Source organism: Candoia aspera, chromosome 2 (genome assembly GCF_035149785.1).
Source record: "Candoia aspera isolate rCanAsp1 chromosome 2, rCanAsp1.hap2, whole genome shotgun sequence".
NCBI lineage: Eukaryota > Metazoa > Chordata > Lepidosauria > Squamata > Boidae > Candoia > Candoia aspera.
Genome location: NC_086154.1, coordinates 265,623,066 through 265,690,472, shown reverse-complemented (window position 1 = coordinate 265,690,472; position 67,407 = coordinate 265,623,066). Strand labels below are relative to the sequence as shown.

The window sequence follows — 67,407 nt, the reverse complement described above, 5'->3', positions numbered from 1 at the left end:
CCTGCCTTCCCCAGCGCCCCCCAGCATGCAGGGCATCCAAAGACCTGCCTGCCCCAGATGGGGAAAGCCCCCTCCTCTTCTCTGCTCCAGGGAGGGGGAGGAAGAATGGAGGAGCCCTCTTCTGCCAGGACCGGGCCCTGGGCCTTCCCCTGCAGCCTGCTCAGCACTGTGCCCCCTGAGTGGGCATGGAGGAGCAGGGTGGGAGTGAAGTTGCTGCTCCCCGTGGAGGGCGGAGAAAGCCTTGGTGGTGGGCAGGCTAAAATGCCACAGTCGTGAAGGCAGGGGCTACTCCGGGGAGGGGATGGGACCCTTGGCTAACCACCTCCCCTGGACGTTTGTGCTGCAAGGCAGAGGAGCGGGTCCTGAAGCGGGTCCGAAGGAAGATCCGCAACAAGCAGTCAGCCCAGGACAGTCGCCGCCGGAAGAAGGTCTACGTGGACAACCTGGAGAGCAGGTGGGGAGACAAGCAGGGACCCTCAGGGAGGAGGGAGGTGCTGGTCTTTGGAGAGCCAGCTGCCTCCCCCCATGCGAGACAGCACCTTCCTTGCTTTCCCTCCTCTTGGCAGGTCGGCCGCCTTGGCCAGGCTTCCCTGCTGACCCCGTATCTCTGCAGGGTGCTCGTCTGCACAGCCCAGAACAGTGAGCTTCAGAGGAAGGTGCAGCTGCTGAAGCAGCAGAACACGTAAGTTGGGAACAGGGCCAGCCTCGGCACAGCTGGCCTCTCGCGGGTTCCAGAGGCCGAGCAGTGGTAGCCACTACCCCCCCACACACACTTCGTTCAGTTGCCCATGCATGCCGATCAAATGATGATTGAGACTGCCCCGCTCAGTAGGGCTGCAGCCATCCGTTGGTTTTGAGGACCCGGGTTTAGGGCAAGGGGGTCTGCATTGCCATAGCGAGAGACGCAGCTTAGCTGAGGGTGGGGCAGCCTGAACCTCACCGGTGGCCCCCACTGCGACGTAGGTCCCTGCTCGAGCAGTTGAGGAAGTTGCAAGCACTCGTCCAGCACACGTCCACCAAGACTGCTGCGGCCAGTACCTGCGTCATGGTGAGTCCCATACCTGCACCTGCAGGCACACGGTGGGCCTTCCCTGGGATTGCCAATTCTACAGAAGTGAGACCAAGGGCAGCTGCAATGGGGTGGGGGGGGGGAGTGTCCGCCCCATAATCCGTTGCCTGACTGCCTTTGACGTCCTTGGCCGGCCTCTCCCCCAGGTCCTGTTCTTCTCCTTCTGTCTGGTCCTCTTGCCCAGCATTTATCCTTTGGGAGGCCAGGAGCAACTGCTGGGGCAGCCAGGAGGTGAGTCCCGGGGCTGAGTCGGCTCCTGCGACCTCTCTGCCCCCCAGTGAGGCCGTCTTCTGTGCACGACGGAGTCCCGTGACGCTCGCTATGGCCTGCGGGCTCCCTTTTTTCAGCCACACGGGCAGGGAAAGCCCTTTGCCTTCCAGCAGCAGCTCCCACAGAGGCTGAACCCCCTGGGGGGGGTTCCCAACTGGGGTGGTAGAAAGGGCAAGCAGGAGACTCAAGTCCTTTAAGAAGCACAAAGCTGTCCTCACCTTGGATGAAATCTGTTCCATGGTGTGGGAAGGAGGGACTCAAAGGGGAAGCCAGCAGGGCTGGGAACCCCCAGGGGACAGTCCAGGCCCCTCGCAGTCCTGTAACTGCCACCTTCTCCCCTTCCAGTGCTGTCCCGGAAGCTGCGTGAGTACTCGAATGGGGCTTCCTGGTCACCGGCCGATGCCCCCCAGCCAGAAGAAGCGACAGTGTCCCTCCCTCCCAGGTCCCTGGGGCTGCCCTGGTCGGCGAAAGCCGTGTCCCGCGAAGGCTTTAGGTCTGCAGGGAGCCTCAATGGGTCTCTGGAGGGCTCACAGAGTCAACCAGCGGCTCGGCCCCCCTTGGCCAGCAGCAGCAATGCCTCCTCGGGCCCACCTTCCCCTGCCTTGGAGGGGCTCTCCTCACACCCCCAGTACCAGCCTCCAGGGAAGGAGAGGGCACCCCCACCAGCCTCGGGTGACCAGCAGCCTGGCTGGGTGGATGGTGCTACCAGTGTCATTCTTCAGTCCCATCGCGCCGATGAAATGTGACGTCTGAGGCTTTGGTCCACCTTGCCAACAGCATGTGGGTGCCAAGATGTATAATGGGAAGGTCTGGACAGGGGCAGGGGGGTGGGCAGCTAGCAGTCCTTTAGAGTGGGCGGCAGGAAAAGTGGGGGCTGTTCAACAACACAGCAGCTTTGCCCAGAGGGGCCCCTCTGGCTGTGGAGAGCACACAGAAGAGTAAGAGTCGCCCCAGAAAGCGCTTGGCTTCCCTTTGGGGTGCCGGCCATCCCCAGGCTTAGAGGCAGGGCTGCTGCGGCCACCAGCAAGAGGCAACTATGGAGCAGGTGCCACCTCTCGCTGCCCAGACTCTTTGCCCCCATCCCAGGCATCTCTTCTTCCACTGGGGGTTTCCCCGCCCCAGCTAATGGCCAGACAAGGCCAGAGGGGGACACCAGCATGAAGAGGAAGGATGCTGAAACATCTGCAGAATCGCTTTAATCCTGCTTGTTTTATGTTTGTGTCCAGTAGAGAAGCATAACAAATAAACAGCTCAGAAGGAGCCTTTTCCTCTCCGCTCTCTGTGGAGTGGCCTGTATTCTCCCAAGCTAGAGGGAATACCAACCGCTTTCCCACTTGTGGATTATGCGCCGCCTTAGCAACAGCCTCAATGGGTCTTCTCCAGGGTCATCTGTCCCCAGCCGTCTGTCCTTAGGTGCCCCCATTGCCACTGTGACCCAGTCCATTCCCCTTGTGGCCAGTTGTCCTCTTCTTCCCCTTCCCAGCATCAGGGCCTTCTGTTTCGTGTGGCACAAGGAGTTCTTTCTTGGCTGGAAGCCTGTAAGGTGGGTGTAATGAATGCCTATTCCATAAAGAATCTCAGACTCATGAAGCAAAGCTTAATCAAATCTGGTTTATTATAAAATAGAATGCAAACACAAAGCTGAGAATGGGAAAAAGCGTGCCTAAACCAAACTAAATAACCCCCGATACAAATGAAGTCCCCCCCCCCCTTACAATCGTCTCAAATTCACAATCCCAGGTGCTCCTAACGGCTTCTGCTGATCAACGGGGAAAACAACCTTGAACAGAAAAGATAACCCAAACACATTCCATCTTAACGAACACAAATAGAAAACAGTACAAAGTTTCCCAGCAGCTCCCTTTCAACCAGAAACGCACGCCAGCACCTTGGCATGCGAAACATTATGATGTATAGTGCACATTGAAACGATGACCATGACAGTGGGCCCCAGCGAAAGTGTGGCTGTGTCTGCACAACAGGATCGAGCAGGTCTGTGAAAGACTTAGTGGCCGGACTATCCCACTGCTAACCAGGGGTGGTTTTCACATGGCTTGATGTGATGAGCAAAACCACCCTCTATGATATGGTTTTGGTTCACGGGTGAAACCCAGAGAAAGGGTCAGATTTTGTTACCAAGCTCTTCTCGACCTTCAGCTGCTACGGATCCAGCTATGTCAGTTTTGGAAGGTTTGGTTGCTGCTATAAAAAAACATGGAAGGCAATTGTAGCCCCTGAGTCCACAATTGGTGAGCTGCCACATTCAGAGAGCCCACAAGAATGGCTGTACATCAAATTGGAGAGCAGTAATGGATGGAGCCCCACAGAGATCTGCTTTGGGGCTGGGGCTGTTCAGCCCTCTCGGATAACAGGAGGGATGGGCTGCTTGTCAGCATCGCAGGAGGCACAACATCGACAGGCCTGGCCAACACCCAGGAAGACAGAATGCGGTGGCAGTCTGGGCACCTTGGAAGGCTGGGCTGGGGGGAACACATTCTTCCACAGGGCAAAATGTAGGGCATTCATTTAAGGAGGATAGATTAAGGTACAAGATGAACTCATGGCCCAGAACAATTAGTCAGAGGAGAACATGATCGCAGACACTGAGCTGGCTGCAAGACAACCATTAGAAAAGTTGGCGTGGTTTTGGGCTGCCTTAGAACAAGCTGCCTATCCAAGATGTGCTCACCTGGAGGAGCAAGAGGAGACTTAGAGCTCAGGCGCGTTAAGGGACAGCTAAAGAGTGATGGGGTTTTTAAAGATTAATGAACTCCAAGCAGCTAATAGCAATCTTGCAGAGTAAAAGTGTGAACCAAAAAAAGGAACTTGCACATTAAGTTTAATTACGTTCAGAAATAAATTCAGTCTTCACACTAGTTAGATGAAGAAAAAGAGAGCTTCCTTTTATTCAATAGATCTGGATACAGGTAGCTTCATAGTAGAAAGCACTTAATCATCACTGGATGATGAAAAGGGAGAGCTGCATTCTGCAGCTCTTCCTGCTTGCATGTCTGCCCACGAGGTAATGGAGACTGTTAATCCCCAAGCCCAAGGAGGAGGAGGAAGTGGAAATAGGTGATCCACGTGACATCCCACAAGCACAATAGAGATGTGTTTTGCTAGAGACACCCCCTTATCCATATGAGACAATGCTGAGTTAACCCTTGATAGTTCCAACAGAAAAGGCAGTCAAAAACTATTTTCCAGGACCAGAAGTAATGGGTGTAAGTTGCAGCTCCCTAGATTTTGCTTAAATGTAAGGAAAGGCTTCCTGGCAGTAAGAATTTACAACAGTGGAACAATCTAATGAAAGATGTGAGTTCTCAAGCTCTAGAGGGGTTTCAGAAGAGGCTGGACAGCCACCCCTCAAAGGTAGTTTAATCGGTTTTCCTGTACATGGCAGGCAGTGGGTTGAACTCGATGCAACTTCTGGTCCCTTCCAACTCCACAATTCTACAAGTGTGGGATGAAGAGTAACGACTGACTCCTATATTACAAGTCACCAACAGAAGGCACTACTGATGCACTAGAAATGGCCTGATGTGTTGTTTAGCGACTGTTCTTTCACTTCAGTTGGTGGAAGTTGCTGTCAGAAGAGGTTGTGTTGTTGTTTATGACATGGAAACCTGCCATGTCAGCATTGATTTAATTTTTGACTGCCAGAGAAGTCCCTCCAATTGAAATTCACCAAACACAGGTTGTTTATGGTGATGACTGTTAACCTAAGTATTATGTGTCAAAAAATGTAATGATGGTAAGCTGGGAAGAGTTGGTTTGTGTTATCAAGAACAGGCAGCCTGTGACAGCAACTGATGAATTTCACATGAGAAAGTTTGATGAACTGGCTAAGGACAATTGGCAGAACACACCAAGGGAAATTGCTGTCAAGTTTGGCGTTTCACAGGAGCAGGTGGGTCACATTACTGATGTTTTTCAACATCAGAAGGTTTTGAACATGGGTTCCTTGCATGCTGACAGCAGATGTGAAAGTTTAAGGAGTTAAAAGTTGCAATTGTCATGCTACAAGAAAGAAGGTGAATTTCTTCACAGCATTATGACAGCTGACAAAACATGGCCTTATCTTTATGACCCAAACTGGCAGTCCATGGAATATCATAACTAAGCTTCAGTTGCCTCCCCGCCTGCCAAAAAAAATTCAGATCCCAGGCTTTAGCATGGAAAACACATGGTTGTATACTTTGGGATGTATAGATGTAAAGAATTCCCACAGCCGGCAGGAAACGGGGCATACCTGTTCTGAATTGCGCCAGCGAACAGGTGGAGAATCCCAGGTGCAAAACTTCTTCCGTGGAAGAGGACAAGGAGGACCCAATGGTGAGTGAGGACTGTTCCACGCTAATCATTCAGGTGGAGATAAAAAACCCAAGGACCCGGCACAAAGTTAATTTAATGGCCATGCTAGACTCTGGGTGCACCAAATGCTTGATCCACCCAGCTCTCATTAATACCCTCAATCTTAAAGTAAAGAAGCTTAAGCAACCAATAGTCTTTACCCAGATGGATGGCATGGTGGTACATGGGGGACCCGTAGAATTTCACACCGAGACTGTGGCCATGTGCATAGGGGGCCATAAAGAGACTTTGCTGCTCTGGTCCAGATGTGTACAGCATGTGGAATTGATCAAGGCACACACACCCTTGGCTTGCTAACAAGAAATCTAAATCCATGCAGTTTTGTATGGCTATCTGGGAGACAGCGTTGAGCTCCTTTTGGTGCCATTCCACCAGAGGATTTCGGACAGACCTAGGGAGACAGACGGGATGATTCCAGTGCTAGCCTTGCAATTAAGCAGAAGGCTGTATGCTTACAGCTGGCACCAGGGCCCAAGGATGCAGGTGCCATCGGTGGCAAGACTTTGTAAGCCATTTTCCCACACATCCCAAACCATCCTGGCAGTGGAACTGCCCTAGGCTGTAAGGATTTGGTGGGTATTATACGTCCAAGTGCACCGAGCAACCTGGCCAACAAAGGTGGCTTTTCCCTACAGGGGGCACCCTAGAGAGACAATGTGTGTTATTTTGGTCAAGAAAGTTTTGGAAACAGTGACAGATCTTTGAAGGGAGAAGGGTTTATCTCCCCAAACGACAGTTGGAAGAAGGAAAAGGAGCGTTGCATAAAAAGTCTCCATTTTAGAAGTAGTTTTTCAGCAAGATCAGCCCATTATTTTCTAATCCAGCCGCTGCGAAAGGAGGTCAGTAAAAGTTGACCTTAAGCGGCAATTGCCTGAGGCAAAAGTGAAACAGAGTTTCAATTACAGCAAATAAATAAGCATTCAAGTAATCAATTAGCAGTCTACTGTCTTATGAGGCAAAAGGGAAAATTGAGGGTAAGAAATAAAAAATGATCAATCCCTAAAGATACTCCAGAAAATAATCCTTTGAAGGAAAGGATGGGAGCATGGGTTCAACTGCTGATTTCCCTGAGGAGCTCCACATTCCCCCCCACCCGCCCCAGCCTTCCTTTTGCAAACTCAGTCCTTTTGCTGTTGCCTCCAGAAAAAGCAGCATCAGTCCAAGACTGTAGTCTTGGGGTCAGCTAACAGTCCATTTATCTTCTGGGGCTCCCTTCACCCTGGAGTGGTGAATCCAGGGCTTAAAACCTCAAACCTTCGCAGCCGTGTTAGTAGACGAAAGTACGGGAAAGGGGCCCTTCTGTTTAGTCTTCAGCGGCCCAGCAGCAGGATCCCAGCTCTTCACCAATACTTGATCCCCAGGACGAAAGTTCTGGACCGGTTCTTCCAGAAAGAAAGACCGGTGCAGACGTGTCCCAGGAGTCCCTCCCCCACATCATGGGGATTGGCGGTGGGTTGAGAAAGGGGCAGCCGTGGAGTAGTTCCAATGGGCTCGACCAGTTGGTCAAGTCCCACAGGTTGGTTTAACTGCAAGTAAACAGAGAAGACAAGGCAGCAGACACCTGTTTCGAGGGGGGGGGGGGAACTATGGACAGATACCTCTCCTTTCGGATATAAATCTCCTACTGTTCCACTCAAAATTCCAGGGTAGGGTCACCCAAACAGGCTGACCACTAGTCTTTGCCTGGGAGCCATCCAATGGGGAGGGCTTGCAGTCATGTTAATCCTACCTCTTGCACCAGCTTCTGAATAGATTCCAGGACAAATAAATATTCTAGACCATAATTCCCCAAAACACTTGATCACATATGACTAGAGTGATGGGTATTGTTCAGGATTTGTTTACTTTGTGTACAGTTAGTTTCCCTGCACTCATAAAATACCACCCTAGAGGGTCCGACACTGCCTCTAAATGGGCAACTGGTTTCTAACCCATAATTAATTTTGTTTCCTTTTGAATTCAAGAGAGCTTGCCTTCTTTTTTTCTCTCTCACACTGCTAATTAAAATGTCAAAGGCAATTAAACACTGGCTCTCTTATCCATGGCCAATTCCAATGCCTACTTGCAGACAATCATAAGGATCACTTTGCTCCAATGCCACCCCCTTTAGTTGCCTCATAAAGGGGTTTTGCCAGGATCCCAAATTCTGAATCCAAATCTGACAAAAATCTGCCATGCCTGAAAAGCCCCTCAGCTGCTGGTCATTTGCTGTCTCTTGCATCCAGCAAACTGCCTCCCCCCATGCCTGGGTCAGCTTCCGCTGTTCCTGGGATATCAGAGAACCCAGGTACTGCACCTCCTGTTGTACCACTTGTACTTCCTTTTGGGACACCTTGCATCCCCGTGTCTCCAAAGCATTTAACAAAGCGACAGTATTTTCCTTGCATCCCTCCTTCGTAGGGCTTCCCAACAGTAAATCATCCATATATTGCAACAGTATAGCTTGAGTCCCTTCAGTCAGACTCCAAGCCTCAAGGTCTCTAGCTAGGGCACTCCCAAAAACAGTGGGGCTTTTTTTCCCCTTGGGGAAGAACTGTCCAATAAAGCTGCCTTTAGCACCGCCCTTGGGGTGCTCCCACTCAAAAGCGAAGAATTACTGACTTTCCTTTTCTAACGGTATACAAGAGAATACATCTTTAAATACATTCACACGTTTTCCCCGAGCCAGCTGAAGTGCCTTAGTCAGAGCCACAAGTCTGGTCTTTTGAGCGGAGGTCCCTACTGGCAGGGAGGTGGCCTCAGCTGTACCCCACAAAGTAGCCACTGCATATCCTGCCCTTTGAGCCCCTGCCAGCATGAAACTGCTACCATAAGTACAAAAGGTTCGAGTCTGGGTTTTCAAGGTCTGTGTCTCTAACATCTGGGGGGCTGGCATGTGTGTGTCCAATTACCGTGACACAATCGTGCTCTTTTTCCTTTCTCTGGCTGGGGTAGGAAAGTCACAGGATTCAGATGGTCACTAACCACTAAGGACACATTAGGGTTATCCGAGGGGGCAGCCTGGTATTTGGCCATGTGGCTGCCTGTCAGCCAAGAGGAACCCTTGGCTTCCAGAATGCCATCTGCCGCATGGGGCATCTGCACTTGGAGCTCCCCCCACCCCCCAGAGTGAGTTTCTCTGCTTCCTTTTCCAAGAGGGCGGCTGCCACTGCTGCCTGCAGGCAAGCAGGCCAGCCCTGGGCCACGGTATCTAGCTGCTTAGAGAAGTATGCGACCAGGTGCTCCCGGCTCCCCAATCTCCGCGGTCTCCTGCAGCGGCCCCCGCGTTTCACGCCCAAGCAAATAAAACGGTTTAGAAGTGTCCGGCACTCCTAGAGCCAGGGGTTGTCGCAAGCATCCTTTAATCCACGGAAGGCATTTTGACAGTCTGTGGTCCACTCAAAAACATCATGGTCCCCTCCTTTTTGTTCCTAACAGATCCACTTGTCAGAGTGTGCTGGAAAGCATTTGGCCTGAAAAATCAGAAAAATCACACACCAGGCATTTCTATAAAAATACATGTATTTACAGAACGCACAAAAACATATTTTCAAGCTGTGCATTCACACACGCTCAGAGAGGACTGAAGGGACAGGCTACAAAAAGGAAACAAGTCCAGGCAATGCAGCTTTTTAACACCCAAACTGAGGACAATTAAGTTCGACCTCTTCACCCTGCCGATACTTAAGAACGTACTCAATTACCATGGTAACCTAGTGGCTTGGTCCATGCAAAAACAAAGAAATGCCAACACCACTACAGCATGAGGTACAGCTGACCATATAAAACACAAACTTTACTCTTGCGTCCTCCCCATCCAGACATGTTTCTCATCCTTGCTAAAGCACAGGACTTTCTCTAACCTCCCATCTACATATATTTACCAATCAACAACTTTTCTTACAAATAAGGCATACACAATACAGAAATCAGGCATTTTTGGGGCCAACACAGCAAATAAGCAAATAAGCAAATAAGCAAGAGAGTGCCCCCTCCTTTCTGAACGATTGCTTCTCTGAAACTGCTTAGGTTCTTTCAGGAGGAGCCTCTTCCTAACAGTAGCAGCTGTAGGTGAAGAAAACTTAAAACTCAAATATTAATTTGATAAAAGGGGCTTCCTGAGCTTTTGCCCCTCCTAAAAGGGCAGTCTCTTGTTAAAAGGGTAAAACAGATCTACTTGCTCCAATGTCTATTGGAAACAATTCACATGACTTTCCTATTTTAAATTTTTCCAAGGGCTCAGGGAGCAACAATGGAGGTTCAGTCTCCTTTCACAAGCATCTGTTTCATCTCAGCTCCCTGTGGGCATTGCACCTTCTCAGTGTCCTTTATTCCTGAAAATCCTGCACTGGCCCTTTCCTAAAAACACCTCCTCCCTAAGCCTCCTCACCACTCCTCTTCTGCAAAAAACAACTATCCCCCTTTTTCCCTTGTCTTTCCTAAGATTAACTATTTCCATAGTTGTCTAAGTCGTTAGGTGATTGCTGACCACATTCAGGAAATACTTCATTCATCTGCTGAGAATTTTGGATTACTATTCTAATTTCCCTTCCAATTCAGTGGGATCAATACTTTCCTTACGGCTCTTAATATCTCCCTTTTCTTCTGATGATCCCAACTATCTTGGGGACAATTATCCCTCCTATCACTCTTTTCTGAATCCCCCATTGACTTTCTCTCTGTTGATTCAAAAAGGAACTATGTGGGGAAGGCAAAACTTCCTTCTTTTCAACGTAGCCCATCTTTTGGCTCATCATACTGTTCCATGAAAAATATGACATCTAGCTGCACCAATTCATTTCCCACTGATATTATGATCAACTGCAGGTACCATTAATTTTCATACAAATCCCTGATAGGGTGGCCAATTTCCCTTTGCGTATTGTGGCCAGGCTCTCCTGAGGGTGCCTTTTTAACATTTGAATACCGAACCTCTCCTCTGTCACCATCAATCCACACTGAGCATTCAACACAGCAAAAGCAAGCTTAGCAAAAGGTGCAGGTGAGCCATATCTTCTACATGCCCACATTTTCCCAATAATTTCTAGATCCACTGATCCCGATGCCAGCCATTGGTTTAGTAATACCAAATACCTATCAAAACAACATTCCCTCAGGATATTTTTTACTTAGTCATTTCTCTTTTGATATGACTTATCACAATGCTGCAGCCACACACTCACATTACAGAACATACTCAAAACTTACATAGTTACAGAGAGTGCGAATAATTAGACACACGTGTGGAGTAGTCACTTCCCATGTCCAACCATTTGCAACAAATAACAGAAAGGGCTGCATAGCTGAACAGTTGGAAGACCTGCAGAGCTATGGATTTCCAAAAATTTGAAGTGTTCCTTTACTGGGAGAAATCTGGTTCTGTAAGGGACAGACTCACTTTCTCTCTCTCTACTCCCTTCCCCTCCTCTGGGGCCGTGGGCCATGGGGCCCTGGAGCTGTAAGGGGGGAGGTTCTTTAGAATCCTCAATGGGTTGCAGGTGTGTCTTTTTCTTATTTTTTCTTCCTGCAAACCTTATGCCATCAATATCTGGCACTCTGCATTTTGGGCTCTATCCCGAGCCAGCCTTGCAAACAACTTCAAGTACTCCAGGTCTTTCACCTTCTTCAAGTGCCTCAACATCTCACCCACTTCGCATGACACTCAGATCCACTGACCTGGTGGGCGGCCACTTCTGAGTCATCAGATGCCACCTAAAACAAACCTCATGCAAAACATCCACACTTACATCCTTCTGTTCATTCAACTCTGTAAGGTGCCTAATCACATATTCAAGAGGTGACAGGGATAGCCTTCTGCATGCTGAGCCAACCTCTGAAGCTGCCCCTCCTTCCCCTGGTCTGGCCAGACCCCATTCTTTTTCCCAATCTCCCATCTCTGTCCTTGTCAGGCACTGTGGGTTGCCTCACACGAACACCAGCCAATGGATGTTGGTAGGCAAACATCTCAGCAGGTTCATCCCCTGCCGAGGTGAAAAAAATCCCAATGGAGTCTCTCAGCTTCCCAAGAGCAAGCCTCAGCAATCGAGTACCTCTGCTTACCAGGAGCGAGCCTCTCCGATTCTTTTCCCAACCACATGGGAAAGGCTCCAGGGTCTCTACCCCGGTTGGGCTTCTCCATGGCTACCCCCTATATTTTCCCCAGTCCCATGTGAACCAGGTATCCCCAAAGTTCCTTCCCCGAGGAGCGGAGAACGCCTGTTCATACTTTCTGGCAGATTCGCAGGGTGGTCCAGGAATGTGTGTGCCGTTCCCTTTGTAGCTCACCTCTCATTTACTGAGTCCCCTGGCGGCTTACTTTGCCTTGAGTCCCTCAAGTCCCGTATTTCTGAGTCTAACCTGGAAAAGTCGTCCAGTGCACACCGTCAGCTGTCACCAAGATGAAGTCCTCAGGAACTGGGTGCCTTGTCCCATCTGGGTCACCAAATGTTGCATGCAAATTGCAGGCTTCATAGTTCTTTGCCTGGTGCAATTAAACAGCCAATTGATCACGCAGAGCGGGGGAATCAAACAGCTATTTATTCAAGACATCTAGAAGAAATAGGTCCTCCCATAAAGAGGGAACGACCCCAAGCACATCACAAGAGGCAATTTTATACAATTTGGCAGCAGTTATCAAAACAGTTCATCAGCAGATCAAAGCTTCTTATTGGTTAACTATTTCAGCACTTGCGCAGTTTCTTCACATACAACATACGTCCCACATGGTATCCCATAATAGTTCTTAGTATGTTCTATGTTTTCCCCTAAATTCCCACCTCGGGGTGGAGACTTTGGAATGGTAATCAGCTAGGGGTCAGTGCCTTGTGGTTAGGGAAGCTTGGTTAGTCACGTAGCCTTCCCCACCCCAGAGTCAGGCACTGATCACAGGCACATCTGGGAACAGATAACAGAGCCCCCAGCCCTTCTTCTCCAACCTCCTGGCAAGTGCATAGATAAGCCAGATCCCTTGCATCCATTAGTTCGGCTTCCAATTCCTTTCCATTATTTCTTAGTCCAATTTCACATTCTACAGCTATATGCCTCTCTTTCCATTTTTTAAGCTTCTCCTTTGTGTTTCCCAATTTATCAGAGGGATCTTGATGCAACCCTGCCGGTCTCATCAGGTTCTCCCACTTTTCTTTCTCTTTGGTATTGCTTGTGTTTGGTTGGGCCTCAATTGTCTCGTTTTTCAGAATCTCTCAGTTCTCCTGAACTGTTTTTCCCTTCAGGACCTCCATCCATGCAATCCTTCCTGGTCTTCCCCTGGCTTGTTGAAGTCAGCTCTCCTGAACACGAACACTAGTCTGGCTAGCTTCTGTCCTCCCTGCCTGCAGTATGGGGAATTCCAGGATTACCTGGTTACCCTCTCCCAGGCTCCTACCAGTTCCATTTTTCCAACCACTTCTTCCCTGTTAGTAAGTATTGATGATCCTCTAGTTCCCTTCTCCACGTTTTAGACAATGAAGTTGTCCGCAAGGCACATCAGGAACATGTCGGAGCTCTCCCTTGCCACAGAGTTCACATCCCCAAGGGTGTCAGGGCGGTGGAATTCCCATTATCGCAGTGGTGTGTTTTCTGGATTCCTTGGCTATCTGGTTCAGGAAGGTTTCATCTGTAGCTTCTGCTTGGTTAGGTGGCCCATGGTACACACCCACAACAACTGTTGCTTTCACTTCCTTTCCCCTTAATATTCTCCTGGACGCTTCCAGCAGGGCTCTCCTCCTTGAGCTTGTGAATTTCCATGGAGATGTGATCGTTCTTTCCATATAATGTGACTACACCTCTCTCAGCCCTTTCGTCGGGTCTGTTTCTTTGGAACAAATTCCATCCTTCCAGGAATGTATTGCAATCATGAGATCCACCCCACCAAGTTCCAGTAATATCCCCAGTAGCCCTTTCCAGGCCGACCAACGGGGAAATCCTGTGATGCAGCGGACGGCCGGGCACTTTCGGTTTCGGATGCAGGTTGTTCAGCCGATTTCTCAGAAACGGCGGCGGATAGGAAAGGGGGCGGCGGCGGCAGCGGCAGCAAAAGGGGCAGCCGCCGGGAGCCGCTGGCCAGTCCCGCTCGCGCTGCCGTCCAGCATGTGGACCAAAGTGATCGCCGGCGTTCTGTGCACGGCCGCCGCCGCCTCGTCGGTGCCGAACTGCCCGGTCCTGCCAGTGATCAGTGCGGCGGAGAAGAAGAGGCAGGTAAGCCACGCATGGCGGCGAGGCGGGAGCACCTGTTCCCTTGGTCCCGCTCGGCTTCCCCAGCCCCGCCCGACCTGGGCCGCCGGGCATCCGGGCCCGGCTCCTCGAGGATCCGGCTCTGCCTCCCGCCTTGCCGTCGGGAGGGAGGAGACCGGGCGAGGACCCCATTGGCTTCTCCTCTGCGCCTGGCCCGTAGCCCTGGCGGAGGAGTCGGAGGGGAGGACGCGCCCCGAAATCAAGCCGTCCTGCGCGGCAGGGCCCCCCTCGGAGGGCCGCCGGCTGACACTTCCCGGCGCCGAGTCTCGCAGCTGTCGGCTAGGGGAGGGCGGTTTAATCGACCTCCTTGAAACTGAGACGCCGCCGGTCCGGTCCGGTCCGGTCCGGACGGGGAGGGAGGGAGGGAAGTAGCTCGGAGCACCTCAGAAGCAGCAGCGGCAGCAAGGTGGAGCCGGCAACTGCCTCAGCCTCCCCCAGCAGGCCCTCTGGCAATCCCCAGCCCCCTGCCTGAGCCCTTCCCGTCTCCCTCTCTCCCCCCAGGGCACCCTGGCTGGAAACTGGGTGAACGAACTAGGCTCCAAGATGGTCCTCGAGCTGCCCAATGCCAAGGGCGAGTTCTCTGGGACCTACCTGACCAGCGTCTCTGCCTCCCAGAAGCCCATCGTGAAATCGCCCCTGATTGGGATCCAGCATGCCCCCTTGAGGGAGGGCCAGGTCACCTTTGGCTTTACCGTCAACTGGGCCTTCTCAGGTGAGCAGTGCTAAGGGGGCAGGGGGGCCCTGAGCCGGGCCAGCTGGTACACACTCTCTGAGACCAGGCCCCCAGCTGACCCCAAGCCCCTTGCGTAAGACCCTCCAGCCCAGGAAGCCCCACAGAGGGGCACTGCTTGCAGTCAGCACCAGAAATCAGGGCTTCTGGCCCCTCACCAAGATCTCCCCTTCTGCCCCCCTTCCAGATTCCACAGCTGTCTTTGTGGGGCAGAGGTTTGTGGATGAAAAGGGCAAAGAAACCCTGGAGACCATGTGGCTCCTGCGTGAGGAGATGGACTCTGCTGGAGACAATTGGAAAGCCACCAGGTAGGGTAGGGCCAGGCCCCCAGACTGCAAGGGAAGGGGGTGGGCACTGCCTAGACTGGGCTGCAGGTTATCTTGATCCCCATCTTCCTTTGGAATCTGGAGGTGGCCTATCTCAACTTTTCTAGGTTGGCTTTTTCATCGCCAAAGCCCGCTCTTTCACCCAGACAGGGTGGGGCTTTCAGGAGGGGCGCCTAGGAAGGCAGAGTGCGAAGGCCCAGGTGGTTCTGGACCTCAAGGCTTTCCCCCTCAGGCCCCAGCAACCCCCTCCTTAACTATTCTGCATGTCTTTGCAGGGTTGGCACAAACATCTTCAAACGAGAACCATAGCTGGCCTTGCTGGCTGCCTTTCCTCCCAGCGCTGGACTGGTGGCAAGCAAGTCTCCACTGCTGCTGTTTCCCATCTTCCTTGAAAAAAAAGAAGTACTTTGCCTGTTTTTTCCTTCTCCTCCCTTTCAGCTCTTGTGGGTCAGCCTCCCCTTATTTGGTGAGATCTGATGCCGTTCACCAGCAGACAAGCCCATGTCCTCATGAGCCCTCCCAGACCATCCTGGTTGGAAAGGAATGGCCAGGCTTCCTTCCATTTTGAGAAAACAGGGATTCAGCTATTACAATAAAAAATCATCCCAATGCCTGTGGCCAGTTTAGACTATATCACATTCCTCCCCACTGGTCCCAGGGCCATTCAGCTTTGGGGAGTGGAAGGCCCGGGTTCTCTCCCACAGCACCTGCATCAGGCCACCAAGCCGATCTCCTTCCAGCCTGGGTGAGCCTGGACAGCAGCTGGCTGGCATGGGTGACTGGGGGTGGCGGGGGGAGGAGAGGCTGGTTGGTCAGTCATTCTAAGGAGGAAAGAAAGTGGAATAGCACCAAACCAGCATCCTGTCAGCTGATAGGCTTCTTTTGAATGCAACTGCATAAAAGGCTTGCACAAAATTGATTTGTGGCAAATGGCTAAATCCTTTTTCTGGCTATCTGTCAACCCCCGCTCCCTCCCAATTTGAAGGGGATACCCAGCACCTCGAATTGCGACTGCAAAGAAACTGGAAGTCAATGTACTTGCACAGCAGTGGTGTAGCAGGGGCAGACCAAGATCACATACACCATTGCATTGCATTGTGGAGCAGTTGAAGTTTCTGGGTGGTCTCTGAGGGCAGCTGCATGGACAGAGCATTGTGGTGGTCCAAAAGGGAAGTGACTGGGGCAGGAGGTCCCACAAGCAGGGCCTCCTGGTCCAGCAACAGGTGCAGTTGGAACACAAGATAAAAGGTCTTCCTAGCCATGGTGGCCACCTGTTCCTCGAGCAGGAGCCGCACGTCCAGGAGGACCCCCAAATTAGGCACCAGCTGTTTGGAGGAGGACTTCCCCATCCAGAGTAAAGAAGGTAACTGCAGATTCAGGAGACCCAAAACCTTGAGCCCCTGTGGCTTGTAGGATTGAATCCCTACCAGTTTTGCCCCATCCAGCCTGTCACATCCTGCAGGCTCTGGAGAAGCACCTGAGCAGTGTTACCTGTGCAGCCTGGGTGTCATGTTCACTGTTCCAATGTGCACTATACATCGTAACGTTTCACATGCCATGTTGCTGACCTTGTGCCAAGCTCTGTATCTGTGTTCATGTTAATGGAATGTGTTTGGGTTATGTGCTCGGCTCAAGGACTTTTCCACTGCAATGTCAAGAGCCGTTAGGAGCACCTGGGATTGTGAGCCTGGGAAGATTCTACAGGGGGAGGGATCTTGTTTGTACCGAGGGGTTTTTAGTTTGCATTTGGCACGCTTTTCTCATTCTCAGTAGAACCCATTTATCTACTCAGACTTGAGTATGTTTGTTTGTTTGTTTGTTTATTATTCAAATTTTGGTACTGCCCATCTCCCCCAAAAGAGGGACTATTATCACCTAGTAACTCTGTGTGTGTATGTGTGAGTTGAAATCTGAAGCAGGATGCTCCGCCACAGGTCATCAACAAGCACGACCAACACAGTCCCATACTATACCCATGTTGCCTCATGTTGTCCTTGTCTGGATTGGGAACGTCCCTTGGGTTCTCTTGGCACAATGCTGGAGTAGGGTATTTGGTCTGACCCCCTGCCCATCGTGGGTGACCATTCCAGGACTGCACTCGCTCAGCTGAATGGCTCAGAGAATCTTGGGAGGCATACAAAGTAGCCATCTGCGGAACCAGACCTCCCTCCTTTTCAAGGTGATGTCCTCACACAGGCCCATTCTTCTGCCTCCTGCAAAACTTTCCTTCTCATCCTCCATCCTTACATTGCATTCACATTACACCACAAATAATCTATTGATACACAATCCATGAATGTAGAGGTCATGGCAATAATGGTCAGTGACATTCTGTGAGCCCAGGAATTGGTATAAACTTAGTAAGTCCCTGGAGAGTCTTCGCTCTCTGCATCCCTGAGAAACCTCAGGGCAGGGTGGGCAGCTGCAGCTCTGCCCAAATGTTCGGGAGCTGCTCGGCCAGGCGGGTGGAAATGCTGATAGCAAGGAGGAAGGCTCCTCTTTCAACAGGGATACTAGAGATGGTTACGATTAATGGTACATTTCTTGATGCTGCTGCCTTTGTGGCGAGGGCAGCAACAAGGCAGGCTGGGTCTCTTCACAGGGTGCTCGTTAACTGAAGGGGCCCCAGAGTGTGCCGGCCCTGTCTAATCTGTTGGGTGGCAGAGATGCTTGAAGACAAATGATCCTGCCAATATCCTGGCGCTGTGCTGCAGAGGGCATAGTGGGTGACCACCAGCACCTTGGATTGCCCCAGGAGCCCCACTGAGCACCGGCACCGCTCACAAAGCAGCAAGGCTCCCTGGCCGCACCAGGACGTGCCTGTAACGCCTCACGCTGCCTCACTGTGGACCAGCTGCAGGTTCCCGCAGTCTTCAAGGGCAGCTGCAACGTAAAGGGCAGAGCAGTAGTTGAGGCAAGAGCAGGGCTGCAACTGGGGTCTGGGTCACCCGGGGCAAACATGGATTCCACGCCCATTTTGGCACCCCCCAGCTCTCATTTTGGCATCCCCCCTGGCGCAGCACCCAGGGCACATGCCCTGCTTGCCCCCCCAGTTGCAGCCCTGGGCAAGAAGCGGCTCAGGCGTGAGTGACCAGGAGCAGAGGCCCCCCATGCCCCCCATCTCCTTGGGGCTCCTCCAATCACACATCCACACAAACCTGTGTGTATGGAGAGAGCACTCACCCTTGCCTCATGTGCCAAGCCGATGCTTGTCAAAATAAGGGGGAAACTACCAGGAAAGGCCCCCTGAACCCCAGAATTAGCCTTGAGGCCCTCCCCCTGACCAAACTGTACACAGCATCTCCTGGAAGCCTGCAGGCTGGCACCCAGGTAGTTTCTGAAAGACCAGGGGAGGCTGATGCTCTTCAGGCAAAAGCTTTATTGGGGAAGAGCGGCTGGTGTGTCCTGGGTGGAGGTCAGAAGGACTGCTGTCCCATCGCTCCCCAAGGCAGAAACCATGCGAGCCTTGCTGTCTTCATCCCCTTAGCTGATTCGGTGGAAGGTGTTTGTGCCAACCCTACAATGAAGGGGGGGGGGGAGAGAGATGACAAAATCCATGGTGGCGTGACTAGGATTGGTGTCCCCACGGGTTGAGCACCCTACCACATGCCCCCATCTTCCCCCCACTCCTGTGACAATGAAAAGGGGGAGGGCCGAGAGGAAGGCTTTTCTGAAGGGCCCCTCTGGGACGTTCCGGTCCACAGGAGCCGTCAGGGCTGGGGAGAATGACACAGACCCAAAGAACGCTGGGGCAAAATTGAACCTCCCCTGCCTCTTGTGTGCATCCCTTAAAGCCAGTTGAGAGCCAGTTTGGCCGGGTGGTTAAGGCTAGAAACCAGGAGGCGGTGAGTTCTAGTCCCGCCTTAGGCATGAAAGCCAGCTGGGTGACCTTGGGCCAGTCACTCTCTCAGCCCAACCCCCCCCCCCACAGGGTTGTTGTTGTGGGGAAAATAGGTGGAGGAAGGAGTTTGAGGTATGTTTGCCACCTTGAGTTATTTATTTAAAAAAATAAAGGTGGGATAGAAAATAAATAATAATTTTTAGAAAGTGGCTCTACCGAGGGTCCCCCTCCAAGTGGCTGAGAACGTGGCTGCTTTGGGAGATGAGATGAGCTGCTGTACGCCTTGCCCTTGGTTTTGGATGGCACCCAACCTGCCTCTTTAAACCATCCCCCCTACAAATATGGGGGTCTGCTGGCCACTGCTCTCCATTTGAGGCAGAGCGATTAATGCCAGCTCGCTGAGTGTGGGCCCACAGAGGAGTGGCAGAGGAGGAGTCTACACTAGAACTGCAAATCTCTCCTGAGGGAGCTGGTCAGCCCTGGGTGCCGAAGCCTCTCTGAGAGAGGGTTAGGGTTAATGTTAGGGGTAGGGCCAATTGCACATCCCTTCAAGAGCCGCTTGGGGGAGGGGGAATGGGGAGAAAAAAGGGACAGGGGGGCTTGCACACTGGGAGGGGGAGAGGTGCCCCAGGAAGACTCTGGGGCCCTTCTTGCTGGGGAGCACAGCAGCTCCACCCCCACTTTTCCTTACCGGGTTGCCCCCCAATCTTCCGATATGGATCCCACCTCCGAGCGCAGCAGCCAGGTGGTTTGCAGCTGCTCCCTTCCACCTGCATTCAGGAAACACTGGCCTGTAAAGGCGGTGATGGAATCTGAGGTGGAGAATCAATGGGAGACATATTTGCAGGTCAAAGGTGTGGTAGCACTTGGAGGGGGATATCTCCCATAGATCAAAATACACCCCATCCCCGCCAATGCTGCCTGGAGGTTGGGGGAGGTCTTATGGGCTTCAAAGTCTTTGGGCAGCTCCAGCTAAAGCGGGGAGGAACATTCCATCTGGCAAGAGGCAGAAATCTCGCGAAGGGGCGATCTGCTAGATTCCCTCCTCCCATTCCATTTGCTTCCACCCCAAAGTGTGAGCGGCCATACTAGAAAAGCTCCAGTGGACTGTGAAGCCAAAGGTGGGCTGGGCCCGCTGGTCCACGTGGTGCTGGAATCCCTTCAGAGGCGATCGTTGGATGGCGCTGTCGGTGGCTGACACGGCAGTCAGGTAGGAGCCCTGGAACTCCTCGGGATTGTTGGTGGGAGCGATGGTCATCCTGGAGCCCAGCTCATTCACCCACGTGCCGGCCAGGGAGCACTGAGGGGGGAGACAGGGCGGGAGGAAAGCAGCTGATGGCGGGCACCAGCCGCGTCCAGCTGTCCAACAGGCTGGACACTCCGGCCAGGGCGACCGGGTCACTCTGCCCACAGCAGGGCTCACTCCATTCTCGGCGGGTGATCTGAAAGAGCCAGCTGCTCTCACGTGCCCGATTCCAAGGGCCGCCCCTGCCTCGTGGTGTTGGCACAAGGAGGGACACCCAAAGTCTGCCAGCTGAGGCGCCTGCCAGGCCAGACCGTGCCCAGCTTGGCACACCTACAGGTCGGTCTTTCCTCTGCCTACCCGCCTTCAGCGCGGCCAGCAACGAGAACGCCCCGCCAGCCCCGGAGAAAGGCTGCTGAAGTCACAGCTAGGATAGAGTAGGGAGGAGGTCGGCTGGCCATCGGGGACGCCGGGACCCCGGGCTTTCTCCGCAGCCGAGGGGGCAACCGGCTGGCCCGACAAGTGCCTCCTGCTCTCAGCGCGCCGGGACCGGATTCCATCAATCCCAAGGAAGCAGGGCCCTCAGCGCTGTCCGCCGCCCAGAGGCTGAGACTGCACCGCCCGCCCACTGCCCAAGAGCCGCTCCGGCAGCCCACCCGAGCAGGGGCGTGGTCGTGGGGATTACCATGGGGCAGGCTTGGACCCTCTGCCTCCACCCCGCATCTTACCTTCGGAACGGCGGGCTCCTCCGAATTTTGGGGTTCGGCATAGGTGCCCGAGCAGCCGAGCAGGAAGGCGAGGAGCCACAGAGCCGCGCCCATTGCCAGCGTGGCCTCCAGGAGCTGAGCGTGGCCAGCCATGCCTGGATGCCTCTTATAAAGTCCCCCCACCCCGGATTGGGCTACCCCTCCCCTCCACGCGCCACTGGGCATGTACAGAAGCGCCGCCTGAGGGGGCGGGCGTTTCCTGGGAAGTCGCTGGCCGCTAGTGCAGGTGCTGACCGGCACTTCGGCAGCAAGGGGGTGGGGTGGAGGGCAGACCACGAAGGCCGTCCTGGGGCTCCCCAAGCGCTCCCTGCTGCACTGCCCGCCCGCCCGCCTCCGGGAAATGTTTTTTCAGTTTCTGCCGAACACTGCGGTTGGTAGGGCGAAGAGTCGGGCTGCTGCGCTCAACGAATCCACTCCCCCATTAAGCCAGGCTCCCCCCGCCCCGCACCATTGCCCAAGTTTTATTTATTTATTTATTTATTTATTTAATTTTATTTATTTATCTAATTTGTCCCTGCCCATCTCCCGTTAATCCTCGGCCTCCCCGGTGGGGTCGGGAGGGAGGCAGTTCTGCCTCAACCCTCTGCAGCTGCTGCCAGTCCGCCTGGGGAGAGCAAGGGGCGGGGGCGACAGACCTCCCCACCATTTCTCCGAGAAGGCCCGGAGCTCGCGCTTGGAATCGGGGGGTGGGTGGGGGCTGCCTTGGCCGTTTCCTCGCCTGGAGCTCAGCCTGCGGTTAGGGTTAGGGTTAGGGTTAGGGTTGCTGCGCTGGCCGCCCCCATCCCCTGAAGGCAATCGAGAGGCAGGACCCCCACCCCACCCCCTTCTTTGAAACCGGTGCTGAGTTAAGCAGGAACAGCGGCTGCCAGGTGTGGGGAGGATAGCCATTCCGAGAGTTCGGAAAAGGGGCCGGGAGACTCTGGGTGATTGGCCTCTGGGCAGTGATGAGTCTGCGGGTCTCAGGGGGAGCCCTGAAGCCCAGGAACTGGCAGCAGCAGCAGCAGCGGCAGCAGCGGCAGCAGGAAGGTTGTGGGGAATTGCCATGCAGCGCTCAGGAGGTGTCCATAGCACCTGTGATGGCTCAAATCTGGCTCATCTAAAGCAACCAAATCACTTTGTAGATACAGCATCGTTACATTTGAATGCATCCAAGCAATAATACGGTAATACCGGGCCCCCAGCAAAGCTTTGAAACTTTGTTGAGCAGCCATGAACAAAAGCAGAACTGGGGCTTATGTACCTTTGGTCCACTTCATTGTGAAGGCAGCACAAAGAAAAAGTGTAAGGATTGCTAGAGGATCCTCAAAATGCAGCTTTAACGCCCACATGAATTCCTCAAAATCCTCAAGCTCAGGGGAGTCAGCCTCACTTAACTGAACATACCAGTCAGTTGCTCGTCCCTTCAGCTTGGTGGCAATGGCAGTTATTTTGGCCTCTTCGGAAGGGAAGTATGGTCCAAACTGCCTCATATAACTTTTAGCATTAGTGAGAAAGAAAGACAGCTTAGTTGGATCCCCATCAAACTTGACAGAAAAGTCTTTCACCCCTGCTCCTGTTGGAGCTGAATTAGCGGCTGCTTGAGTGGTTGGGCCCCAGGTTACAGTAGTTCTTCCTCCTTGGGGTGGGGACACTGATGGTCGAACTCTGCGGGGTGGAGATTCATCCCGGCGCCGTCTTTGGCCCCGCTCTGCCGGCGGTCCGGGTGAGGGGATGGAGGATGATTGTGTGGAGCTGGAATCTCCTTCACGCCTTGGCTGCCCCCCCCCCCCCCATGACAGAGACAGGTTTTTTAGCATGTACTCCATCGATTCTAATTTGGCCTCTACCACTCTTACCTTTCAGGGGTTTGAGATTCCTCCCTCCCTCGCGTGTTAGGCTGTCTCCCTGCTGATACCGTGGTAGATTCTACATTTGGGGTCAGCGGGAACCGATACTTCCAGGATGCCTGGGACGTCCCTGTCTGGGGTTCTCCCATTTTGTCCCAGGTGATCAACTCTGCGGGCGATTCGCTGGGTGCCGGTTGCTCTGGTGCTCTCCCATCGTCGGATTCCTCTACCTCGGGGCTGGAACTCGAATCCTGCCGGAAACCTGAAGGTTCTGGGGTGAGGCTCAGTTCTCCGCTCCTGACCGTTGACTCGGGCATCAAGCCAGTCGGCTCCTCAAGTCTCTTGGTCGTGAGCTTGGATTCGGCCATCGTTAACTGTTTTCCCTCACAAGAAACTAATCTTGGTAGGAGCTAACGGTACAACTTTGGTGATTCTCAGCTTTATGTAAGGATTGCCTATTCTAAAACACCATCAGACTCATAAGCAGGATCACAAAGATATCTGATTTATTAAAGAATAGTATGCAGGATCACAAAGAAAGCTGAGAATGGAAAAAGCACGCCAAATGCAAACTAAAAACCCTCGGTACAAATGAGATCCCTCCCCCCGTAGAATCTTCCCAGGCTCACAATCCCAGGTGCTCCTAACGGCTTCTGATGGTCCGCGGGAAAAGTCCTTGAGCAGAGCACATAACCCAAACAAATTCCATTGAAATGAACATAGATACAGAGCTTGGCACAAGGTTTCACAGCAGCTCCCTCCCAACAGAAACGTGCGTCAGCACCATGGGATGTGAAACGTTACGATGTACAGTGCACATTGAAACAGTGAACATGACAAAAAGGCAGTCGCAGCGGAAAGTACAGTGTGAGGTTGGAATATCAGATAAACCCATCCGTGCGACCTTGTTATTATTTGTGGAGTCCTGGGTGCTCTCTGAGCCTGGTTGTTTTCTTGCAGACGTTTCATTGCCAGACTAGGCAACATCTTCAGTGCAAAGAGGGAGTGGGCCTTGCTCTCAGTTTATATCCGGTGGCTTGCCCTGCTTGTGTTGGTAGGGGTGTTGTTCTCTCCTTGGGAGTTCCTTGATGGGCCTGTTGTTTGCTGCTGGGTTGATTGCCTGAGTTAATAGTTCCTTGATTAAGGTGTATTGTGCTGTTTGATGGTTCATCTGGTTTTAATCCTAGTGTTGATTTTTGCATATCTAGGTGTTGATAGCTGGCAAGGGAGTGTACTGGTCTTTTGGCTTTTCTATTGTCTCTTTTGAATGGTATGTAAATGTGGTTTACCTCTATGTGTCTGTTGATGGCTGCTTGGTCTGAGTGCCAGGCTTCCAGGGATTCTCTGTCGTTTTTGCACTTGGCTTGGTCTGGGATGCTCACAGTTTCCCAGCTGCAACTATGGTTGAGTCTGTCCATGTGCTATGGGATTGAGGAGTTCTCATTGTGTCTTCTGACTGCCAGTTGGTGTTTGTGGATGCGCTCTGCTAGTCTTCTGCCTGTCTGTCCTACATAGTGGCTGTTACAGCCTTTGCACTGTATGTTGTAAATAACTCCTGTTCTTTCTTCTTGGGCTACTGGGTCTTTTGGGTTACTTAATATGTTTTGAAGAGTTTTAGTTGGTTTATGTGCTACAGTGATGGCATGCGGTTGTAATAGTCTGTTGGTAGTTTCTGAGTTGTTTCTGATGTATGGCAGTGTTATCCTTTTCATAGCTTCTATTGGATGGGTTGTAGTGGGTTGGGTGGTGAGGCACTTTTTGATAAAGTTGAGCAGGTATTTTATTATTTATTGCTTCCTACTAGCTTCCAGGTTACTGGCTGTAACCCGGAAGCTGATCTGGGGCCTTCAACATACGGTAATCCAAATTAATAGCATCTCCCTGGATCACATTTCTATTCTCTCGGGGCACATGGGTTTGAGGAGCTGACAAATAAACCAAACCCCAAAATGCTCCCAATGCTCTGCTTGGAGGCTAAAGCTGAAGTACTAACAATAGCTCTGAGGCATCGATTGGAAGCCATCCTGGATCCTTCAGCTGCTGACAACTCCAGCTAAGGTGATGTTTTTCTTATTCTTCTAGGGCCCTCTCCCATCGCAGGATCCTTTCCCAAGGGCTCTACGGTACTTCTGGGTTTTGCAAATACAAATACATGTATGGGGTGGTTCCCAAACATGTAACTTTATGTTTGTGAGGCAGGATTACCCCTATTTCCACCATGCTGCTTTGCTCGGGGGGTCCAGGGGTCAATGTTGCAGCAACAGGACAGTTCCTTTCCTCCCCGCCCACCCCCATTCATTCTCTCCAGGTCACCTCTCAGACAAAGGGCCACCGTGGCTCAGTGGTTAAGAGGCTGAGCCAGAGGACCATTAAGATCGGCAGCTCGGCAGTTTGATACCTGAGAGCGCAAGCTCCCGTCAACTTGTCCCAGCTCCTGCTAACCTAGCAGTTTGAAAGCATGCAAATGCAAGTAGATAAATAGGTACCACTTCAGTGGGAAAATAACAGGGACATGAAAGGAGCCCCCTTGGGCATCTCCCGGGCAACAGTGATGTCACTGGCAAATCCTTTCAACACAGAAGTGCCTTGGTAGGTGCTTCTGACATGAAAAAAAAACACCTCTCAGACCATCTCAGCGCTGCCCATTCATTCCTGATCCCGCATATCCACCTCCACCTCATCCCCCGTCACCCCCACCCAACTTCCCATGTTCTTTCTTCACATCCACAACTCTCTCTTCCATACAGAGCAACTTAGGTGACGGCTTGCAGCAGAGGGAACATTCAAAGAGGCCAGCAGCTGATCTGCAAACAACTAACCCTTTCCCAGTATCCTCCCAAGTCTTAGTTCAGTTTTTTACATTGGAAAACAGGAACAAAAATAAGTTGAAACAGCATCTCGAAACAGCCCCGTCACGTTCCTTCTGGGCAGGAACAGGAAGGAGACCCAGCACAGGGGGCAGGGGGGTAGGGTGTGTGTGATTTCCTCTTCGCCTTTCGCTTCTGCCTTTGGTAGCAAACTGTCAGGGAAACAGTCGGTGGGAGGAGGTCCCTCAGGGCCCTTCAGCTTGCTAGGAAGGTTTTATTATGAGGCACTTTAAGCAGTTCATATCTATGGGGGGGGCATCTCATAGGTTGGGTAGTGAATGCAGTTGTGGGGGGGTTACCTCCCCCCCCCATGTAGCTTTTCATTAATGGGCACAAGCCTGCTTTTGAAAACCGATGCCTCTGCCTGAAACGTGCGAGTCCAAGATGGGAATGGAGTCCCCCTGAAGTTTGACCCCCTGCCCCCCCCTGCAGAGCAAGGGGGCTCTCCTGCTCCAATGTCTGTGAATGGGGTGGGTGGGGAGTCTGGCTGGAAGAGGTGCTGAGGAGCTCTTGGAAGAGAGAGAGGCACCTAAAGGAGGAAAGGCGGGTATGAATTGGCCAGGTGCACGGCGGGGAGCAGGATGTTTCCCAGGGTAGAAAAGTACGGAGGGGACTGAGTTATGTTTTCTTTTTGTATCTCAAGCTTTTAATTTCTTTTGTCAACTATGTCTTTTTTCCCAAGGGCTTCACATAATGTTGCTTATCTTGAGAGAGGTCAGATGATGGGCATCTCTACCTGAAGGAGGATATAATAAGCAAGCGCTGAAAGGTGAATTACTTCATGGAAAGAGAGAACTACACATACCCCCTCCCCTCACTTGAAAAAAATGTTTAATATTTAATTACTAAATGTTTATTATTTGGCTCCTTTGGATGTATAAACAAAAAAGTTTGCACAGTAAGAAAGAAATGAGAAAATGAGTTTTGCCTCTAGCACAAGTAATGCTTTATGGAAAAAAAGAACCACAGACTCCCCTTGTGCTCCCTTTACTAATCCATTTAGGTTTTTCTTCCATTCAGTAACGAAAGGAAAATGTTTGAAGAACTTGACATTTACAGGACTAACTTGCTCAAAATGTGGAAACAGATTATGAAAGCAAATGGAATTTTTCACTCCTTGTTGGGTAGAATTTTCCATCCAATCCTGCTGGGCACAAACGCAGGGGAAAATCAGGAGCAAGGCGACCCTTCCTCAAGTTCTCCAGCAAAACTGCCCTTAGCCGCTCTGATGGTGGCAATCCTGAATGCTCCAGTGGTGTATCAGACCAGTCAGGGAGGCTCCGGGCCAGATTACATCAACTGCTCAGAACGATGGCAGGAAAGGAACAACCCTTCTTTTCCTCACTGCAGTCCAGCAGCTGCGCCTCCCTGTCACTTCCGAAGGCCCAGCCAAAACTGAAAGGGGAGCACAAAGGGGTAGCCTTTCTGCTCAGTCATTCATGCCCTGGTCACCTCCTGATTGGACTTCTACAATGTGCTCTACGTGGGGCTGCCCTTGAAGAGTATCCAGGAGCTTCAACTGGAATGCAGCAGCACGGCAGTTATTTGTGCCCCTAAAACGGCCTCTGCTCTGTGAGCTGCATCAGTTGGCTGCCAGTCTGCTTCCGGGTGGAACTCAAGGTGCTGCTTTTGACTTTTAAAGCCTTTCACAGCATGGGGCCGGGTTACCTGAGGGACTGCATCTCCCCAATTACATCAGCCCATCCCATGAGGCCCAGCAGAAGAGGCATGCTGCAGGCCCTGTCCACCAAGGAGGTTCATCTGGAGGGACCCAGGCCTTTTCTGCCATGGGGCCTGCTCTGCGGAACATCATCCCCCCTCCCGAAGTGAGATTGGTCCCTTCTCTCCCATGCTTCCGGAAATCCCTCAAAACTTGGCTGTGTTAACAGAACAGCGGGTACCAGGGACTGGGGAGACCTTGCAATGGCTCCCTCGCTGCAACTATCATCATCCTCTCTTGTTCTTGTGCTTTTTATAATGAACATTTTTATACATTTGTCTTTTTAAAATTAGGTGTTGTACACTGCCCAGAGTCACTTTTTTGTGAGATGGGCAGCCATACAAACTCAATAAATGAATTAATAGTAAACATTTGATTGCTGAATACATCTTCAAGGGTCATCTCTGTTTTCTTTTCAAGTCTTTTAAACACAGACCTGCTTAAATTCAGCGTGGTCCCTCTCCCCACCTTCTCCCTGCCCCCAGAGACCCCAGCAGTGGCCTTCTCCTTCCCTGGGTTCCACTAAGGCCCCAGAGCAGCCTGGCCCCAGGCCCCCTCCAGGGAAACCCCCTCCCCCTCCCCACTGCCCTTAGCTCCAAACCAAAGGGAGCCCTTTGCAGGGGTGTGGTCTCTGCTGCACTTCTGGAGGCAGCACCAGGGACGGCTCCTGTTTTGTCTGTCTGTTTCCTCTTTTTCCCTTCGGGATAATTGTTTCATTTCCAGAAGGAAGGTGTCCTTCTTTAACAGAGACCACCCTGAGAAAGCCAACCACTCCCCCTTCTCCTCATGGACCAAGAACTGTCTGCTAGCCCACCAGGCTGCAGGGCTGGACTGGGGCTGCTTTGAAATGTGGGCGAGGGTGGGTATCTCGTGCCCTGCTGCTTTCGAGGGGCTCCTTAAAAGCATGGCCACCAGCGGCAGCTCAGGAGGGCGGGAAAGCAGTCCAGACTTCGGGGGTCCTGATCAGCAGAAGAGCAACACCCTAAGCCTGCAAACCACACGCCCTCCTCCTCCCAGTCTCCAGCACCCTCATTTGGGTCCCTCTGGCCTCCCAGAACGAAGGCGTTTCCCTCAGCCTCCTTCCTAGTGCTTGGAGTAAACAAGCCTCGCTTTGGCTCTGAACCCATACTGGGAGCAGGATAGGCTTGGGCAATCGCCTGGTTCCTCAGAGAGGCCAGACAGCTCTGGTCACGGTGAACACCAGCAGAAACCACACTTCCTTTTCCTGTTAAGGGCATCTCCTCTGTGGGGGACTTCTCTGCCCTCCAATTCTTTTCCACTCAGCCCTGGCAAGCAGCAAGAGCACCCAGCCTCCCCCCAAGACAGAGACAACCCCTCCTCTGGGGCTTCATCAGCAGGAAGGGTCTTGGGTAAGGCACTTCCCTGGGCAATGCAGAAGTGGGTGCAGCCCCAGCTGTCCCCTTCCTGGCCGGCGCCTGGATTCCTGGCAGCTGAGCAGGGCTGGGCGTGGGCTATACATCAAAAGTCTGCCTTCTGGCAATGTGGGGGACTGTCGCATTCAGCAGTTCCCCTAAGCATTCAGCTTGCGACTTTCCCAAAGGAGGGCCGTTCCCGATGCAACCAGACACAGGTGCTTTCCTCAGTGGCCTGGCATGCTGGGTCAGCATTAAGATTGGCTGCATCGGAGTTGCCACTCTGCCTCCTGAGTGCATTGCTAACTGTGGCCTTGTCCTCTACACAGAATGCCAACATTCTCAGGGCAGAGACTGCCGAGGACGGGCCAGCACATTGGGGTGCGGTGACGCCTACAACAGGCCACTTCACCCCCCTGCAAAAGCACTGAGCTTTTTCTGACCTTCAGGGAGGGCAGGGCTCAATCCTGCTGAAAGCCTGGGCTGGGGCCAAGGTCTTGCTTGCACGGCGCAGTTGTGGTAAACTGCAGAAGAGGAACGGGGCCAAGGGAGCCGAACAGATGCAGCTGTGTGAGTTTTGAACCAGATAGAGCAAGGTTGCCATGACCAGTCAGCATGCCCCCAGGGCCCAATCCTGCTGCCAAGAGCTTTCCAGGGGGTCCGCAGCCACTCCTCCTCCTGGTAGCAGCTTTGGGGCACTGGGTGATCCTCTCATCCCAGCTAGGGCCCCCTCTGAACCATTTACGTGGCCTGGCCTCCACATGTCTTCCCAGGGTCACGAGAACTATGTCTCAGCATATTAATACCCGTATGTTATTGTTAAGGTCAGGGAGGGTGTACTACCTGGGGGCAAAAGTAATATGGAGTTCTGTGTCATGGGTTTGTGTGAATGATCACATATGGAAGAACCGTGAGACCCACTCAGGTTTACACAACATGTGGGAAAGTACCAGAACAAAGGCTTCAAGGCAACAGAACACACACCGGAGTCCTCGAATACACACAGCTCAGGGATAGGGTGGAGTTAGAGAGCGCCAAGGATACCAGTTCAACCCTGAGCTACATATATTCTCTCACAACACAGTTTGCACAACCCACAAAGGCCAAGGTGGGACAGGTCAAGCTTTGAACATTTCCAGAGGAAGGGGATGGCAGTCCTTTGGACCCACTGGAGGCAAGTCTCCCTTGCCCAAATCTGGCCTGCCCAGCTAGACGTTGCCCCGGTGAACATACACCTGTGCCCAAATCTCTGGAAGTGGTGGGAGCACTTGGACAGGCTGGCAGGGCCCTGACAGAGAGACCAGGCATTGGCAGTGTGGCTGCAGCAAAGCCTCCTGCCCTGGAAGATGGATGTCCCTGCCCAGGGACAGACCAGACTCGGGGCTGCCAGGCCTGCAGGGAGGAGATCTGCCTGCACCAGACCAGAGGCACCTGGAGCACCCAGGCCAGGTGTTCCCCCTCCTGCCTTCACACATCGCGGCTGTCATCAAGGGCTCTGCAAAGTCTCCTTGCTGAGTTCTATTTATTTTAAATTAAAATTATTCAGCATCTAAAAATAACTCCAGATTATACAGAACTTGATTGTGTGCAAATCAGGGGGTGGGGGGTAAAAATTGAAGAATGTTGAGACTTCCAAGCTCATCAGAGATAAGCTGTCCCCCTCATAAAAAGAGCTCAGCTCTGGCCTGGCACCCCTGCCCCAGGCGGAGGGGTTGAGGGGGCCTTCCTTCGTTCCCACCAGGAGCAGACCAGACGGCACCCACGGACCAGCTCTAGCTCAGGACGGAAAGCGGAGGCGACCGCTGTGGCCGGGTACGGCCAACTGCCCGACCGCATCTCCCTGGCTCACAGGTCAACCGAATTGGTCACAGGCTGAGCTGGGAGGGGATGCCCTTGTGCTGCCCGACGCTCCAAGGCCAGCTGCATGCTCCAGACACTGAGGGGGCGCATGTAGGCCAGGGAGCGGAAGACTCTCCTCTCACAGTAGGCCTCAGGGGTCTGGAAAGCCATCCCCAGTCGCTCCCAGACGGTCCGGTAGCAGCCCTCGGCGGTGCGGAAGCCCTCCTGCACGAGGCCCTGCACACAGACGAGAGGGAACCCGGTCAGCCCGGCCCCCGCCTGCCGGCATCCCACCCCTCCCACCCCCATAACTCACCTCCTGGATCATGGTGGCGGCCAGGGCATACACCACGCCGACCCACACCTCATCCGATTGCAAGCTGGAGGTGTCTGGCAGCCCCGAGGGGCGCATGCCATTCACAGCTCCCATGGCCCCTCCCGAGAAGCCCAGCACATTCAGCTCGAAGATGGTCTTCAGGGCGCTCAGCACGTGGCTGCGGGGGAACACCTACAGGCAGAGGAAGGCTTGCTGGCAGCCTGGCTCAAGGCCCGTCCCTGTCCCAGTCCTCCCTCGTGGCCAGAGGGGCCCTTCCCCGCCTGCCCTCACCTCAGACTGCCCCTCGCCCAGTCCGCACGCCCGCAGGAACCATTGCCCGGCCAGCTGGTCCGACATCACGCTGTCCGAAGAGGGGCCACGGCTGCTGTCATAGTTGTAGTACTTCCCTGCATTGGAAAAAGGAGGTGGTGGTCCTGTGGGGGCTCTTTCTGGGCCCGCCACCCCCCAGCCCAGACCTACCATTCCAGAGCAGCCTCTCAAATGCTGTGGTGCCCTTGGCCAGGATGCCCGAGTACCTTTCCAGGGCCTCCCTGTTTCCCAAGGCTTCCGCCATGCGGCACATCACGCAGATGGCTGCCAACCAGAGGCCGCCGCAGTAGGCGCTGGCAAAGCAAAGCAGAGAGGTGGGCAGGCGCTTGTCCTGAGCAGCCCTGGCGCAGAGGAGGGGAAGGAGAGGGGCCTCCTGATCCCTACCACCAACCAGGAGACCCAAGAAGGTCACTCCTCACATGTCTATCCCTCAGAAGACGGCTGAACACCCAGGCCCTCCCCCTTCCATGGCACCAGGAGGGAAGACAAGATGGAGAAACCCGAGACCCTGCTGCCCCCAGCAGGACAGCGGCACACCCTTGGGCTGGCAGGGAGGGTCGGGGGTGGCCCTGAAGGAAACAGGTGGGAGCCTTTCCGTGAGCAAAGAGCCTGGATGTTCCTTAAGTCTGGGGCTATGAGGCAGCCTTTACAAGGCAGCCTTCGGGAGCAGCTCAGGTGAGCCGCTCCCCGACTCCCCTCTGCTAGCAGAGGCCATCTCGATACGGGGGAGCCCCAGCCTTCCCCATCTCGTCTCCCTTGTAGGGCCAGCTGGCCTCCCATGAGGCTGAGGATGCTTCCCGTCCCACTCTCCCTCAGGGAATTGCGGGGGAGCGTCTTCTTAACGCCAGCCCTCTCCTGCGGGAGTGTCTCGCCCTCTCGGCCCAGTGACCCACCTGGCTTTTTCCCTCAGGGCATGGCCTCCCTGAGGCAGGCACAGACCCCACGGAGGAAGCCCCGAATCCAGGCCATGTTCTTTGCCCAGCTCTGCAGAGTGGGAAAGCAGGGGGCACAGTCAGCCCCCCTCCTTGGCCTCATCCAGGTGAGGCGAGGGCAGCAGAACACCTGGCCACAGCGGCTGACCTTGCACAACATCCCAGAAATCAGCAGGGACTTGTGCGGTCCCACTCAGCCACAGCGATGTTTGTTGTGGGGGGGCGGCCATTCTCCAGGCTACCAAGGCAGCCTCTGCAGAGCTGAAAAGCCCAGGAATGATGTGCCAGGAGAGGGGGGCAGGCAGAGCGTCCTCCCCATTCCTCCACCCGGCATAGCCAGCAGGGCCTACCTGGCAGGGAGGGGCTCAGCAGGAGGCTTGGCCCCCAAGAAACCACCGGCACCACCCTCCGGGCACAGAGCCCTGGGCTTGGGTCACAGAGCCTTTGGCTAGCCGGACTCAGTAAGCCAAAGGATCTTCCAGAAAGGCTTCTGCGGCGTGGAGCTGGGACGCAAGAGGAGTGGGTTGTGATTTTTACATGGGGCGGGGTTAGGGGCATAAAATGGGGTCTCAGGATCAAAGACCCTCAGGGGAGGCAATCCACCCCTGCTACTCAGAGGAAAGGGAAAGGGAAAGAGGAAGCTGGAAAGTGAAAAATGAGAGGTCAGCGAGAAAATGGTACTCCCCACCCCAGGCTGCACTTACGGGAGTGTGGCACGTGGCTGGGTCCTTCTGGGAAGCCATGCAGTCCCCGTAGGACCCACAGCAGCCTGAGGGGGAGGTCCCTTCAGCACAGAGGCAGGGGGCGGGCTAAGGGCTGCTCCCAACACCCTGCAGGAAGCGGCTTTCCTGGATCGCCAGAGGACTGGGAGCCTGGCCCCGGTGCCCTCACTCACCTGGCCCCGGTCGCCACCCAGGCGTCGTAAGTTTGGTCAGCAAAGCCCGAGTTCTCAATAAGGCCGTCCCCATCTGTGTCGAACTTCAGCTCCGAGTCCATCACAGTCTGCGGGAGGCAGAGAAGGAGATTTGGGGGGAGGACCCTGAGGGTCGCAGGCAGCCCCCGCCTTTGATGTGCCCACCTCCCACCCTGCTGCCCACCTGGCAGATGGGCCACATGTCCTGCAAAAAGGACCCCTCCTGTGTGAGAGAGTAGTCCCGGTAGACCTGCAGCACAAACTTCAGGTTGAGGTCCTTCCAGGCCGCCGTGTCATGGACCAGGTAGGCGTTGACTCGCTGCCAGGGCTCGTCATCTGGCAGGAGAGAGCGGGGCAAGGCATGGCACCCTGCTTCCCAGCCGGCCCGCATCCCTGAGCTTGCAACGGGCCCCGCCACACTCTTCGGCTCCCATGGCTGCAAACCCAAGGAGGAGCCCCACGCCCTCCCAAGGACAAAGGCCTCCGCTGGAACGGCTGCCCAGCCGGAGCTGCCTCTGTCTCCAGGTGGCTTTGCTGAGAAGTCCAATGCTTCCTTCCTCCTCCCCACCCAGAAATACGGAGTGGCAGAGGACGCATGGCTTCCCCCAGGCGGAGCCCCCCAGCGGCCCTGCTCACCCCAATCTTCTCTCTGGGACGCGGACCAGGTGAGAGTGGCTCCAGGGGAAGCTGTCCTTTGGGCACATTCAGGCAAACTCGGGGCTGGATTAGCGCCACCCAGCCTTCCAGAGGGGTAGCTCCCACACAGCAAACCCCAAGCCCAGGGCTGGTGGGCGGCAGCTGCTGAGATGCTGGCTAACCACAAGGCACAGCCCAGGGAAGCTCACCACGTCCTCGGGCTGTGGCTTCAGAAGCGAGGCTCAACCCACATCCCGACAGAAGACGCTCTACCTGGCTCTCCAATGTCATGTGGAACCACGTTGCGCAGCTTCACCGGGGCTGTCTGCCCACTCATGAGATACTGCCGGGGACGCGCATCCTCATTCAGCACAGCAGCAGCTGGAGTGGGACAGGGGCAGAGTCAGCAGCAGTCCCAGGAGCCAGCCAGGGGCGCCAGGCCAAAACACACAGCCCTCTGCCTGGGAGACTTTGCCACCAGCTAAGAGGACTCCCCCTTGGCACAAGCCAGGGCCTCAAGAGGACGCCACAGAGATGGGGCTCAAGGGAGGCTTCCCCTCCCACCCATAAAGCCCTGCAAGGGCCAAGGGGGGAATGCCCACCCCCTCGGGCACACCTCTAGCCCAGGCCTCCTACAACCCTGGTCAAGGAATGCCACGCCAATGCTCAAAGTGGGGAAGAGAACGGGGAAAGGCACCCACCCATGTCATACTGCAAGCTAAGCTCCAGCTTGGGCCACAGCATGGCAAGAGCGAAGGAAGCATAGAAATGGACGTCGTAGGTATTGTACATTCGGTATTCCTGGCCTGGAAGGGAGCAGCAGCAGCAGGGCATCAGTTAGGGAACTGCTGGGCCGGAAAGCCCCTGGGGGGAAACCCAGGATGCCAACCCAGGGGCCCAGGGCAAAGCCTGGCAGGCACCCACCTTCCAGATAAGCAAACCTCCCAAACTCCTGCAAGACCGGAAGCAGCTGGGAGAGGCCCCGGGAGTTGCGCAGGGTGGCCCTGTCCTCGGGCAACAGCTCCACCCACAGGGTGCCTCCGTCAGCCAGGAAGTACAGCTCGTTGAAGAGGGCCGACTTGTACCAAAGGGGCAGGTTGCTGCGGGAGGTAGGAAGAGGCTCCTCAGCAGGGGCCTGGGGGGCAGCTGGGCAGCCTGTCCAGAGAAGCGAAGGGCCGCAGAGGGAGGGCCAGGACCCCTAGTGGGCGCGCAGACCCTGTCTGGAGCCCAGGGAGAGAGAGAGCGCGGCTACCAGCTCAGCAGAAGCAAAGCAGGGCCAAGTTGGGGGCTGTGGCTGGTGGGTGAGGTAGCCCCAACGCTCGCAGAACCTGGACAGGAAGGGATATGACTGAAGGCCAGGCAGGAGGCGGCCCGAAAGGAGCCGTGCTTTATGGCCGTAGTTTGGCCAGAGCAGATCACGGGAGAAACCGGGCTCTGGAGTAGCGGCAGCAACAGGAGCCGCCGCTCAGCCCAAAGTGGTCTTCCTGTGCCCCTGAAGCCTCTGCAGAGCTTGGCCAGCAGGGCACTACCTGTTCCCCAAGATGGGCTCCTGCCAGGCCTCGATCCTCTCTTCCCACGCCTTGTAGTGGCTGAGCAGGTGATGGGAGAGTGCTGGACAGGCATCCCCACCCCTGCCGAAGAAGCGGGTGTACCACCTGCGGGTAGAGAGAAAGAAGGGGCCTTCAGCCAGCCAGAGCGGGGTCTCCAGGCAACTGCGAGGAAGCCAAGACACCTCTCTCCAAAGGCACCTGCAGTAGTGCAGCCTGCGGTGGCCCAGCTGGAGGCAGCTCCCCTGATGCACCCAAAGGACTTTCCTGGCAGAGAGGCTCCCCCCGCCTTGCCATCTTCTTGGCAGCCGGCAGGGGCCTGGCCCCGACCGAGGGGTGAGGCTGCCTCTGGCCAAGGAGGCCCAGCGGCTCTTGGAGCCGAGCTCCAGGGATGTTTCTTTCAGATGGCTCAGTGGGCTGCCAAAAAAGGGGCTGGCTTCCAACCAGCCACCAAACCCGCAAGTGCCCAACCCCATTCGAACCAAACCCAAGCACCAGCGCTGCCCCCCCCACCCATGATTTGTCACTGGCCGTCCCAAAGAAGAAGGCTGTCTGCAGATATCCGACAGAGGAAACCATGTTGCCCCTTTGGGGATGGAGAGACAGCTTCCTGCCCCAGCCCCTGTGGGCGTGAGCGTGCTCCCTGGCTGTACAGCCCTGGAGACCACCGGCCTCCACTTCACAAAGCAGAAGCAGCCCACTCTCGGCAGAGCCGCATGGGCCACCCTGAGAGAAAGAGGTCAAGTAGGCCCACCCCTGAAGCACAGAGGCCCCCCAGGAGCCAGGCCTTCCCAGGAAGCACCCACCGGTGATGCTCCTTCTCCCTAGATCCAAAGCGAATGCACGGCATATCCCAGGCCAAGCCCAGCTCCAGCATCCCGCGACCGTGGCCCACCACCATGCACGTGGCACAAACTGCTGCTGCGCAAGCCTCCCCCTTCTCTGTGGGGGCGCTCTGACCTGCAAGAGAGAGCCCTGCATGTCAGGGGCCAGCCGCTCACCCTTCTCTGGCTGCCTCGCACAGCCCAGGACTCACCTTGGGGAGATGCCAGCCGGCCATCTGCCAGGAGATCCTGCCAAACCTCCTGTCCTGTGCCAGCAGGATTGAATGCCGTGAGATGGGTAACGGTGACACCTGCCTGGAGGAGCCAAGGAAGAATGGAACGATCCAGTCCAGTTGCAGCTGGCAGAGGCCAGCCCAAGAGGAGGAAAGGGTAGGATAAGCCAAGCCTCCCTCTCCCCAGCCTTGACTGGGCAGGACAGGGGTCAAGACGGAGCCAAGCAGGAAGCAACTAGAGCAGCAGGCAGCCACCGGCAATGGGAGAGCAGCTCCAGACATTGCAGGAGGAATGAAGGCACCCCCAGGGTTGACCGGGGGGCCATTGGCAAGGGGGTCTTCTAAAACCCAGAGTCAGGGAATTCACCTACCAGCCTTTCCTTGAAACAAAGGCACCCCCTTTGGGGCAATATAAACAGAGAAGTGGCAAAGCAGCAAGAACCAGCAAAGCCACAAATGGGCTCTCAATCATTGCCGAAACTTCCAGAAGCCCCCCTGCAGGCCGGCAAGGGGATCCCCTAAGGATCCCTTGGGCACGGAAACGTTTCAGGTCTGGGGACATTCCCGGCCCCAGCCAGCTGCGCTTCTGGCCACTGCCCAAAGAACAGCTCTCTGGCCTGCTTGCCCCAGGCTGCCTTTAAGCCTCCAGAGGAAGCTTGTCCCTCGCAAGCTGAGGGTCCATCTCCAGCCGTGGCTCAGGCTGCCGGTGTCTCCAAGGGGCTTACCTTCTCCCGGGCAGAGATGGCCAAGGTGTAGGGATTCACCGGAGCAACGTGGTGCAGCATCACGCCATGGACGCGGCAGCCCTCTTTCTCCATGCTAAAGGGCTCATTCCAGTGCCCGCCCTGCCGGTCCTCCTTGGTCTCCATGCCATTTTGGAAGGTGAACATGATGGAGACCTCCACCTCCTCTGTGCTCTCGTTCTCCACCTCCCAGACAAAAACTCCAACGGGAAGGCTTGAATCCTAAGCACACGGCACAGGGGCTCTGAGCACCTCAGAGGAGCTGTGCCGGATCAGACCACAGACCTGCCTAGCCTGCCCCCTCCCAGGCTCCCTTCTAGGAGCACTTGAGCAAGGCTGGATTCAGAAGCAAACACTCCCCCGCCTGAAGGAAATCTCCAGCTTCAGCTAGAACTAGGCATTGGTGGCCCCACCCGTCAGCCTTTCATGCTTTCCCCTCAAGGAAGCCCTGCTCCCTCTGGTGGCACTGAGTTCTCCTGAAGAAGCCCTTCCTGAGGGCTCCCCCAATCTTTCCTCCCATCAAGCCCCCCTTGTGCTTTCCGCTTCTCTTGGCTCAGGCAGCTGGAAGGCTGGGTTCTGAGACAGGCTAATCCCAAAGCCAGATTAGGAAATCGCACATTTTTTTGTCATGCAGTGTGCTAGGAGAATGGCTGTGCTCTCCAAGACACAGAGGGACAGGCTGGATTGGATTCGAGCCTGGTTGTGCTACAGAGATGGCGTTAAGTCATGCATGTGGATGACCTCTGGAGGGCTCATGATGAGGGTGATGAATTCGTCCTGGCCCTCTTAGATCTCTCCAAGGCTTTTGATACCATCAACCACAGCATCCTCTGGGGTATGGGAGCAGGGGGCACTATGTTGAGAGGTTCTTCTCCCGCTGTGGCTAGTACCAGTCGGTGTTGGGATGGCTGGAGAGGTCGAGCTCTGGGGCCCTTTTGGGGGGGGGGCTCAGGACTTTGGTCTCTGACCTCTCCTGTTTCACACCTACAGGAACCCCAGAGTGAGATTATTCAGCAGCAAGGGGATCATTGGTGCACTGATGACACCCATTTCTACATCTCTGCCTCACGCTGCGCAGGTAGTGCTGCTCAGGTGCTTCTCCAGAGCCTGCAGGCTGCGACAGGCTGGATGGGATGAAACCAGCAGGGACTCAACCCTAGCAAGACAGAGGGGCTCAGGGTTTTGGGTCCCCTGAATCTGCAGTTACCTTCTTTAACTCTCCAACGGGGAAGCCCTCCTCCAAACAGTCAGTGCCTAATTTGGGGGTCCTCCTGGACGTGCGGCTCCTGCTCAAGGAACAGGTGGCCGCTGTGGCTAGGAAGACCTGTATCTTGTGTTCCAACTGCACCTGTTGCTGGACCAGGAGGCCCTGCTTGTGAGTACTCCTGCCCCAGTCACTTCCCATTTGGACCATGTGGCTGCCCTCAGAGACCACCCAGAAATTTCATCTGGTCCAGAACGCAATGCAATCGTGTGTGCAATTTTGGTCCATCCATGCTACACCGCTGCTGTGCAATCATATTTGCTTCCAGTTTCTTTGTAGGTGCAATCTGGGGTTCTGGGCATCACCTTCAAACCCTGCATGGCACAGGGCCAGGTTATTTTGGGGACTGCCTCTCCCTGAGGACATTCACCTGTCCCAGTAAGAATGGATAGAGCTGGACAAGGAGACTTCTTTCTAGATTTTTATCCCGCCTTCTTTTTCCATATATGACTCAAGGCAGCAGAATACCAATACTCCTTCCTCCTCCTATTTTCCCCACAACAACAACCCTGTGAAGTGAGTTGGGCTGAAAGAGAGTTACAGGCCCTGGACAGTTGCCAGGGAGTAATATTCTTCCTTCTACCCTGGCAATACTGCCCTCTGTGGCTTCAGAAGGACTATCAGGCTCTTCCCTGTTGCCCCAGGCTGGCCCTTGTCCTCCATGAACTGGAGTGTGAAAAGAGCTGGTGGGGGGCACGACGGTCAGCCTGGAGAAGCAAAAACTCTCCTTGCAGAGGAATCACCTATATGCTGCATGCTTAAAAGGTTGACGACCTTTTAAATCTCAGCCTTAAGCCAGAAGTTTCATGTTTACCTTTCAAAAACATCTCGGCAAAAGGCAAGTTAATTATTACTAAGAAAACCAGTTGGTATTGTGGTCAAAGCATCAGGCTAGAAGCCCAGAGACTGTGAGTTCTAGTCCTGCCAGCTCGGTGACCTTGGGCCAGTCACTTTCTATCAGTCCTAGGAAGGAAGCAATGACAATCCGCTTCTGAAAAACCCTGCCAAGAAAACTGCAGCAATTTGTTCTGGCAGTCTCCGAGAATCCGACACGACTGAACAGATGAAATAAAAATTATAACTTCCAGTACCCAGGCCAAGATCCTCTGTTTGACCACCAGCTTCAGCTGAAGAAAATATTTACTGAAGAGATTACTCTAGCAGGAAGGTTGTTGGGAAGCCAACCCCAGGACCAACGGTGGCCAAAGATGCAATCCAAAAGGGCATCACAGAAGCAGGTGGTGGTTAGTCTTCCCGGAGGGCATGCCTGTTAAGGTGCCATGGGTGTGGACAGGGGGAGTCTAGAGGAAAAGGCACCTGGCCCTCTCCATCAGCCCTCACCCAGGGAGGGAGAAGGGAGAGATGGAGCCCCTTAGCTCAGGATTCAGGAGGACAGCGATGGGAGCCAAGCTCACCTGGTAATCGTGCGGGATGATGGGCGTGATCTGCCGGCAAGTCAGCACCACCTGCTGCCCGGGCAGCTGATAGACAGTCCAGGCCCGAGGGTAGAGTGCGTGGTAGAAGGCATAGTGGCCGCAGAAGCCCCAGTTCCAGCCCTGCAGCCGGCTGGGCCGCTGGATGGAGAGCACCTGCTGGTAGACCGTCCGGCCCTTCCGGCGCAGGCAGACCGTGAACTGGGCGGGAGGAGGAAGAGAGGGTGAAGGACGGCGGCGCCCCGCCCCCCCCCCCGCATTCCGCGGGGGCGGCGCCAGAGAAGCCCCAGAGGGCGCGCCCCTCCTCTCCCCCTCCCCCCGGACCCACCTGGTCAGCCACCACCGCCCTGTGGTGGTACAAGCCGGGCGTCAGCTGCCACCGGCAGAAGTCCCCGCGCCAGCCCCGCGTGACGGTGCCTCCGCCCAAGCCCCCCAGCGGGCAGCCTGCGGAGAAGGAGGGGGAGGGGCGGTCAGCGCTCTCCCCGGCCGGGCGCCCCCCGCCCGCCCGCCCCCCCCCCGCGCCCCTCACCGTAGATCGGGCGCAGCGGCTGCGGGTTCAGCAGGTCGATGAAGGGCTGCCTCTTCTCCACGCGCGTCTTCCGGTACCACCACGCGAGGTACCTGGGGACGCAGGGGGGGCAGTGTCAGCCGGAGGGGAAGGGGGAGGCCCCGCTGGGCTGGGGAGGGGCGCGGGCGCCCTACCTGAAGGTCAGCCCCAGGTGCTGCAGGGCGTGCGCGGGGGAGACGTCCGAGGCCTGCACGGGCTTCCTGCGCTCGGCGAAGCGGTGGGCCAGGCACAGCCGCCACCCGAACCGCGGCACGCCGCGCCCCGCCGCCCGGCCCTCGTAGCGGCTCATCAGCTCCGGGCGCGGCGCCGCCGCCGCCGCTTCCCCGCGCGCCTCCCGCCCGCAGCCCGCCGCCGCCATGGCCCGTTAGGGCAGCGCAGCACAGCGCAGCGCAGCGCAACGAACTGGCGGCCGGCCGAGGACCGCCGGAGGGCTGGCGGGCGGCGCGCCCCGCCCCGCGCCGCGCGCCGCGGGCGGGCCAGCGTCCCGCCCCGCCCCGCCCCCGCGCCGCCCCGCCCCGCCCCGCCCGCCCGCTCCCGGCGCGGCCATGATCGAGGTGTCGGCGGCGCTGCTGCGGGGCGCCGCGTTCCTGGCCGGGGAGGCGCTGGAGTGCCTGGTGACGCTGCGCAACCCGCTCCCGCCCGACGCCACCTCCGCCTCCAGGTACGCGCGGGCCGACCTGGCCCGGAGGAGCCGGAGAAGCCGCGCGCCTCCCCCCGGCCCCGGGGCCCTCCCCGCACCGCCCCCAGCGGGTTAAGCTCCCCGCGGTCGCGGTCCAAGCTCCGCCTTCCGCTAGAGCTGCCAAGGAGTTGGGGAGCGAGGCCCCCCGGTCCGCCGCAGCCTGCCCCCCGGAAGACCTGCCCTTTGCCCGGGAAGGCGCCGTCGCGTCTCCTCCTCGGCCGGCGGGCGGGGTAGGCCGTAGCGGCCGTGAGCAGCCCGGCCCGCTTTTCGTGGGCGCCCCCCGCTGCTCTGGGTTGGGCGGCTTAGTCATTCCCGTGGCTCCCCGGGCAGGGGTCGTCGACGGTTCCGGCGGCTTCTCTTGCGCAAACGGTGTCTTTCGCTTGCCCTGCCACAGTTAGGGAAGAAGGCCGGGCGCGGGTCAGCTGCCAGGATGCCCTTGGCTTTCTGCGCTCGGAGTTCGCCTTCCTTGTTTTCCATGCTCCGAACGTTTGGACTGTAAAGGCTGCAAAGGTCTCAGTGGGTGATTCCACAGGTTCTGTTGCAGCAACTTGAACTTCCTTCTAAAGCACCGCGGCCGCGACCTGAGGCCCTCCCCTCAGGATTTTCCTCCCTCCCGGAATTAAATTTAAAGCGCTCTCCCTCCCTGTCAGGTGCAGCATCCTTTGACCAAACAGGGTCCCAGTGAGGGGTAACCCACTTCAGGCCCAGCAGTCCATGCAGATAGCTCAGCCCGTGGCCCCGACTTCCGTGGTCCAGCCTCCATGGATGGGGAGGAGGGACAGGGGCACCACCCCAGCCCTTGCCTCCATGACCCCCCTCCCTAACCCTTCAGTCTCTCTGGGTGTGCTGAGTGGTTAGTTTGGGGCAGTTTTGAGCGCGGGGGCAGAAGAGCCACGCAGGTCAAAATAGGCAGGGAAGCAATCAGAGATTCAGGTCTCTTCAGGGCAGGAGGGATCAATCTGAGGCCGCTTAAGGAGCCAGCAGAGGTGATCTCGGAACCATGGACTGTAAGTTTAAGAACTCCTGGAGCACGAGGGAAGTGCTGGGAGATTGGAGGACAGCTAAGGTTATTCCAGAGTTTTAGAAGGGGAAAAAAGATGATCCAGGACACTGCAGACCAATCAGTTTCCCATCAATATCTGGGAAAGTCCTAGGAAAGATCAAGCCATGGGTTTGCAAGGATTTAGAAAGGAAGAAAGTGTTTATCGGGAGCTAGCACAGGCTCGTTAATAGTATGTCATGCCAGACCTATTATACTGTCGTCTTCCTTTTTTTTTTGGACAAAATGACTAGATTAGTAGACCAGGGAAATGCTATGGCTGTAGTGTGCTTGGCCATAGACAAAGTAAGGCATTTAATAAAGTTGATTAGCTGCCTCCTTGATGAAATGATCCTGCTACTAGATGGATTTGCAGTTGATTGAGAAATCACACTCGGTCCATGGTCCTTAATGCATCTGTGTGTACGTGAAGGGAGGTATGCAGTGTGGCCCCCCAGGGTTCTCTCCTGGGCCCAGTGGTTTCATTGCATTAATATAAATAAGCAATAATACAGTGAAGCAGGGTTTCTCAACCAGGGTTCCGTGGCACCCTCGGCTTCTGCGAGAGGTCACTAGGGGTTTCCTGGGAGATCACAATTCATTTCAACAATTATTTCAAATTCGGGCAACTTCTCAGTAAAGAGGTAAGTTTATTCTTTATTTTTAGTTTACGAACACTGTTAATGCATGTGTACAGGCCTACTCGTTAAATTAATATAATTTTGTAACTTCTAGTCTATATTTGAGCTGGAATATGCAGTGGTTCCCCAAGGTCTGAAAATTATTTCAAGGGCTCCTCCAGGGTCAAAAGGTTGAGAAAGGCTGCAGTGAAGAATACTGATCCTGGATAGAATCTTGGAGGATCCCATTGCATATCTTCATTAATTTTGTGTTTTTTGTACTATTAGCTGCCCAGAATCACTAGACCGAGATGGGTGACCATATGAATTGTTTAAATAAACATTTTCATAAAGTACTGGATGGGGTTGCACTGCCCCAAACAGACACTGTGCACAATCTGGGGGTACTCCTAGAGGACCTGCAACTCCTGCTCAAAGAGCAGGTGGCAGTCATGGCTAGGAGGGCTTTTGCACAGCTTCCTGTTGTGTGCCAGTTGTGCCCGTTCCTGGCCTATGAGGCTCTGCTCACGGTCACTCATGCCCTGGTCACCTCCTGGATGGACTACTGTGACCCACTCCGCATGGGGCTGCCCTTGAAGAGCATCCGGACGCTTCAGTTATGGGTGTACCTAGAAGGACACACGTTACAGCTCTGCTCTGTGAGCTGCATTGGCTGCCAGTTTGCTTCCGGGTGCAATTCAAGGTGTTGGTTTTGACCTTTAAAGCCCTCCATGGCATGGGGCCAGGCTATTTGAGGGACCGCCTCTTCCCGATCACATCTGCCTGTCCCATCGGGTCCAGCAGGAGTGGTATGTTGCGGTTCCCATCTGCTAAAGAGTTCCATCTGACAGGACCCAGGAGATGAGCCTTTTCTGCTGTGGCACCCACCCTCTGAAACATCATCCCCCCTGAAGTTAGCCCCAACCTTTATGGCTTTTCCAAAAACCCTCAAAACATGACTTTTTCATGAGTCCTGGGGATCCCCTGGCAGCAGAAAGCCCACACGTTGCATCACGTATGATATCTTAATTAGCTCACAGCTTTGTTTTTACTTATGTTAATTATTTCATTGTTTTAATTAGTTTTTATATTTGGTTTTAATGGTGGGTTTTATTGTATGCTGCCCAGAGTCCCCTTGAATGAGATGGGCAGCCATATAAATTTGATAAATAAGTATAAGTAACTTAAATGAGGGACTAAATGGAACGCTCTTCAAATTTGCAGTTGACACAAGGCTGGGAAGGGAGGGATCGCTTACACCTAAAAAGACAGGCTCAAAGTTCAAAAGGTTCTTGATAAATTTGAATATTGTATCTTAGCTAACAACAGTTAAGTGGCAAGAAATGTAAGATTTTGCACTTAATAGGAAAAACCAGGCATGTGAGTGCAAAAACAGGAGATACATGGCGTGGCACTAGTGTGCGTGAGGAGAGTCTGGGTGGCCTGATAAACTGCCAGTTAAGCATGAGCCAGCGGTGGGCTGCAGCTGCCAGAGGTGTTAATGCGATGTTGGGTTGCATCGACTGAAGTATAATGCTGAGATCACTGACAGTTCTGCTTCATCTTTTTTGCCCTGCTCAGTCTGTATCTAGAACTCTATTTATTTATTGATTTGGTTTGGTTTGGTTTGATTTCTATAGCCGCCCATCTCAGCAAGTGACTGAGCGGCTTACAACAATAAAAACTGTAAAACAATTAAAACAATTTTAATTAACACAATTAAAATACAAAATAAATATACACGGCCACCAAGTAAACAAATGCCATAGATGTTAATATAGCGAAGAAACGGGGCCCCAGGCCTGAGCACATAACCAGGTCTTCACGGCCTTATGGAAGGCCAACAGGGTCAGGGACATCCTGATATCTGTAGGGAGAATATTCCAGAGGGCAGGCGCTATGGCTGAGAAGACACGCCTTCTAGTCCCTGCCAACTGACATTCCTTGGCTGATGGGACCCGCAGCATATCCAGCCTACTAGACCGAATTGGACGGGCAGAAACAACTGGGAGAAGACGGTCCCTTAGGTATCAAGGTCCCAAGTCATGAAGGGATTTAAAGGTGACAACCAGCACCTTGAATTGCACCCGGAAGCACACTGGCAACCAATGCAGCTCATGTAGCAGGGGTGTTACATGTATCGAATATCCGACTCCATTTACTACCCATGCAGCCACATTCTGCACCAGCCGAAGCTTCCAAATGCTCTTCAAGGGCAGCCCCATGTAGAGCACATTGCAGTAATCCAGACGTATGTCCAGTTCTAGTCATCGCAAAAAGGAGGACGCTGAGGAACTGGAAAAAGGGCAGAAAACAACAACATAGCTGGCCAGGGGCTCAGATGCTAAATGCTACAGAGAACGAGAACTGGGTGATAGCAGCTCTCCAAGACCTGAAGGGCTGCCACAGGGAGGAGGGGGTGGAGGGTAGGACAAGAACCAGTGGGAGGAGGCTTTACAGAGAGAGATCCAAACTCAGAATAAGGAGGAATTTCCTGACTGAGAGCTCTGAAGTGGTGAAGCAACCCCTCCCTTGGAGTAATGGAGGGCTCTAACACTGGAGGTTTTCAAGCAGAGGCTGGATAGCCATTTATCTGGGATGGGCTGAGGATTCCTGACCATCTATGAAGTGTTATGCTCAAATTGGTTCCAAACACAAGGTTTTGCATAGTCTTGCAATAGAATTATAGGTGTTCTCTGAAGAATCCTTTCCCCAATATGGGTTAATGGGAAATGATGATTGTGAGTGTATTCTTCCAGATGTGGGTTGCTCATTGGTTGTCAGGAGCCCCTGTCCTCTTAGTTTTCTCGAGAGGAAAAAGTGCCATCCAGCTGCAGCTCTTGGGGACTTCCATCATGCCCTGCAGCCTCCCTTGCATCTTCTCATGCCTTGGAAGGCGTGCAGCTGGCAAGACGAGCCCACTGGGCCTCAGTATAAAATGTGAAACAGAGGTGGAGCCTTGAGGGAGAAGGGGGACCTCTTCCTCTTGAAGGACTCCTTCCTTTGGTCGTGCTTCCTCTGGTAACCCTCCAAGGCCATGGCTTGCTACCCATGTAGCAGTGGAGTGCTGGAGCTCCAGGCCCAGAGGCGCTGCCTGGGGTCCTGGGAGGGAGGGCTGGCCTCTGCGACCCACAGGCTTGCTTGCCTGGATTGAGACAAGACAGGATGGTCCCTCTGGTTCTTAATCAGGTTCCTGGACCTTCTGCGGGGTTGCTTGCAAGGGTAAATAACTGGTTTGGGCACAGACCCATGTGCAGAGTGTGCCTTCCCCATCCCAGCCAGCCAGCAGAAGGAGGGGGGCGTGGCAATGGGAGGCCTCGGCTGGAGCACATGCCATGATGTGGCTGTTGAGAGGAGTCTCCTTGGTGTCACCAGCCAGGCAGGGGTGGTGGTGGCCTTGCAGGGAAGCCCAGGGGATGCTCTGGACCCAGCAGGTCCCCACTGATGATGCTGCAGAGCAGGCCCTTTTAGGGTGGTGTTTCTGGATGAGGCTCTCAATGGCTTGTGAAAACACACAACACTCGACTGGCTTCGCACATTCGCTGAACCAATTGTGGGCTGCCACTCTTTTTTTAAGCCCTTGGAGCTGACCCCCCAGGTCAAGCACAGCCTTTCGCCGCCCAAGTGCTGAGCCGTGAGTTGCAAACCATCATAGCTAGGTTCACACAGCATGCCCAGCCAAAAGCCCAACCTGGATCCTTTCCACCTTCTGTTTACTGAGAGCTGTGAATGAACTGAGGTGTTCATTTTCCATATCCTGTTGGAAAATGAATAATGGGAGCTTCTCCATTGGCCAGGTGGTGGATAACTAACCTTGACCTGATGCCATCAGATAACGAATTCATGGATCGAATGCCGAGGCCCAAATCTAACACAAACCAAAGATGATGGATAGCCTGGGAGAGGGGAGCAAGAGGGCAGCCGGGGGTGGGGGCACGGGGAGGGAGTACTTTGCCATCAGTCCCTTCCCTTGAAGGAGCATCAGTGTCGTCCAGGAATGCTGCTGTGGGTGCTTTTGCATTTCTTGGGAATATGTGGAGGTCACAATTAGCTTGTGGGACCGATTGTAACTTGCGATGGGGCTGCCTCACAGACAGAGTGTCACCCAGACCACAGCTCTGGAAAGCTGAAGCCAGGAGTCTGGGGGAGGCAGCGGCACACCGCTGGCTCCATCGATTCTCCACTGAAGGCTGTTGCAGCCCTGGGCGGGGCATCAGTGTACCGACCACATACCTTGGGGTGGTTGTGCAGTAACATGAACAGCGCCTGAAGCAGTCTGGTCCCCACATCTGTCCTAACAGTCAGGAATCACACTGAGATGAGGAATGGGTTTCTAGTGTTTATTACTGCTACATAAGACAGAAAATCCCAACAAACTGAAGAAGCGTGGGAAAAACCCAGACAGATAAACCCCAAAAGTTAAGGGGGGTCTGATCTGTGTCTCTGAATGGCTGCTTAATTCCTCAGTACTATGCATGCGTTTTCCCCCCTGGATAGAGGCCCCCTCCTGCTCGCCATCAGTACTCATGACAACATCTGCTCCAAGGGGGTCCCACAGGGATGTCAGGACGGGTGGCATAAATACACAGAGCAGCTGGGACTTGCCCCAGATGACCTCCCCCAAAATAATGGGCTGCAGGAAGGACCCCTATAGCTGGGCCAAAATTGGTCCGCTGCCACTTCTGGTTAGCAGAGGCTCACAAGGGATCCTCTGCTTCCCTGAGTGGCTGGCTGGCCGCCTGAACTGAGAAGGCGGCTGAAGCCTGTTCTCTCCAGCCCTGGTTCCAGTGGTAGGAAGGTGGGTTCCAAGTGGCCCTGAGAAGCTCCCAACTGCAGCTCAGCAGCGGAGCCAGAGCCTCAGACCTTCCGCTGGATGGGGCCAAACAGAGGCCAGCCAGCTGCAGCTTCAGGATTGTAGGAGAGAAACACGTGAATAATTTCACAAGAAATGGGCTCCGCGTAGCCAGCCGCACCAGCACCTGTTGGCGTTTGATTGTTTTTTGCAAGGGGCAAGCCATTAAGGTTACTATAGTAACAAATCACTCTGGCAGAGTCAGAAGGTCAGACTTAAGTATCCTTGGTTTGTGGGGTAAAAAGGCATGCCCATATTAGGTAAAAGCTCCTGATTTGCCTGGAGGGCAGCTTGCCTGGGCTTGTTAGTTTCAGTTTCCTTTCTACATAGCTTCCTCCCAGTTCTCTCTGAGCGCCTGTGAATACACAGCTTGAAAATGTTTTTGTGCTTTCTGTAAATACATTTATTTTGATAGAAATGCCTGGTGTGTGATTTTTCTGATCTCTCGGGCCAAACGCTTTTCAGCGCACTCTGACAGCACCAAAGGTACCTGCTGATTAGAAAGCCTTGTGGACTGAATAGAGGAGCACCCTCCCCATGCCCAGTTCTCTCCTGGCATCCTGGGCACAGCCAAGGCTGCACCAGAAATCCCAAAGAGGGTCTGCTGCAAGAGTAGAGCAGGGTCTGGCACTGTGGTCCAGATGAAAGGGGCAGCTGGCCCTGTCACCACTGGAGGAGGCGGCGGCGGCGGCAGCAAATGAGTGCTGGGGCTGGCAAGGGCCTTATTCAGGAAACAGCATTGCCTGGTGGGAGAAGGTGCATTTGCCACCTGTGGATTTTGTTTCCTTTTCAGTGGATGGTGGCTGTGACCTGTCAAGTGTCTCGGCCCTGGCGTTTACTTCCATTGCTCTCCCTGCCCACCCTTTCTTCTTCCTTTCTTCCAGTGAAATGCTGGCCTGGGCCAGTGCTCAGATCCACTGCCAGTTGCATGCCAGCGAGAGCCGGGTGGCTCTGCCTCCTTCAGAAGACACCAGCTATGACGCCCAGGCAGAAAATGAGACCGTCTTTGTGCCCAACAGAGGTGAGTTGCATCTCAAAGGGGGAGGCTGGTGGGAGGGTCTCTGGTGGGGCTGGTGCCTGCTGCCTGACTCAGCAGGGTCCAAGATTGACTCCTGGGACTTGGAAAGGGAGGCCCTTGCTGGTCTTCTGGGACAGAGGGGGGGTATGGCAAACTGAAGATGGCTCTGCAAAAGTGGAGCTGAAGACCAAGGAACTGATGAGTAGACTGGTTCTTTGGAACCCCTCTGGATGAGGAGAGGATGGGAGATTGCCCACATGTGCTCCGGACGGCTGCTCCTGACGAGGAGACTGCAGGCCAGTGGCTTTCTGTGGGCTTGAGCTGTGGGAGATGATAGAATCAGCCGTCTTGCTCACATCAAAAGTGGATTTAGAACTGACAGGCCAAGAGAACGACTTAGAAAAAGATGTTTCACTGGATCTACAAAAGAAATTGGCTAAGGCTTTAAAATTTCATCAGGAAATACAAATGACAAACAAGTGACCTGGACAATTTTTTCCTACTGGATTTACAAAAGAGGCTTTTTAAAGCCTTGAAGAATTCTGAGTGATGGGACAAAGAAGAAATGAAGAGAAATCAAATTCTATGACAATATTTGAGTGAACTAAAGATTAAGACTGTTAGAAGTAAAAGGAAGGAATATAAAGTTGGTTTATGTGATCAAGGTTAAAACAAGGTATGTTGTTACTTTTAGTAACACTTTATGGACTTTCTGCTGACACCAGGACTGAAAAAATGATGCTTTATGGATTTGTTTATAGATAAGAGTTGGGATATGGGCTGAACTTACATTTGTAGCCTTGGAGGGGGTGAAGAGTCACTAAATTTGTTTATACTTGTAATGAAGATTGAAAGTCACTTTATATATTTCTTTTCTCTTTATTCTTAACTTTTCTCCCTTTTTTTTTTTGCACTTTTTACTTTTCTATTCTTTTTTCTTTAAGTCTAGTTTGTATTAGATTTTATTATTGTAATCAATAAAAGTTATATTTTAAAGAAAAGGAGGCCCTTGCTGTGGGACAGGCCAGTGATATGCATTGCCTTGCAGGGGAGCGGGGTCAGTGCATCCTGTCAACACCCCCAAAGATCCTCTTCTGTGACCTGAGGCTGGATCCTGGCGAGTCCAAAAGCTGTGAGCCCTGCCTTCTCTCCTCCCAAGCGGCACGTGGGGCGACCTGGGTGGGCAGCAGACTGGTCAGGCCAGAGCCATGGGGCCCGCAGGAGCAGGCCGAGAGCAGAAGGGGAGAAGTGGGTGGCCACTGCACCTCACCCATCTGATGAGAATCAAGGGAGCCGCTGTGGCATCCAGGGGCTTCTCTGCCTGCCCGAGGAGAGCTGGCTCCATGATTCTGCTGGGCTGGCTCAGCTGCCCTCCTTCCCCCTCTCTGCCCCCAGACTCCTACTGCGAGACGCTGCCGGTGGACGGGCCGCCCTCCTTCCGTGGTCAGGCGGTGAAGTATGTCTACAAGCTGACCATTGGCTGCCAGCGGGTGAACTCTGCTATCAAGCTCCTCCGGGTCCCCTTCCGAGTGCTGGTGCTCCAGGGTAAGCCTCCCTTGGCCTCTGGCCTGGGATGCCAGCCTGCCAGGACTCTGACCTTTGTGCCCTGTCTCCCTAGGGCTCAGAGACTACCCTTTCCCCCAGGATGAGGCTGTCGCCCCCTCCAACCCGTTCTTGGAGGAGGAAGAGGGCGGTGTGAAGAAGTCCTCCCAGCTGGCAGACCTGGCCACAGAGCTCCTGATGGTCGCTACTTCACGGCGGAGTTTGCGTAGGTCCCCTCCCATCCCATGGCATGGCCTTTCTGCCCTACCAGTTGATTACTTGCAGCACACCTTCCCTGTTTCCCTTCTAGCCAAAAGCGTAATGGCCTCTGGAGTTGTGGACCCCATCCTTGGTCTCCAACCCTCCTTTGGGGGTGCTTCACCTGCAGCCTCCCACTGCCAATGCTTGGATTTGTGTCACGTGGTTCTCTTTGGGAGAAGGCCCCGTGGCCTGTGTCGTGTGTGGGTGAGCCCAAAGGAAAGCTGGGCTGGGCTCAGCCAAGTCCTGTGGCCCGTTCCTGCTCCAGGCAGGCCGACAAGAGCCTCCCTTCTTGGAAGGCTGAGCACTGTGGCCCTCTCACCTCCCAGCCCGTTGATTGGAGTTGCTTTCTCCTCTTACAGACTCTCTGTCCTGGGGGCCTTCGGTAGCCTTGGGAGGCAGCTCCCCGTGTGACCCTCAGCCCCGGACAGAAGCCCCCCTTGTTGCATAAGCACCTGCTGTGTCATTTGAGGGCTGTGCTGGGCCACAGAGCTGCTCTCCCCACCCCCGTCTCGTGAAACACTCTCTTTGTCCCCAGACCTGTTCAACATCAGCAACGCCCGGGGTCGCGTGGCCACCTTTTGCATCTTCAAGACCATTTATAAGATCGGGGAGGATGTGGTTGGGACGTTCAGCTTCTCTGAGGGGGATACGCCTTGTCTGCAGGTAAGGGCGGAGCCAGGTGCCTCTCGGAGGCCACCTGGGGTGCAGACGGGGGCAGCCTTTGCTCACGGGCCCTTGTCTCCGCTAGTATCTGGTGAGCCTGCAGACGGAGGAGCGGGTCCAGGAGGCCTTTCAGCGCCGGAAGGGGCAGGCTGCCTCCTACAGCACCCATGCCCGGCACCAGGAAGCCTGCCTGCATACCACCCGGACCAGCTTCAGCCTGCCCATCCCACTCAGCTCGGCTCCAGGGTTCAGCACCAGCATTGGTGAGCCACACGTGTGCCTCCACCTTGTTGGGTTGATGCTCCCGAGAAAGCCCTTATCTTCTGGGAGTGGCCATGCGCCAGCCCCCCTTGTGGGCGAGCTCCCCACCAAGCAAGCCTAGGGAACCAGAGCCTTCCCCTCCCCTTCTGCTGCTCTGGGGTCTGGGGCAACAAGGTGGTGTGGCCTGTTCTCAGGCTCTTGGTCTCATGGGGTGAGCAGACCAGCCAGCCTGGCTCCCCTTGCTCAGGGTGCCCACGCCCTCCTCCCTCCCTCTTCCCGCAGTGTCCCTCCAGTGGAGGCTCCACTTCGAGTTTGTCACCGCCCGAGGCACAGCAGAGGCGCCTGTGGCCCTTGAGGACCGGTCAGAAGCTGTTGGCTGGACAGGAGCAGAGCAGATGGACGTGGACACTTTCAGCTGGGACCTGCCCATCAAGGTGCTGCCCACCAGCCCCCTCCTGGCCACCTCCGCCTCCCAGCTCCCTAGCTCCAGCTGTCTCACTATCTGAACAGCTCCAGCAGTCCTCGGTAGGAGAGGAGCATCGCCCCTTTTGTGGGCCAGCTGGCGGGGGAGATCCGGTGTATGTGAGTGGCCCTGGGAAGGTTTCTCACGTGGCCCACAGCCCCAGGACTTACCATCTCCAGTGTATTGGTGCCATTGGCAGGACGTGGCAGGCAAGACCTGGCATCTTCCCGGCCCCCTGGCCCCGGCTGGGGCGTTCCCTTCCCCCATGGATGACACTGCCCTGACCTGTTCCTTCTGAAACAGCTTCAGGGCTGAAAGGGGGGGGGGGCTCTTCTTTGCTTTTCAGCTCCACCCAGTATGCTGTTTTGTGTCTGTCAATAAAGAGTGCTCTAACCCCTGGCCCATTTGTGTGCCCATGGCAGCGTCCCTCCTCCAGGGCAGAGGGGAGCAGGCAGGAAGCCCGCCTGCCTTTCCCTGGCCCCGTTTTCCCAGGTGTGCCCGGAGGAGGGCCTTGCCTGTCGACCTGGAGAGATGCTTTGATGTGGAGCATCAAAGTCCCTGGGACAGCCCTGCCGGGCAGGCCAGGGCACGTCTGGCCACCCAGACACTCCGGGGCTTGTGAGTGAGAGACGGGAATGGCGCCCTCTCCTGCCACCGACCCTAGCAACTGAGATTGGGAGGCAATGCCAGGCTGATCGCCCTCCTCAGGCTTGTTCCCGGGATTTAAGGGCCTGCCTGCGGTCCTTGAAAATGTGGCCCAGGAGGTGGGGGAGGGGGCTGTGGCTGCACTCATGGGATGCGGGGAGGACAAGAACAGGGCGCGTGCAGTTCTTTCTGCACTGGAGGAGGGAGACGGAAGGCCGTTGTGGTTGCAGGAATGCAGTCCTTCTCCCTCTCCCAGCTGCCAGAAGGGAGCAGGCTAAGAAGGGAGTCAACACTTGGAGCTCGACCACATGAAAGCACACTGGGTCCTCCGCCGGCAGGAGAACGCTCTTTCTGCCTGGAAAGGGTTGCTTGAGCTGAACCGAGCCCTGCCCTGGCTAGGAGGTGGCAGAAACTGGGCATAGCCCAGGCCCCATCCTTGCGTGAACTCTCAGCCTCGTGCCTTTACCCATGGGCATAGCCGCCCCTGGGGGCCGAGACCTTCAAAACCTGGGCAGGGAGGACCAGGTGGGTACCTGAGGCTGAATGGTGGGCAGGCTGCTCCTCTTGCAAGGCCGATGCCACAGGGGGTCTTCCAGCCAGGTGGGTTGCTGGCTCCTCAGCCTGGCACGCACGCATGCTGAGCCTGTGGCCCTTGCGTGGCCTCCATGCCTCAGCCTCTCTCGGCTCTACCTGCCTGGCCATGTTTTGTCCCTTGGTCCAGCTTTGGGTTCTTCCTTCATGAAAAACCAAGTAAAATGCCTCTGCTGTCCCCCCCTCCCCTGAGCTGTTCTCTTCCACATGTGGCGGTGGTGTGTGGCCTTTCAGGCCAGTTTGCATGACTCATGAAAGGATACTTGCGGCTAGAAGTCGTTCAGGGGCCGCATTTGCCATGTGCAAAGTTAGGTGAGTATTGACTGCGGTTAGATATTTTTATGCCTCTTTTAAGTTGTTCCCTTTCTCTCCTGCACGACATCCATAGGCTTCCCCCAGCTCTGAGGCAAATCGTACCCCCAATCAGGGTTTTGCCCTGGAGAGGTGCAGCTGATAGGCTGGCTCCCAGAAGTGGTGCCTTAGCATGGGGGGATCGCTGCCTCGTGAAGGTTGTGCTGTTGTGGCAAATTCGCGACTGCAGATTGTCTTCCAGGAGTGAATGTCTTCCCAGTAACCTTGGAAGAGGTTTCAGGTCAGACTCCCTCCCCCCACCCTCTAGTGACTCGGACGACATTGGCGGACAAAGGCCCAGCACCTGATGCTGTGGGCGGCCCCATCCTCCTGGTGGAGGGAGCAGCTCTGGGCAAGGAAGCGGGTGGGCAGGTGGCCAGGCCCTGGTGGTTCTGGCAGGCAGGGCTCCTTGAGGAGCCGTAGGCACCATTCCAGGGCAGCGGGCCCCTCCCTGGCCCTTCAGTGCTGCTGGAAGGATGACGCCACTGTTGGCAGCCTTGGCTGGTAGACAAGTCCCATCCGCCCTAAACCACAAGCCGCCTCTTGGTGGATTTAAATTCCTGCTGACCCGGATGCCCCTTTGGCACCTGTGGGTCTGCTTGTTTCTTTGCCTGTGTCTCAAGGAAGAGCAGATGGTCCGTAAATCGGCTTGACCAGGCCACTGCTCATCTCGGACCCTTCCCTGCCTGGCTCCATAAGGGCCTTGGGTGACTCTGGTTTGCTGCTCTGCAGTCCCCTGTCCCCTTCCCCACCTTAAAGGAAATGGTTGCTGGGGCAGTGCCTGCATAAGGCACAAGGCATCGGTCCAGACTATAGGCTTCCATGGCCAATAGAACTGTTACTGGTATTGCAGTTATACCAGTAGAAGAGAATCTGGGTAGCTCAGGGTTGAACTGAGGAGCCCTTGGTGCTCTCTAAGTGAGTGTCTTGCAGACATTTCATTGCCCAACTAGGTAACATCAGTGCTAATGAGTGTGGGGTTTGCTCTCTGTTTACATATAGTGGCTTCCCCTGCCAGCGTTGGTGGGGGTGTGGTTTTCTCCTTGGTGGTGCCTTGATTAGGGTACTGTTTTTTGCCTGATTGTCTGGTGTTAATCCTGGTGTTGATCTTTGCTTATCTGGGTGTTGATTGCTGGCAGGGAGGTGTTCTGGCAACGAAATGTCTGCAAGCAAACAACCAAGCAACACTGCAGTAATATTCCCAATATGGAATATGCTTATTTTAATAGCAGTAGAAGGCTTCTGATCCCTGCCATGGAGGGCTTTATAGGTCATTACCAGCACCTTGAACTGAACCCAGAAGCATAGTAGCAACCAATGCAGCTTGTGGAGCAGGGGTGTAACGTGCTGATCAAGGAGCTTGCTGCTTGGTTTGGATGAAAGCGTGGGTGTTGCTGGGAAATAGAAGGCTCTTGGAGTTAGAAGGATGTGACCTGAGATTTGGGTGGCATGGGCATTTGTGGTATGATAAAGTCAAGGTTAATGTGGGTTTTAAAAAACATTATGTTTGACCTGCCATATTGACAGTATGGAACAGATACAAACCTGGGTTGTGCCTGAAAACTCCTTTGTGGTTCTCAACACAAGAAGCATTTTATAGACAAGAAATAATAGGCAAACACAAATGGCTAACCTATCATGAGATACTAGAATATTGCCAAGGTGAATGTAAAATAAAATAAAGAGAAGAACTGGTGGCAGAGTGACATAATTGCCAATGGTTTTTTAATTTAAAGTTATTAGAAAGATTTAAAGCAGACAAAAGAGCTTATGGTTTTGAACACTGTAAGACTGAGTGAGAAAAAGAATTGTGTACAAATGATGAATGTGTAATTGCTAAAATGTATAAACTTTTAGTAGAATTTGAAACAGAAGAAGTAGTGAAAGAATATATGATACACTGGGCTAAATTTTTTGGTTATAATATACAGGTGGAACAATGGGAAAATATGTGGGTGAAAGGATTGAAATTTACATTTTGTTATAATCTTAAAGAGAATTTTTTGTAAAATGATGTACCATTGGTATATGTCACCAGATAAATTGTCTAGAATGTATGAAGGTACTTCTTTCTTTTTATGATATTATTAAATTTCAAGAAAGGAATAAAAACTACAAAGAAAAAAACCTAAAGTGCAGAAACACGAGAAATTTTTTTTTACAGAGGTGTGGCTTCTGACTTTTAACAGCAAGGATATGGAAAATTTTCATAATCTGTAATGATTGCCTATTCTAAAACAGTATCAGACTCACAGGCAAGATTCAAGGATATCTAATTTATTAAAGAACAGTAAGCAGGATCACAAAGAAAGCTGAGAATGATGAAAGCGCACCAAATTCAAACTAAAAACCCTCGGTGCAAATGAAATCCCTCCCCCCATAGAATCTTCTCATGTGCACAATCCCAGGTGCTCCTAACGGCTTCTGATGGTCTGCGGGAAAAGGCCTTGAACAGATAACATAACCCAAACACATTCCATTGTAAGGAATTCAGATATAGAGCTTGGTACAAGGTTTCACAGCAGCTCCCTCCCAAAAAGAAACGCTAGTCAGCACCATGGCATGTGAAACGTTATGATGTATAAACTACATTGAAACAGTGAACATGACATACTGCCCCCCCCCAAATAAAGAATATATTAAGCAGCAGGCTTCAAAGGGTAAGCAAGGTGGAAACGATTAACTAAATCAGGAGCGTTAACATGGTGGGCAGACACCCATTCAGGATGAGGAAAGTGTTTCCATCGGACCAGATGTTGAAGGGTGCCTCGAAGCTTGCGAGAATCAATGATGTCCTTGACTTCAAAGTGTTGTTGGCCGTCAATCATAATCGGAGCAGGAGGAGGAGGTTGAGGGTGCCACCGTGGTGAGTGGTGCAGAGGCTTAAGCAAGCTGCAATGGAAAACAGGGTGCAAGCGTTTTAAATTGTGAGGCAGTTCCAATTTAACAGTGACTGGATTGACAAGACCCACAATAGGAAAAGGACCAATGAATTTGGGAGCAAGTTTTTTAGAGGGTTGAGGAGATTTGATAAATTTAGTAGATAGATACACCTGATCCCCAACTTTGAAGTCGTGTTGTAAAGAGCGATGCTTATCAGCTTGAGATTTGTAAGTAGCCTGGGCATCAGCCAAAGCTTGTTGAATTACCGGCCAGGAATCAGACAGTTTAACAGCCCATTCAGATGCAGAACACGTTTGGGAAGGGGGCTGTGGCAGTTCAGGGATGGGAACAAAGTCGTGACCGGAGACCACACGAAAAGGGGTTTGCCTGCTATTCTGATGGACAGCATTGTTACAAGCAACCTCAGCAAAAGGTAATAAGTCCACCCAATCGTCCTGATGGTAGTTAATGTATGCTCTAAGAAACTGTTCCAGAGTGGCGTTTAAAATCTCAGAACCGTCAGTTTCCGGATGGGACGATGTGGACAGGGCTTGTTTGGTGCCAATCAATTTTAAAAATGATTTCCAAAACTGGGAAGTAAACTGTGTGCCACGGTCACTGACCAAAACGGGAGGGGCTACCATGGAGGCGGTAGATGTGGAGAAACAGGCGCTCCAATTGTGGGGCTGACGGAATGGATGCACATGGAATGAAATGAGCTTGTTTAGAGAAAAAATCTTTTACTACCCAAATGACAGTTTTCTTCTGACTGGGAGGCAAGTCTACAATGAAATCCATAGAAATCTCATCCCAGGGGTGGGATGGACTGGCCACTGGCTGGAAACGCCCCTGTGGTTCCCCCCCTTTACGTTTTGACATGGCACAAACAGGACAGGAAGCAACATAGTCTTTTACATCATGTCTTAAGGTTGGCCACCAAAATTGACGGTGAACCAAATGCAAGGTTTTGACAAAACCAAACTGTCCCAAGTTTTTCATCATGAGAACGCTGCAAAACATTAGCTCTTAACGTTTCAGGCACATAAAGGTGGTGTTCCACCCACGCCAGACCGTTTTCAAAAGAAACATTGTCTCTATTAGCTAGCAACCAAGTGTCAGATTTCAGTGCCTGGAGAAAGTCCTTCTGTAACTGACAACCAGCATTTTCCGCTTCCCAGGCTGGGCTGGGGGCGGAGTTGCTTGCGCACGCGTCTGGCTCCGAGTGACAGCAACCAAGCCCAATTGTGGTTCAGTGAGAACAGTTCCAACCACATCTGCCACCTGGTCAAGGTCCTGAGGTAAATGTGACAAGGCATCGGCTAAAAAGTTTTTCTTTCCTGGGATAAATTTTAATTGGAAGTTGTAACAGCTGAAAAACTGAGCCCAGCAAATCTGTTTAGGGCTGAGACGTCTTGGGGTGCGGAGGGCTTCTAAATTCCTGTGATCGGTCCAGACCTCAAAAGGGCATTTAGCGCTTTCAAGGAGATGGCGCCAGGTTTCTAAAGCTGCTTTTACAGCAAATGCCTCCTTTTCCCAAACATGCCAATGGTGCTCTGTCTCAGAAAATTTTCTGGATAGATAAGTGCAGGGTTTTAAGTGATTTTCTGAATCCCTTTGCAGTAAAATAGCCCCAATGGGGGAGTCAGAAGCATCAACTTGGACCACAAAAGGGTGCTCAGGATCAGGGTGCTGTAGAATGGGTTCAGCAGTAAAAAGGGCTTTTAGTTTCTCAAAGGCTGCTTGACATTCAGGTGTCCAATTCAGCACTGCCCCAGGGTTTTTTACTTTGTGGGTTTCCCCCAAGCCCTTGGTACGGAGCAAATCAGTAAGGGGGAGAGCAATCTCAGCGAACCCCTGGATGAATTGCCGATAGAAATGACTAAACCCTAGGAAACTTTGTAATTGCCTCTGGGTGCGGGGGCGTTCCCAATTGAGAATGGCCTGAATTTTAGCAGGGTCCATTTCTATACCCCAGTCAGACACTCGATAGCCCAGATAGTCAAGTTTTGTGAAACTCACGTTTGGAAAGTTTGGCATAGAGTTTGGCATCTCTAAGCTTGCATAACACCTGTTTGAGGAGGCGTTCGTGTTCCTCCTCGGTTTCAGTGTAAATGAGAACTTCATCTAGATAGACCAGAACCCCTTTAAACAAATGATCATGTAAAACTTCATTAATCAACTGCGTGAAGACTCCAGGTGCCCCTGCTAACCCAAAAGGGAGGATTTTGTACTGAAACGATCCTAGCGGGCAATTAAAAGCAGTTTTCTGCTCATCCCCAGCTTTTATGCGAATGCGGAAATAGGCTTCGTGAAGATCGAGCTTGGAGAAAATCTTTCCCTTTGACAAATGAGCCAACATGCCCTTCATAAGAGGGAGAGGGTACTTGTTGACAATAGAGATGGAATTTAACCCTTGATAGTCTGTACAGAGTCGAAGCGTGCCATCTTTCTTTTCCTGAAATAACACAGGGGCCCCAACTGGGGTATTAGCAGGTTCAATAAACCCCCTGGACAGATGTTTGTCAATGAAGTCCCGTAATGCCTCAAGCTCCTTCTGAGTCATCGGATAAATTTTTGGCTTGGGCAATTGAGCATTGAGGACCAACTCTATTGCACAGTCAGTTGTCTGATAGGGGGGTAGCTGATCTGATTCCATCTCCCCAAATACATCTGCAAATTCTTGGTATTGACCAGGCAAGCCTTCTAAATGTGGCAAGTTAGGGCGCGGCGTGGCAATCGCTGCCCTTCCAACCCCCGCATGTGCAACTATCTCCGCTGTAGGAGCTTGGTAAAATCCATCTTTAAAAGTCACAGTTCTGTGCTCCCAATTTATACAGGGGCTTCGATAGGTCAACCAGGGGATCCCCAGGATTACCAAGGGACTGCTAACAGGTGCTACAACGAATTTCAGTCTCACGGTGGCTGCCCATTTGCATTGCCACAGTTCCAGTGAAATGAGTTGCCGCCCCCCCCTCCCCGCTGTTGAACCATCCAACTGTGTGAAGATCAAAGGCTGCTGGAGGGGGAAGCTAGGCAGGTCCAAAGCGGCAACCAGATCAGGGTGAATTAAACACCTGGAACACCCAGAGTCAACTAAAGCCCAGACCTCTGTAGTTTTTGTGCGGGAACCCAATTTCACGTTTACTGCTAAAGTGGGACAGTCAGCACTCGCCATAGCATCTTTGCGCCCATCCTCTTCCACCTGCCTGCTGGCGCCCTTCATGGCAGGTGGCTGGCATTTCCTGCTGGCTCCTTGGAGTCTTCAGCCTCCCCCAAGAAGTATATTACTTCCTCTGCATCGGCTGTCCCTTTGGCTGCTGTCATTCGCTGCGAAGGGGGGGGGGCGATTTGGCCGGCGGCTTCCCCGTTCAATCTCCAGCCTTGGCTTTTGGGCAATCAGCTGCTTGATGGCCATCCTTTCCGCATCTGAGGCACTGACCCCTCACATAGCACCGATCTCTCTCCTCATCCCAGGCTCTATAGCCTGGCCGGGCAGCAGTTGCAGCACTTCGGGGTCCCCTCATGGTGGCTGGTGGGTTTCCAGGTCTTCTGGTTTGCATGAAGGTATGCTGAGCATGCTCAGCCTTTCCGGCCAGACAGATCCAGTCGTACAATGACTCTGGGTCGTCTCTACACAACGCCCAACGTAGGACGTCCCGGTTGAGTCCCTCTTTAAAACGTTCTATTAGAGTGGACTGAGACCAGTCAATGATTTTCCCAGCTAGAGCTTTAAACTCTAGGGCATAATCAGCTACTGACATTTGGCCCTGGGTAAGATCCTTCAGCGCCTTCTTAGCTCTTGTCCTGGCTAGGGGATCTTCAAAATGTAACTTTAACGCCCACATGAAATCATCGAAATAATCCAGTGCAAGAGAGTCAGCATCAGTTAATTGAACATACCAGTCAGCTGCTCAACCCTTCAACTTGGTGGCGATGGCAGTTATCTTAGCCTCTTCAGAAGGGAAGCATGCCCCAAACTGCCTCATATAACTCTTAGCATTAGTTAAGAGAAAAGATAACTTTGTTGGATCCCCATCAAATTTGACAGAAAAGTCTCTCACTCTGCCTCCGGTTGGAGTGTGACCATCAGGCGCTTGTGTGGTTTGGCCCCAGGTTACAGTAGCTTTCCCCTTACTGGGTGGGGATACTGACGACTGGGCTCTGCGGGGTGGAGATTCATCCCGGAGCCGTCTCCGGCCCCGCTCCGCTGGCAGTCTGGAAGGGAGGATGGGGGATGGTTGCGGGAAGCTGAGATCTCCTCCATGCCCCCCCCCCCGTCCCTCCAGTGACAAAGACAGGTTTTTCAGCATGTACTCCATCGATTCTAATTTGGCTTCCATCACTCTTAGTCTCTCGGGTTCGAGAGTCCCCTCTCCTTCGTGCACCTGGTTTCCTCTCAGTTGACACCCTGTCTGGGGTTAGCGGGAACCGATACTTCCAAGACATCCCTGACATGCCTGGTTGGGGTTCCCCCACCTCATCCAAGGTGATTAACTCTGCGACCACTTCTCTGGGTGCTGGTTTCTTTGGCCCTTCTCCGCCAGTAAATTCCTCCATGTCAGAATTGGAACTCGATTAATCCCTTGACAGGTCTTGGGATTCTGAAGGCTCTGGGGTGAGATTCAGTTCCCTGCTCCTGACCATCAACTCGGGCAAACTAGCCGACTCCTCGAGTCCCCCAGTCGTGGATTGCGACTCAGCCATCGTTAACTATTTTCCCTCACAAGAGACTGATCTTGGTAGGAGCTAACGGTACAATTTTGGGATTCTCAGCTTTATGTAATGATTGCCTATTCTAAAACAGTATCAGACTCACAGGCAAGATTCAAGGATATCTGATTTATTAAAGAACAGTAAGCAGGATCACAAAGAAAGCTGAGAATGATGAAAGCGTGCCAAATTCAAACTAAAAACCCTTGGTGCAAATGAAATCCCTCCCCCCATAGAATCTTCTCACGTGCACAATCCCAGGTGCCCCTAACGGCTTCTGATGGTCTGCGGGAAAAGGCCTTGAACAGATAACATAACCCAAACACATTCCATTGTAAGGAAGTCAGATACAGAGCTTGGTACAAGGTTTCACAGCAGCTCCCTCCCAAAAAGAAACGCTAGTCAGCGCCATGGCATGTGAAACATTACGATGTATAAACTACATTGAAACAGTGAACATGACATAATCTCTTTCTCTGTATTAAACCAAAAACACCACATTATTTCTATAGGTCATTCCACTTTAATACATAATAAAAATCACTAAGTACAGTTACTCCTCCCCCTTATATTAAAATGAAGAAAAAAGAAAATTCATATAAAGCTCTTAAACATCTTTCTCCCCTCCAAAAGCTGAGACATATTTAATTGTTCCCTTCTACCACTATTCTGTCTACTATAATAAGAATCAAATTAAAAAGCACATAAATTGTCTGCTATTATACTTAATAATACAACAGTTATAGGTAAAGGTAAAGGTTTCCCTTGACGTAAAGTCCAGTCGTGTCCGACTCTAGGGGGCGGTGCTCATCTCCGTTTCTAAGCCGTTAGAGCCGGTGTTGTCCGTAGACCCGTCCGTGGTCATGTGGCCGGCATGATGACACGGAATGCCGTTACCTTCCCGCCGAAGCGGTACCTATTGATCTACTCACATTTGCATGTTTTCGAACTGCTAGGTGAGCAGGAGCTGGGACTAGCAACGGGAGCTCACCCCGTCACGCGGATTCGAACCGCCGACCTTCCGATCGGCAAGCTCAGCAGCGCAGCGGTTTAACCCGCAGTGCCACCGCATCCCTCACAACAGTTATAATAATCTCAATATTCAAAACAGTGAATCCAAATCTTTAAAGGCAAATAGCATTAGTCAAATCCTTAAAGCAAACCAAATGAACATTCTTCAACCCTTATCCCACTTCAAAATAAACCAGAGCAATTACATGTTCCCAAGATATGCACAGAGCTTTCCTCTTAAGAAAATCAAACAGCCCAGCTGCCCCACTCAAAAATTCCAGGTTCTTTTCATGGCATTCCACCAGGAGATCAACCCTATTTATAACTTGAAGATCACTTTCTCCCCTAGATTTCTCCAACTCCATTATCCAATCTTCACCCAGCATCTCGATAAAGATCCCAATCTCAGTCTTAAAAAAAAAAACCTTTCTATCACTCTTAAATTCCTGTTTCATCCTCCACATCCTCAACCTGATGGCACATTTTAGATCTCATATTTTCTACAATGTCCTGGATGTCTTGCATAAAACACCACATAGAGTCGTGTTTAAGATGGGTGGTGGAAAAATGTACTAGCTAGCTAGCTAAATAAATAAATAAATGTTTGATAGAAGTTGGAAGAAATCTGTTTAAGATTCTGGTGAAGGTCAGAAAGTATCTGAATTCCTCCATGTCTCATGCAGTAAATTATGGTGCCCTAAGAGCTTAGTCAGTGAAAGTCAAAGATACTCAAAAATTGTTTACTTGAAGTGAGTGAATTCTCAAGGGAAAGTGAACAGAAAGCTGAAGGTTCAAATCAGCCAATTCAATGTGTAGGAAAATACTAATATCTTCAGATTTAACACAAAAATAATAACAGGAAGATAATTGCTTACTCTCAGTCTTTAGAATTTCCTTTAGAAGGAAAACAAAAATCCAAAACTTAAAAAAAAAATAATCTCAAAAATTACATTAAGCACCAAGAAGGCTGGCTTTTCCTCACTGTAAAAAGCCTCTCTTGGGGTACATATACTTTAAAAAAATGAAAATTGGTGATTTAGAAATGGGGTGGCTGTTCTTAGCATCCCTTTAAGGCTACAGCACAGCTTGGAAATGACGATGTCCCCACCTCACAGGAACGCTTACTGTCGACCGCGAAACACTTTGCAATCTCCTGACTGCAAGCCACCGTTCCAGAGGACAAATGGGATAATTCCGTGAGTTCTCCTTGATCCGGAGAACAGTTCTGGACTTCAGGAAAGCCTGCCTGAGCCAGAAAAAAAGCCACTGTGCTGCCTGCTCCACCTGTCAAAACAGCGGGCCCAGCCACTCAGAATGCCATTCCCACCAGAAGCCTAGAATGTTGGACTCCGAACGTGAGACAGAGTCTGGGGAGATACACAGGGAACGTACTTACTGAAAAACCTCTTCACAGCTGAGCCAGTGCTACAACACCCCGACCCCACCAAGCCTTTTGTGGTGCAGGCAGATGCCTCCAACTTTTCCATCGGAGCCATCCTGCTTCAAAAGGACTCAGACAACCACCTAAAACCCTGCGCCTACCTTTCCCGCAAATTCTCCGAAACAGAGCGGAGATGGCACGTATGGGAAAAGGAGGCGTTTGCAGTAAAGACAGCTCTGGAAACATGGCGGCACCTGCTGGAAGGGGCCACCTGCCCCTTCGAGGTCTGGACGGACCACAAGAACCTGGAGGCACTCAGCACGCCAAAACGGCTCAGCCCGAAGCAGGTGTGATGAGCTCAGTTCTTCAGCCGGTTCAATTTCACGCTGAAATTCATACCGGGCAAGAAAAACTTCTTGGCAGACGCCCTTTCCCGATGGCCACAGGACGACACGCAAGCCTCCGACATCGTGGGGACAGTATGGACCGAGAAACAGCTCGGCTGCCCAGCTGTCACGCGTAGCCAGACAAGGAATCAGCACACGCCAGCACGAATGGCGGGGAGCGATCGGAGCCGGCACTCAATTTCACCGAACTGGCAACAAAGACTCACACAAGCACTACAGCAAGATACATGGTTGCAAAACAACCAACAACATGTATCTTTTAAAGACAACATCGCCTGGAAAGAGAAAGCCTTGTACGTGCCCGAATCACTGCGGGGGGAGATCTTACATAGATCGCACGATGACAAATCTGCAGGGCATTTTGGGTTTGTAAAAACCCTCCACCTAACGAGGAGGCAATTTTGGTGGCCAAACCTCAGAAAAGACGTAAAAGACTACGTGGCCAACTGCCCCATATGTGCCACCACCAAACAGAAAGGAGGGAAACCCCACGGGCTGCTACAGCCGGTAGCCAGCCCCTCCCGCCCATGGGAAGAAATTTCCATGGATTTCATTGTGGACCTCCCACCCAGCCAAAGAAAAACTGTGATATGGGTGGTAAAAGACTATTTCTCGAAACAGGCACACTTCATCCCATGCGCAACTATCCCCTCCGCACAACAACTGGCACGTTTGTTCCTAACACACATATACAGGATCCATGGCGCCCCCTACAGGTTGGTGACCGACAGAGGCACACAATTCACATCAAAGTTTTGGCGGGAATTTTTAAAACTAATTGGAACCAAGCAAGCACTGTCCACTGCGTGGCACCCACACACAGACAGATCCACAGAGATCCTAAACTCAACACTGGAACAGTTCCTGAGGGCATTCATAAATTATCAACAGGACAACTGGGTAGACCTGCTACCTTTTGCAGAGGTGGCCTATAATAACGCGGTACACCAGAGCACTGGCCACACCCCATTTAAGGTGGTCTACGGAAGGGACTTTGTACCGATACCAGAATTGCCGCAACCTGAAACCCTGCCCTGCTCACCAGACGATTGGGCGGCACAGCTGGCAACAACCTGGCCGATCATCCAAACGGCCCTAGCAGACGCACAAACCACGTACAAAAAATATGCGGACAACCACAGGGCGGAGGCACCGAACTACAAAGTGGGAGATAGGGTCTACCTCTCCACTAAGTTCATAAAAGACCTCACAACCCTCGAAGAAATTGGCACCGAAATTCATTGGACCTTTTAAAATCATACAGGTAATCAACCCAGTTACCTTCAAACTGGAACTGCCTTACAATTTGAGACGGGTCCACCCAGTGTTTCACTGTGCACTACTGAAGCCAACGAGCACATCCAAATGGCATACGGAAGAACCTCCGCCCCCACCCATAATGATAGACAACCAACAACATTTTGAAGTAAAAGAAATACTGGACTCAAGAAAGCAAAGAGGAACACTACAATACCTCGTGAGATGGAAACATTTCTCACACCCAGAGTGAGTCCAGGCACAACACGTCATGGCTAGACAACTAACAAGACAGTTCCATGAGGCATACCCGGAGAAACCAGCACCATAAGAACATCTTTGGGGGGGCAGCATGTCATGACCTCATTGCAAGGCACAAAGAGCCTCACAACGTGGATCATGATCATTAAGGAAAAGGGGGAAGAAGATAATCAAACTAGGGATTAACACAAGCACCCAAAAGCACCCACACCCATGGACCCATAGGCAGCTGAAAAGAAGGACGTCAGAGGAACAAAGATAAGACGCACCTGGTGCCCCGGAGGACACAACCGTCGCTGAGAGACAAAAGAAGACACCAGGAAAACACCCAGGCAGCCATCAAGGGTCCCATCAAGAGGGATCGGGGCAAAGCAGGGTGGGGAAGCCCGGGGCAATACAGGAGGGTATAAAAGGGGCACCCCCACACCACCTACCCCATTCCCATTTTTCGTTCTGTCAACTATCATTCCAATAAACCAGAAATCCTTAATACCCATTAAGTGAGTCTGTGTCTTATTGCGAAGCGAGGCTGGCCCTGACACTACCCTTGAGAATATCCGGAAGCTACAGCTGGTCCAAAATGCAGCCACGCAGGCAATCTTAGGTGCCCCAAGGGTGGCACATGTAACACCTTTGCTGCGTGAGCTGCACTGGGTCCCAGTTTGCTTCCAGGTCCAATTCAAGCTGTTGGTTATGACCTTTAAAGCCCTACATGGCATGGGGCCAGGCTACCTGAGGGACTGTCTCACCCCCATCACATTGACCCTTCCCACCCGGGCATACAGAGAGGGCATGATGCAGACCCCAACTATTAGAGAATTCCATCTGGCGGGGTCACGGAAGCATGCCTTCTCTGCAGCAGCACCTGCCCTTTGGAACATTCTTCCCCCAGAGGTGAGGCAGGCCCCTTCACTCCTGGACTTCCGCAAGCAAATGAAAACCTGGTTTTGCCATCTTGCCTGGGGCAGGAAGGAGAGCAATCACTCTTGGGGATGGTTTGCTTTCTAGAAGGACCCTGTTTTACTTGCGGATTCATTGAGAAGTTTTAGCCATCTGGTTTTTATCTTACTTATATTTTATTGTGTATTTATATTTATTGTATAGTTTTATATTGTATTGTTTTAATTTCGTTTTTGTTGTAAACTGCCCAGAGTCCCTCCTTGGGGGGAGATGGGCGGTCATAAATTTAATTAATTAATTAATTAATGTGCTTCAAATTCATATTGGAAATGTGAACAACAAGAAGGGGCATTTTATTATGCTTGTAAAAAAGTAGAAAATTTTGGATTCAAACACAGATTAATTGTATATTAATTTTTAAAATTCAGAGGATTTTAAAGATTAGCATACAATTGAGACCAGAGGTCTTTCTTTTGGAATTGAAGAACAAACAGTTGGACAAAAGTCATGGAACTTTGTTTTTGTATATGACAACTGCAGCAAGATTATTGTATGCACAAAGATGGAAAGATTCAGCATTACCCATAAGGGAGGAATGGATGGTGAAGATGATGGAACTTGCCAAGATGGGTAAATTGACTTCTTTGATCAGAGAAAAAACAGTATTGACATTTATTGCTGACTGGAAACCCCTTATGGACTTTTTGTGTTAAAACAGAAAAAAAATGAACATATGAGTTAGGTTTTATTCTGTCTATGTTTAGACAGAATAGACATAGAAAGAAGAGTCATGTTGTGACCTTAGAATCAGAGGTCAACTTGTAATTGTACTTATATGGTGTAAAGAAGATTGGAAGCTACTTTGTATCTTTTTTCTCTCTTCTATTTTTTCTTTTACCTTTCCCCCCCTTTGATTTCTTTCTTTTTATTTTCTTCTTCTTACTTTATATTCATTTGTATTATTTTTTATTTTCCTTTTAAAAACTTTTAATAGAATTATATATGAGTCCCCTCTTGGGGGGAGATGGGCAGTAATAGAAATGTGAATAAGAAACGAACAAACAAACATACATACCTAGAAAAAGAAAATGAGACCGGGTGCCCCCGGGATCCTTGGTGTCCCTTCCTTCTTTGAGCCAGCGCATCCTGGAGCTGCAGCTACACCTGAAGCAGCCGGAGGAGCAAAGCCCACAGACACAGGAACAGAGGTGATCAGGGTTTGCAGCTGGGAATAGATTGGAATGAGGAGGCAGGGAGTGGCTGCTGCAGGTGGCAGTGGTGATTGAGGAGCTGGCTCCACCTTTTTCCCCTTGTGAGCAGGTGGGAGCCCGGAGGGATGTGGTGCACGCTATGAACTGCTCCACCAGTGCCCCTTCAAAGGAGATTACATTGGGAGCAAGCCCTACCAATTCCCCTTCCA

General features: G+C 52.9%; 5 protein-coding genes across 6 annotated transcripts in view; 3 read left to right on the top strand and 2 right to left on the bottom strand.

The window, feature by feature from the left end:
- CREB3 (cAMP responsive element binding protein 3) overlaps positions 1–2,616 on the top strand; it is a 5,256-nt gene extending 2,640 nt beyond the window's left edge. The window contains exons 5-9 of the mRNA XM_063293204.1: positions 348–454; positions 614–682; positions 964–1,048; positions 1,216–1,300; positions 1,685–2,616. Of these exons, the coding sequence (XP_063149274.1) occupies positions 348–454; positions 614–682; positions 964–1,048; positions 1,216–1,300; positions 1,685–2,085 (747 nt within the window). The 3' untranslated portion in view covers positions 2,086–2,616. The remainder of the gene's footprint in view (positions 1–347; positions 455–613; positions 683–963; positions 1,049–1,215; positions 1,301–1,684) is intronic.
- Positions 2,617–13,716: 11,100 nt separating this feature from the next.
- Positions 13,717–16,383, top strand: LOC134491899 (avidin-like). The gene is made up of 4 exons (XM_063295958.1): positions 13,717–13,885; positions 14,423–14,633; positions 14,839–14,959; positions 15,253–16,383. Exons 1-4 carry the CDS (start codon positions 13,778–13,780, stop codon positions 15,284–15,286), a joined length of 474 nt encoding a protein of 157 aa, XP_063152028.1. The 5' UTR covers positions 13,717–13,777; the 3' UTR covers positions 15,287–16,383.
- A 1,958-nt stretch (positions 16,384–18,341) lies between these two features.
- On the bottom strand, positions 18,342–20,265 carry LOC134491900 (avidin-like). The gene is made up of 3 exons (XM_063295959.1): positions 19,908–20,265; positions 19,510–19,630; positions 18,342–18,494 (listed from the first exon to the last, which is right to left on the bottom strand). The coding sequence occupies exons 1-3, from the start codon at positions 20,074–20,076 to the stop codon at positions 18,461–18,463; spliced, it is 324 nt and encodes a 107-aa protein (XP_063152029.1). The 5' UTR covers positions 20,077–20,265; the 3' UTR covers positions 18,342–18,460.
- Positions 20,266–30,119: 9,854 nt separating this feature from the next.
- Positions 30,120–40,561, bottom strand: GBA2 (glucosylceramidase beta 2). Of its 2 annotated transcripts, XM_063295952.1 has the most exons (17): positions 40,327–40,561; positions 40,154–40,245; positions 39,953–40,068; positions 39,607–39,825; positions 36,910–37,149; positions 36,164–36,266; positions 35,934–36,087; positions 35,110–35,235; positions 34,505–34,680; positions 34,282–34,386; positions 33,854–33,961; positions 33,129–33,280; positions 32,927–33,033; positions 31,250–31,392; positions 31,061–31,176; positions 30,770–30,961; positions 30,120–30,690 (listed from the first exon to the last, which is right to left on the bottom strand). In XM_063295952.1, the coding sequence occupies exons 1-17, from the start codon at positions 40,548–40,550 to the stop codon at positions 30,460–30,462; spliced, it is 2,604 nt and encodes an 867-aa protein (XP_063152022.1). In that variant the 5' UTR covers positions 40,551–40,561; the 3' UTR covers positions 30,120–30,459. The 2 variants fall into 2 exon arrangements, with proteins under 2 accessions (XP_063152022.1, XP_063152023.1); XM_063295953.1 differs by lacking the exon at positions 30,770–30,961.
- A 164-nt stretch (positions 40,562–40,725) lies between these two features.
- Positions 40,726–51,984, top strand: RGP1 (RGP1 homolog, RAB6A GEF complex partner 1). The gene is made up of 8 exons (XM_063295956.1): positions 40,726–40,853; positions 48,267–48,403; positions 49,449–49,532; positions 49,796–49,945; positions 50,019–50,168; positions 50,739–50,866; positions 50,952–51,129; positions 51,410–51,984. Exons 1-8 carry the CDS (start codon positions 40,738–40,740, stop codon positions 51,631–51,633), a joined length of 1,167 nt encoding a protein of 388 aa, XP_063152026.1. The 5' UTR covers positions 40,726–40,737; the 3' UTR covers positions 51,634–51,984.
- Positions 51,985–67,407: the final 15,423 nt, after the last annotated feature.

Excerpts from the sequence above, each read along its gene's own strand:
- LOC134491900 (XM_063295959.1), bottom strand. The coding sequence starts at position 20,076 with ATGACCATCGCTCCCACCAACAATCCCGAGGAGTTCCAGGGCTCCTAC. Across the intron at positions 19,631-19,907 it reads AGTCCACTGGAGCTTTTCTA|ATTCCATCACCGCCTTTACA; the intron begins GTATGGCCGCTC and ends TCTCCACCTCAG. Across the intron at positions 18,495-19,509 it reads GAAGATTGGGGGGCAACCCG|GGTTGGCACAAACACCTTCC; the intron begins GTAAGGAAAAGT and ends CCTTCATTGTAG.
- GBA2 (XM_063295952.1), bottom strand. The coding sequence starts at position 40,550 with ATGGCGGCGGCGGGCTGCGGGCGGGAGGCGCGCGGGGAAGCGGCGGCG. Across the intron at positions 31,393-32,926 it reads TGGGTGGCGACCGGGGCCAG|CGCCTACTGCGGCGGCCTCT; the intron begins GTGAGTGAGGGC and ends TTGCTTTGCCAG. Across the intron at positions 30,962-31,060 it reads TGGGCGAGGGGCAGTCTGAG|GTGTTCCCCCGCAGCCACGT; the intron begins GTGAGGGCAGGC and ends CTCTGCCTGTAG.
- RGP1 (XM_063295956.1), top strand. The coding sequence starts at position 40,738 with ATGATCGAGGTGTCGGCGGCGCTGCTGCGGGGCGCCGCGTTCCTGGCC. Across the intron at positions 40,854-48,266 it reads GACGCCACCTCCGCCTCCAG|TGAAATGCTGGCCTGGGCCA; the intron begins GTACGCGCGGGC and ends CCTTTCTTCCAG. Across the intron at positions 48,404-49,448 it reads CGTCTTTGTGCCCAACAGAG|GGGAGCGGGGTCAGTGCATC; the intron begins GTGAGTTGCATC and ends ATTGCCTTGCAG.
- LOC134491899 (XM_063295958.1), top strand. The coding sequence starts at position 13,778 with ATGTGGACCAAAGTGATCGCCGGCGTTCTGTGCACGGCCGCCGCCGCC. Across the intron at positions 13,886-14,422 it reads CGGCGGAGAAGAAGAGGCAG|GGCACCCTGGCTGGAAACTG; the intron begins GTAAGCCACGCA and ends CTCTCCCCCCAG. Across the intron at positions 14,634-14,838 it reads CGTCAACTGGGCCTTCTCAG|ATTCCACAGCTGTCTTTGTG; the intron begins GTGAGCAGTGCT and ends CCCCCCTTCCAG.